This window comes from Peromyscus maniculatus, chromosome 6, assembly GCF_049852395.1.
Source record: "Peromyscus maniculatus bairdii isolate BWxNUB_F1_BW_parent chromosome 6, HU_Pman_BW_mat_3.1, whole genome shotgun sequence".
Lineage (NCBI taxonomy): Eukaryota > Metazoa > Chordata > Mammalia > Rodentia > Cricetidae > Peromyscus > Peromyscus maniculatus.
Window position 1 is genome coordinate 10342024 of NC_134857.1, and position 60948 is coordinate 10402971.

General features: G+C 41.9%; 1 protein-coding gene across 1 annotated transcript; it reads left to right on the forward strand.

Annotated features, from left to right (window-relative positions):
- Positions 1 to 27041: 27041 nt before the first annotated feature.
- On the forward strand, positions 27042 to 60713 carry LOC102911856 (ankyrin repeat domain-containing protein 12-like). Its single transcript, XM_076573785.1, is given in 11 exon segments — positions 27042 to 27126; positions 48637 to 48840; positions 50456 to 50579; positions 52922 to 52952; positions 55223 to 55511; positions 55514 to 56075; positions 56077 to 56495; positions 56498 to 57889; positions 57892 to 57987; positions 57990 to 58668; positions 58764 to 60713. Coding segments are annotated over 11 exon segments (4785 nt in total). The 3' UTR covers positions 59668 to 60713.
- Positions 60714 to 60948: the final 235 nt, after the last annotated feature.

The following is a 60948-nucleotide window of genomic DNA, read 5'->3' on the forward strand; positions in this document are numbered from 1 at the left end:
AAGCTTAAGTTGTTTATGTAAGAAAATGTTTTGAAGTCTAAAAGGTTATCTTTAGGATGGTAATACAAGGAATGATAAAAATGGTTTAAGTATAAGACATTGGATTTATCAAAATAGAATGGATAGCAGAGTAATTTCTCCCAGTTTGCCAAGTACAAATGGACTGGGCATTGTGAATGTAATCCTTACTTGATAATTGTTCTTATTGTATGTAGTTTTACTTTGTTGGAGTTAAAACCTTTCCTTTTTATTTAGACAAAAAGGAGGAAATGTTGCAGGATATTTGTACACTGAAGATGTGTTGCTGTGATTGATATAATAAAAAACTGAATGGTCAATAGCTGGGCAGGAGACATTGTAGCGGGGAATACAATACCACAAGACACATGTGGGAATTACAGGCAGAGAGAGGAAGAGGAGATAATCAAGGTGTGTAGGAGACACCAGACACACAGAATGGGAGAGAGGCAAAAGCCACATGGTAGAATGCAGATTAATAAAAATATGAGTTAGTTTAAGTAATAAGAGCTAGTGGGAAAATCCTAAGCTATTGGCCAAGCTTTCATAATTAATAAGTCTCTGTGTTGTTATTTGCGAGCTGGTGGCCCAAAGGAAAGTCCACTCCATATGGCTGTCCTGGAACTTACTATGTAAGCTGGCCTTGAGCACACAGAGCTCTACCTACTGGCATTAAAGGCATGCACCACCACACATGGCACATTAACTAAAGTTTTTAATGTTCACATTGATCAGTAATCAAAGTATTGTATTAATAATAAAACATTTTAACTGTTTATCTACCTTTAAAGTTTCATATTCAAATTACTTTTGAGGGAAATGCTTCCTGAAGGACATAATACATTTTATAGTTATCTGTCTATGGAGTTTTTGCATGGAGGAGAATTTATTAACTAGGATGTATAATCAACAAAAGTTCAGAAATTGTGGCTGTGAACTCAAAGCAGTCATTCCTCAGTGAGTTTCAGAAGACTGTTTTCGGGGCTTCAGTCTGTTTGGAGGGTTCTAGCAGCAGAAATCTTTCTTCAGGATCCTGTCACTGAAAACAAACAATTCGCTTCCCAGGGTTTCCCACTTCTCCCCTCCTGAAGTCACAAGAGCTCCAATGCCGCTGTTGATAAACTAGACCTCTCTCATTTTACTGCTCAGGAAGCCAAGTCCCAGAAAGGAAAACATCATGGCTGAGGGTAACCCGATGACTGAACTGGAGCCCAGCTTGCGTTTCCTGAATGTCTTCTCCGAGCCGTCTTCCTACCATAAAAGATGATTTCAGCTACACATGTACACACCAGGTGGGAAGTTCTCGTTTGTGCTGCTGCGGTTTTTTGTCATTGTTGTTTTATTTTGTTTTGTTTTGTTTTGGCTTTTAATTGTGATTTGTTTGTTTGTTGTGTTGAAGAAGCCCTCTATCCACTGGTCCTCAGAACCGGGAAGCAGAGCTGCTGATGTAAACGCTTCTTGGTTTTCATCAAATGATTCTGGATTGGAAGCCCAGCCAAAGTCTTCCCCTGGATCCCGTCACCAGCACTGTCATCTGATGGAAATGCAGCGTTGCCTGAAAGCCTGGTCCTCCTTCACACATGTGGACTCTAACCAGCAAAGAAATAAACTATAGCGACTACAGACTAGCATCGCTGAACTTCGCCGAGATTGATGACAGTGGTAATAAAAACACTCCTTTCCCTGACAAACACGACCAGTAAGTCAACACTTAAAAGGAGATAGTTTTAGGAGCAACCACTGCATTAGCTCTTGTCAGTCAGATTCCTTTTGGCAGTAATATATTCTGGGGATTAAGTTAAACCAAATGTTTGAAACAATGGAAACACGGTAGTGTTAACAGCTAGGATTGCTGTCCCTAGCGTTTACTGTAGTTACATTCACATTTACCCTTTGGACATGGTTTGATCATTTTCACCCCTTTTCAATACATTTTAGTTTAGTTTAAGACCAATAAAAAACATCCTTTAACATTTATAGTGTCTTGTAGTTAATTTCTCTTAAATATGCATGCATTTTTTTGTTTTTATTATTTTTATTTTTTATGGCAGTAAGCAATGAAATCTCTGTTTGAACAGATTCTAGAATTTTTTTGCCCTCATTTGGTATCCGTAAGTTTCAGAACCAGCCATAACTGGTTGCTATGTGGCCTTTTTCTTTGATTGCTCTTGGATTTAACATCTGTTTTCTTCCACTAGATTCCTTTGTATATAGGTGAGTAAGAAGCCCCGTTTTGATTTTACAGCCTGGGAGCATATCTCTCTGGGTATTTTAAACTCACCTCTTAAGAGCTCCTGAAATGCCCTGGAAATTCCTGCTTGAAGTAGTCAGCAATCCTGTTCACTACTATTATATTGCACGCATGCAAATGCACTTTGATAGTCATAGGACTTTCTTCTAAAATTGTTCTGACACAGTATTCTTGTTGACCAATATGAAGGAAATCATTTTTACCTCATAATAATATCTTACTGTGTTTTTTAATTTTATTATATATATATATATGTGTGTGTGTGTGTGTGTGTGTGTGTGTGTGTGTGTGTGTGTGTGTGTTTTGCCTACATGTATATCTGTACACCACACGCATGCAGTGGCCCAAAGGCCAGAAGAAGGCATCAGATCTCCTGGAACTGTAGTTACACAATGATATGGACTGCTATGTGGCTTCTAGGAATAAAACCCAGACCCTCTGGAAGAGCAGACAGTGCTCTTAATGTCTGCTCCATCTCTCCAGGCTCTTGCTGTGGTTTGCAATCTGTGAAAATAACAGAGAATGTGTTTGTTTGATTTGATGTTATGTGCTTTTATTGCTTTGGGTTATATACACACAATGTGTCCTTTTTATCTCCATTATGTAGAAAGGTGAGGGAACTCAAGGGTGGCTTCAGAGACCCAGACTTGTTGAGATTTTGCATGGGAAATTCAGCCAAACTCTCTTCCCAGATCCCATCTAGGTCATGCTGGCATCTGATGGAAACAGCATAGTCTAAACCACAGGCCAAACGCTGGGGCTCTGCCAGAGCTGGGCCATCCCAGTGGGTTTGTCCTCTCTCCCAGGCCCCTACCCATCAGCCTGCTCAGAGATTCCCCAATACAAACGTTGTAACAGTGGAAATGTATTAACACTAACTGTCAGAATTTCCATCACATAGTTATCTTGGTTACATTGAAACATACCTTTATGGACACTCACCAGTCAGTAAAGGAAGAAACACTTGATAATTCCTAAGTCACTCTCAGACCATTAAACTACCAGCCTCAGTAGAAGCAATTCCCAGAAGCCTCACAGCTTCCTACTAATACCAGTGCTCAAGTATATACAGTGGAGCAGGAAAAGCCCTGAGCAAGTGAAGTCCTGAGTGAATGTGTATCATTGACATGGGCTCAGCTGTGACAAGGACCATGGGAAATTTGCAAAACCTTTTCCCACATGGGTCAGGCTCCCAGTTGGCAAAGCCTTCTGCCTTTGGTCAAGTGCAAGTGTTCATGAACAAAAACGAGCAAGTGCAGCCTCCTTCTCTGAGACATTTACAGCCTGAGACTGCTCACTTACCTCCTACCCCAGCTAGGTAATCCCTCTGACGGTGTTGTGCCTAATAAACACTCTGAGCTTCTGGGTCGCACTGGTAATGGGTGGGGCTCCATCAAAGTGTGTACAGCCCTGTGACCCAGTTTCTCTGCACGTGTGTCTTTGTGTATGACCTTTCTTCATTCCCTGACCCGCACATAGTCAGGGCTCCAGACCCAAGCCACGTGGATCACAGCAGAATAAACTGTACATACTACGAACACCTGAGAGGCTCTTCAAAACACTTGATGGTGAGATTCCAATCCAAGTGAACCAAATCAGAATATTCGGGGCCACAGTCTAAATACCTCTATATTTTAATAGCACCCCCAAGTAATTTTTATTCACTTATTGAAGCACTGTCTTTTCAACAAGTCACTGACTGTCTCTTGGTCTTCATTCACGGACCCCAGTGTCTTATTCACTGCCCATTGTAGCTGAAGTTATCCCGTGTCCCACATGGTCTGCAACCACTCAGACCCAAGTAAATACACAGAGGCTTATATTAATTAAAACTGCTCAGCCATTACCTCAGGATAACTACTGACTAGTTCTTACACTTAAACTCAGCCCATTTCTGTTAATCTATATGTTGCCATGTGTTCCATGGCTTTACCTATGTGCCGTTACAAGCTGCTCCGTGGATGGCGGGCTGATGTCTGCTTACTCAGCCTTCCTATTCCTTGAATTCTCCTTATCTGTTTACCCTGCCTATACTTCCTGCCTGGCTACTGGCCAATCAGCTTTTTATTTATCAACCAATCAGAGCAACACATTCACAGCATAGAGAACATCCCACAGCAGCCCATCACTCCCTCGTGTCCTGGCATTCAGCATCCAGTGATTCTCCCCTCTTCAGTGTTCTATCCCTCTGCAGGAGTCCCCCTTGCTAAGTTGACTGGTGCATTGCCTCCATCCCAAGACTAGATCTCCAGACATTCCCAGGGAAAAACACATTAACCTTGATGACATTTAAATTGTGAATCAATAACACAAGTGTCAACTGAACAGGCAGCACAGCTCAAAATCCTACTATGCTTTGATCTTCAGTTTCCCACATTGCATACTCCATTCCGTTTCAAACCTGTGCCTCTCTGCCCTCTCTCTTACCCTTGGCTGATGATCTGCTCTCATCATTTTGAGAGAGAAATAGAAATCAGAGATGATGCCTGTCTCCTTTCCTTCATGTCTGCAAAATTACCATCATGTATGCCCATGATTTTAAATAGAAAGATTTATTTATTTTTAATTACGTGTGTGTGCATGTGAGTATGAGTACAGGTTCCTGTGGCAGCCAGAAGAGAGCAGCAGATTTCCTGGAGATGAAGTTACATGTGGTTGTGAGCTACCCAATATGGATACCAGGAACAGAACTCCCCAGTCCTCAAGAGCAGAAAGTGCTCATAACCCTGAGTTATCTCTCCAGCCCCATATGACCATGCTTTCTGCTCTCCTCCTTTGTTGTGAGTAATGATTTCTTCTGAGCTAGAAAGATGATCAGCAGTTAAGATCATTTGCTGCTCTTTCAGAGAACCCAAGTTTGGTACCCAGCATTCACACTAGATGGCATAACTGCCTTTAACTCCAATTCCTTCTTTTGGCCTCTATGGACACCAGCATGCACATGACAGACATTCACACAAAAACACACACATACACATAAATAAATATAAAATGAATCTTTAAAAAAAATGGCAAGGGCTAGAACATGGCTCAGTGGCTAAAAGCTCTGGACTTCCTGAGGTCCTAAGTTCAATTCCCAGCACCCACATGGCATCTCAAAACCATCTATGACTGTAAACTCCAACGCATTCTTATAGTAAATAAGACATAAATGCAGACAGAATACCAATATACATAAAATACATAAACAGGGGGGAGAAAGAGGCCTCCCATTAAAGGCCAAGCATTCACTTTGCTCCAGACGTCTCCTCTTGCTATTTAGAGGACTGCATCCCTCCATAATAGGAACCCATTGGAGTTTTTTCCCAGTAATTTTCAAATAATCTTCAGTATCCTCCATTTCAGAACAAGACAAACTTCCTGACCTCCACATCAATTCCAGCCACCATGTGGTGTCTCCGCTTTTCTCTATATTAAAACTTCTGGGGAAAAATTGACTTTACTGACTCTCTCAACTTCCTGAATACTCCAGGGAATAAACTATTATCAAGGTTGGCCTCATCTTCTAAGAAATCTTTAATGTCTCACACCCATGTATTTACATTCTCTTTTTCTAGCACCATGAGATGACTTGGATCTTTCTAAGTCTTCTATTCATCTGTGGGAGCCCCATCCACTGAGTTCAAACTCTCTTTCTTCTTTTTCTTTCATATTCTGAGAATAATTCATTGACATGTTTTGTTGACTATTTTTCCAAGATACGTACTGAACCCATTCACCTTGCTCCATTTCCTGCCACTCCAGTTTAAATGTCAACATTCCTGTGTTCTGCAGCTCCTCTTCCACTCCTGCCTTGTGACGTCCACTTTCTGGCAACCTGGGTTGCTCTATCAATCCGCCAATCAGACCATGTCTAACTATTTCCCGCTATAGGTAGAAGAACTTCAGACTGCGCCACGATGGTATGGCCTTTGTGTCCATCACCACCTCAGGTCATCTTCTCCAGCACTCCCTCCACTATTGCAGAGAGAGGGCACCACATGTTCCAACTGTACTTAACACGCCAGAAGAAGATCCTAAAGCTTCTACTTCTGCTTGGTTTTCCTAGCCTTCTCTTGGCCAATTCTCTCTTAACTGAAAAGTCACTTCATGTCCCTCATCATTCATTCTGTTAGCTTTCATCCACCCATCACTTTGAGTGATTCAAAAGTTCTTTCCTAACTCATCCATTTATTCTAAATTAGCTGCCATCCATACCATCACATTACTAAGTTTTCTTCATGGCATTTGCTTAACAAATAAAGTAATTTTGGCTGATATTCCTAGAACACCAGAAATTGCATTAGAAGATAACCTCTAGGAATCAATGGAATAAGAAAGAGATGTAGGTGAGATGCTGAAATCTGAGGAACACTAAAGTCACCACCTCATCATTAAGAGCATCGATGCATTATACAGAACTGTGCTTCCTCAAATGTCCTTTGCAGAAGTTTGAAATATGAAATATGATATAATTACTCTTCCCACTTTAGCTGGAATACCCAGATTCTTTAATAGACTCATGGGCCAGAGGGCTTCCGACCATGAATTCTATGTTTACTTGCCAACAAGGAACAACAACTCTGCATCCTGCCTTTGGTAACAATGCCGAGCCCATCAGTATACAGACCCTACAGTGACTTAGTGAGATCTGTCTACACATTGATCTGATCCTTCCTGCTCATGCTGCCAAAGGTCTTTTACCACTATTCTAAAAAATGACTGTTCTCCACTGAACTGTCTTTTAGTAGAAGATTGTAACAGATTTCTTTTCCTTCTAAATGGCAACATCTCTTCTTTCAAAATTTCATTGGGAGAAATCCATTCAAGCTCTATGATAACAATGAGAAGTCTATGGGGTATCTTCCTTTACTTCCAATGGGGGATAAACCTAAGGTGTCCTATGGTGTGGAGGTTTCTTCCCTGATAAAAATAATAGCTATTTTGTTTTAATTTTAGAAATTTTGGAATCTGTGTTCAGTCAATAGTAATTGCTGCTCATTACAATAATCATCACCATCATCCTGATTAGTCCCCTGGAGCATAAGTCAGAACCTAAGAAATGTATATCTAACTAAGATGAAGTTTGCCTGTGTCCTGGGGCAACGTCTCTGGGAGCCAAGTGAGATGACTGTTGCTGGCACCTGTTAATGTATTGAATTCCTAAAGTCAGAATCTGATTTCAAGCGTTTTCTGGGAGAAACCATCTCCCAGAAAACCATTCAGATTTCGAAGGAATCTGAAACTTCTCTCTCATGTATAAAACAGAATTAAGACATGGCTAAATGTTTAGATGTTTATCAAGTAAGAAAAGTAATAGCAATAGCAACCCATATCACAGATTGGTAGAGACCAGCCAATGCTTCCCAACAAGGAGGCTCTCTTCAAAATAATACATATGCAATAGCTAAGATGTGGGCAGCCACTGCAACAAAAGCAGGTACTAGAAGTGGATCCCAGAATAAAACTGAGTCAGACAGGCTACCATTTGTAATTCCAGCACTTGGGAAACTGAGACAGGGAAGATCCTGAGTTTGAACCTGGGCTCATAGCAAGTTCAAGGCTGGCCTAGGCTATATAGCAATACCCTTTTTGATGATGATGATAATTGTGTTAGTTAGGGTTTTATTGCCATGAAGAGACACCATGACTACAGCAACTCCTATAAAGGAAAACATTTAATTGGGGCTGATTTATATTTTAGAGGTTTAGCCCATCATCATCCTGGTGGGAAGCATGGCAGCATGTAGGCAGACATGGTGCTGGAGAAGGAGCTGAGAGGTCTTACATCTAGATTGGCAGGCAGTAGGAAAGAGAGTGCCACACTGGGCCTGGCTTGAGCATCTGAAACTTCAAAGCCCATGCCCAGGGACACACTTCCTTCAACAAAGCCACACCTCCTCCAATAAGCCACACCTCCTAATGGTGCCACTCACTGTGGGCCTGTAGGGTCCATTTTATTCAAACCACTACAATGATGATGTCATGAAATCTTGGTATTGAAAGAAATCTGAGGCTTGAATCTCATTTTCAGTACTGGGGTGAATTTTTGCCATGTGCCAAGCAGTAGGTGTACTTGGCATCAGAAGTACAGCTGTTTCTTAGCATCCAAGGAGGACTGGCCCATGATTTGGTATCCACCTCCAGAATACCAAATTCTGCAGATACTCAAGTCTCTTTTATAAAATATGTTGGTATTAATTTACAGCCCACACACTTTGTTCAAACATGTTAAATCATTACTAGGTTACTTATAATACCTAACACAATGTAAATGCTACATAAACAGTTGTTAAACAGAACTACAATTCCCTGGCTATATAAGCTTATATTCCTCCTAAAAATCAATTCAAAGCCATTCTAGCCCTCACCATATCTGTATGTTCCACTATCACTTGATATGATGCCTCCACAGCATCCTCACCCCAGGCTTCCAGATAGCAGCTCAACCTCCTGCCTCCCATCTCCTGCCTCCTGTCCCCTAACTCCTGCAGCAGGTCCTTCTCGACAGACTTTTTGGGGACCACCAGCCATCAAATAATGACATGGATACTTATTATTAATTATGAAAGCTTGGCCTTTGGTCTTGTTTCCAAATAGTTCTCTTTTTTTTTTCCAGTTTTTTTTTTTTTTTTTTTTTTTTTTGGTTTTTCGAGACAAGGTTTCTTTGTGTAGCTTTGCTCCTTTCCTGGAACTCATTCTGTAGTCCAGGCTGGCCTCGAACTCACAGAGATCTGCCTGCCTCTGCCTCCCGAGTGCTGGGATTAAAGACATGCACCACCACCGCCCAGCTCTCCCAACTAGCTCTTATAACTTAAATTAACCTGTTTCTATTCATCTACATTGTGCCCCGTAGCTTTTCACCTCAACTTCCTCAGTGTCTCGCTAGTGTCCCCTGCACACCTCAGATTCTTCACCAGTTCCTCTCTCTTCCCGGAAATCCCACCTATTCTCTCTTGCCTAGCTATTGGACATTCAGCTGTTTATTAAACCAATCAGAAGGTGCCTTTCACACAGTATGATCAAATATCCCTCAATAAACTCCCACCTCCCACTTCTCAGCTCTTGCCAGGAAGAAAAAAATGAAAAGGAAAGAAGAATCTTCTCTGAATCAGGAAAACAAAATCATTTCCCAATATCTCTAGCAGATAATGGCTTATGTCTCCTGGGTAGAACTATACAGCCATCCAATTGGCACAGGATTTGAGAAATCAAGTACTTAAGCTAGATATTATAATGCACATTATTATTTGAGTCACTGCTCAATTGCTGTGAAGAGACACCCTGGTTAAGGCTTCTCTTATAAAAGAAAACTAATTAGGAGCTTGCTTACATTTCCATAGGTTTAGTCCATTATCATCATTAGCAGCCAACACGGTGGTACACACAGTACTGGAGCAGTAGCTGAGAACTGTGTCCTGATCTGCAGGCAGAGAGAGAGAGACTGGGCCTGGCTTGGGCTTTTGAAACCTCAGAGCCCACCCTGAGTGACACACTTTCTCCATCAAGGCCACACCTCCTAATCCTTCTAATCATTCAAAAGTACCTCTCCTTGGTGATGAAGCATTCAAACATATGAGCCTATGGGGGCCATTCTTATTCAAACCACCCGATTATATTGATAAATTATCATGTACCATTTAAGGTTGTTGAAGTTAGACTCTGGGAACAAGGAGGCCTTTCTTGTCTTGCTTTAAAACTCCCTATTCTGGAACAGGCTACCACCCACATCCCCGCCCCAACTCTGCCATAAAGACAAAGGAAAATAGCAGCTGGCTAAAGGCATTAAAAACAGTGTCCTTGAGAATGGCTAGAAGGTAGATCATTTCTAACTGTGCTCTATCCCATTCTATTAAAATGCCTCTAGTGGAAACTGAAAACAGCCATGAGATGTTCATTCACGGAGAGAAAGCTCAGTCATGATGTCCTACTGCTTCAACTTCTCCAGCTGGTTTCTGCTGGATGTTTGTAAGTCCTCAGTTTGATGTCTCCTTTTGTTGGCTTTCTCAGTTGGGCTGCTCCAGTCATCTCTGCTGGGTGTTTTTAGTGCCTGATTTGATATTTATCTATCCTGTACTTGCTATTTATTATACCTTTGCTTGTTGTGCACTCAATAACCTCACTCATTCAAGACTGAAATTATGGAGCCTGGAGAGAGATTTCAGTTGTTAAGATCACTGGCTGCTCTTCTGAAGTACCTGAGTTCAAATCCCAGCCTAACATATCTGTTAACCATCTGTAACTCCAGTCCCAGGGGATCCAAGGGCACCATACAGTGCACAGACACACATGCAGCTAAAAACACCCATACATGTAAATTAAATTAAAACAAATCTTTAAAAACAAAACAAAACAACAAAACACTGGTTGCTATCATCCATTGTTCTCCTGACCATACAGAATGGATAAACTGGGTCAACAAGATGGGTCACCTGGTAAATGCACTAACTGCCGATCTTGATGAGCTGATACTAGTCTCCAGGTTCCATGTGGTGAAAGGATAAAAGTGACTCCCACAAGTTGTTCTTTGATAGCCCACATGCTTGCCATGGTATACACACAGAGAGATGTGCATACGTGCATGCAGGCATACACATACATGATAAATAAATGCAATCTATTTATTTATAAATAGAACTGACATATTATCCCTCTGAACAACATAGAAGCTCTACTGTGAGAGAGAAAAGGGAGAAGGGAGATTGGTTTGTACTGAGCAGTATCTGTCTCAGATTCACAAGTACATTGACATCACACTACACTACGGTATGATTGGTACAAATTATTGTTTCCAGGTTGAGGCAGAGGCAGAGGCAGTAGAGGGCTTTACCTAGGAATTAGGCCTTGAACTGGATTTCAAATGAAAAAAAAATTGCCAAACAAAGAGAAAAAGGAAAGGACTGCTTCAGAAGACTAAGCGGGTTGATGAGCACAGAAGAATGGTCATCATCAGAACACGCTCAGCCACCACTGAAAGAAAGGCAGCGCAGATGAGAAGCAAGGGCCTAGGTGTGGCTGGCTCAAGTGGTGACATCAGCAACTCTCACTTCCCCCTTTCTGACTCCACCCTTGATTCTGTATTGGATGGTAAGCCAGTGCAGGCTTGAATCCCACTAGTCAGCACCCCAGCAGCCAATGCAGATGAGTACACATCTCACTGGAATGATTCAAGTCTGTGCACATCATTATAGCCTAGCATCTTGGAGAGGATAAAAGACATAATGACTGGGAAGGGCTGAGTTTGTGCCTACCCTGGAGCACTACCCAAACCACTTGAACTCAGAGCAGCTGCATGACGAAAGAGCAAAGCACAGGAAACAGGTCTAACCCTGCTGTGTAATCGTTTTCCCAGGAATCAAACCATTCCATCCTGCAGGGAAGCTCCTTAAACGGGAAGGTAAACAACTCAATACAGCTTCAGGAAGTCCCTGAAACCAATCAGATTCACTAGCCCCTCTTTGACAGAGTACACATAAAAGCTGCAAAGCTTCTCAGACAAGCCAAGATGCAAAGAAGATTCTGAGACCAGAGCAACTGCCTGGGAGAAGCAGAAACCAGCTGAGCAGCCTGCAAGAGGTTTAGACCAACTGTGCACATGCAAAGGACACTCTCCAACATATTGAGCTGCCTGCAGGCTGTGCAGTGTGCTCCAGGTTCCCCGATTTTGTGAGCAAAGAAGGCTGTCTAACAGAAAGCTGGGGAGTAAATAAAGTGTGTGTGTGTGTGTGTGTGTGTGTGTGTGTGTGTGTGTGTGTGTGTGTGTGTGTCTGTGTGTGTGTGTCTGTGTGTGTGTCTATGTCTGTGTGTACTGTGACACACTGCAGTTGGCAATGCCGTTCGGAGGGATAAATGTGCAAATGAGAGGTGGAAATGAGGATTGAATGGAGCGGCTCACTCTCAAGAGAGGTGTAACTGCCTAGGACAATGGATGTGGGAGAATGGCTCTAGTGGATGAGAGAGCATCGTTGCTGAGTGGGGCCAGCAGGGTGGGGTGCAGTCACCCGGAGCTCAGGCAGGCTCTACCCCGGAATGTGCTGCCCAGCTGCCTGGTCACCCTGGCGCTAAGCAACATGAAAATAGCTAAGGTGAAGAATGGTTCATTTTCTAGATTAAACCCCCTTCAAAAATCTCCACGGTTCATGCCAGAGGCCATGCTGGTGTCCATGGTCTGTGATCCCACCAGAGAGAGGCCAAGCTGGTGTCCATGATCCGTGTTCCTGATGGGAGGCCATGTTGATGTCTGTGGCCCAATGCTGCTGTTCGGGGGGGGCCATGTTGGTGTCCATGGTCCATGTTGCCTCCAAGAGTCATATTGATGTCCGTGGTCCATGCTGCCACTAGGGAGCTGTCCCTGGAGGCCGTGTGGATGACCTAGATCTGTGCTGCCACTGAAACGATGTGGGAAGTCCATGACCCAGGCTGCTGCTGGTCGTTATGGGCAGGAAAGCATCTTTTGCAGTGGTGTCAATGATTGCAGACTCATCATTGAGAATGAGACATCGAAGGCTTCTGTGGTAACCTCCCCCAACACACACACAAAAAAAAAAAATTAAAAGAAAGAGAAAAGAAAGAAAGGAAGAAAGGAAGGAAGGAAGGAAGGAAGGAAGGAAGGAAGGAAGGAAGGAAGGAAGGAAGGAAGGAAGGAAGGAAGGAAGGAACTGTCCAGACAGGAAGCCACTGAAGAGAGTCCCCAAAAACTATGAAAAAGATGCTGAAGTGTAGCTCTTCATAGTTGATGACTTCTGGTGTGTTGTAGGGGGTGGGGTCAGGGGAGGACTCAGTTATCCTTCAGGGCCTGGCCATTGAGAGCCTGACCATGCTCCAGTGAGTATATAGGCAACATACATTGGACTCAATGTATTTTTTTCTTTTTGGGGGGGAGGCAAAAATGGGGGATGGACCTGGGAGGAATGGGAAACGAGTGTGATCAGGAATCATTGTATGAAATTCCCAAATATTCAACAAAAATATTATGTTGGGGGAAAAAAAGGAAGAAAATTGTAGCATCTCCCATTATATAATGTTGGTAAGATGATGACAGAAAAGATATTTAATACTGCAGAACTGTCATCTGTTCCATTTCCTGATTTAATGCTTGTTTAGACTCTGCAGACCATCTCTGGACTGTAGCAAATGCTTTTTCCAACTTTACTTTTAAAAAAATGTGTTTTACAATGGTATTCTTTTTTTATTTATTTTAAAGATTTATTTATTTATTATGTATCCAGCATGTATGACTACAGGCCAGAAGAGGGCACCAGATCTCATTACAGATGGCTGTGAGCCACCATGTGGTTGCGGGGAATTGAACTCAGGACCTTTGGAAGAGCAGTCAGTGCTCTTAACCTCTGAACCATCTCTCCAGCCCCAACAATGGCATTCTTAAATGAGGAATTAAAGTTTGGTTGAACCCCTGTTTGGAATAAACAAAATAAATAAAATGTGAGTTCACATACTAGCGATCTAAGATGGCATTTTCATTTTGTATTAGTTCACTTTAAGATTTACAAGCTTTTCTCTGTGGCCTTTAAAACAGCTGCCAGTGACTTCAGAAAAACAAGAATGATTTTTAAGTATATTTTTGGCTTGTATATGTATGTGTGATATTCATGCACATAGTATGTTTGATTGTGTGTGTACATGTGTGTTCATGTGCACTTGTGCAAGAGTGTGTGTGGACCCCAAGGTTGACGCTGGGAGTTTTCCTTGATGCCCTCTGCCTTATTCACTGAGGCTGAGCCTTTCTGTAGGATCCAGAGCTTGCCATTGTGGGCAGTGTAGATGTCAAGCTTGCCATGGGATCCCCTAGCTCTTCACCCTGAGGACTGGGATTACAAACTCTTAGCTCTTACATTTCAATACCAAGCACTTTATCCACTGAGCCATCTCCCCATCACCTAAAAAATCTTCTAAATATTACTAGTCGTAAAGGACCGAAAGTGAAAGTGTCCTGGAATCAGAAAGGGTCTAAACTATCTGTAGTAAATGCATTGTTCAGCTCTGCTCCACTGTGCACCCTTGCTGTGCCCAGCCCTCCTGAGCAGTGACAGGAGATACTGCTTTCCAGAAAGTAGTTGTCACAACCGTCACACTTGTGAGCCAACCTCCACAGACCATGAGAAGCACCATTCCCTAAACCAACATGCCAACCATAATGGTAAGGTGGACCTTGCATGGCGGAGTCTATTGTCTTCACTCACCGGCTTAAGTCTACAGAGAATGTATGGCACCAGATGTCAAGGAGAATGACTTTAGCTTCATCCCCAGGACCCATAACCCACATGGTAGACGGAGAGAATCAATGCCTGGTGGTTGTCCCCTGATCTCCATATGTGTGCTATGGCTCACAGGCACACGGCCAAAATAAATACAATGTAAAAAAATGAATTTTTAACTGTGCTAGTTGTGGTTTCATTTATGTTTAAGAATATAAAATGTCATGCCAGGTGAGGTGGCACATACCTTGAATCCCAGCACTTGGGAGGCAGAGGCAAGTGGATCTCTGAGTTTGAGGCCAGCCTGGTCACAGAATGAGTTCTGTGACCTACAGAGCTACACAGAGAAACTCTGTCTCAACTGCCATCCATGTGTACATATATTTATATGTGTGTGTATATGTATGTATGTGTATATGTATATATGTATGTGTATATGTATATACGTGTGTATGTGTATATATTGTGTATGTGTATGTATATGTATTATGTATATATATATCCGTGTGTGTGTGTGTATATATATATATATATATATATATATATATATATATATGTATATGTATTCTCAAAGTTAATACTAACTTAACTTGGAAATAGAATTAAACTATTGGTGAGTAACATTTTTACTTAGGACTATGTATTATACCAATCCAACTAATTTCTTTTGGTTTTTGATGTGACATTCCAAAGTATTTAAGTTTTAGTATTTCCTTGTTAAATAGTCCATGGAACCTTTAGTCATAGAAGGCTATTCTTGATGAACAAGATTTTTCTTTACATGGGATTTTCTTGGAAGACAAATTAGAACCCTTCTGTTCTTGAATCAAGGACTCTATCACCTCATCCAGGCCAGATTCAGTCTGTATGAATCACCCAGTTTTCATATTGCCCAAAGATTATTTTCAACAGTACAGCCTATCTAATCAGCAGTGTCAGAAACAGAGGACTTAGTTGCACATAGAATGAAGTCACACATGCAGAAACACAAAAATGCCTCCTGACAGTTATTGGCAACATATCTAGATAGTTAAGATGCAATGCTTGGAATATGGCACCAGATATCAATAAAATCAACAACAATTAGTCAACTTGAATCATTGAACAGCAACTCAAAAGACAGCAAGACCAGAGGAAGACCAACTGGCTGGTAGGCACTGTCTTGTTGAAACCACAGAAGCCCAAGGTATGGTTCTTCATTTTACAGATGCCAGTTTCATTTTCTATAGTGCACAAAAGTTACCAACATAAAAGAGACTGCTTCACAATGAAAAGAGCAGTGACATAAATCGGAATGTCATTCACTCAGTTAAGTAAGAAACATGACCTAAGAACATACTTGGGCATAATATGCTATTTTAGTCTATTCTTAATGCTATAAAAAAAACACCTTAGACTGGGTAACTTATAAAAAACAGAAACTTGTTGCTCACAGCTCAGGTAGTACCAGAAGATTTGGGGTTGAGTAAGGACTGCAATGTCATCAATTGAATATTATTGCTACATATGCCTCCACATTGAAGAAAGGAGTGAAAAGGGTCCCTTAAGCTGTTTTATAAAGCTTGGCCCTCTGGCCAGAGAATCAGGTAGGCTAACTGTAGATCTTCACCTCTCTCTCCTCTCCTTCAAATCCAATCCCCCAGCCTCACTCCCAGCTCTATAGCAGAGTACCTGTTGTGGCATCCCCTCCTTCTCTGTCCCCACTGCCAGGGGACTAAGCAGATCCTTGTGGAAAAGCCTCTGTTCCCCTTTCCTGTGCACCCCTCAGCCTCTCCCCAGCACATCCTTACTCCTAAGAGTCAGCTCCCAATACCTAGAAACACATTTTACCAGAATCCCCCATGGCCACACCTCGCAGAATCCCTTACCCTGCAACAGAAAGACACCACACCCTTATAGGAACCAGAGAGGGCAACAGAAGCCAAGGAACAAAATATCCACCTAACAAAGACAAGAGTGGATATCAGCACCTAGAATTAAACAGTTGCAAACCCAGGTGACTAGACACCAGTGTAAAAATACAACAGCCAAGACAGTATGTCCCAACTAGAGCTCAGCAACCCTACCACAGTAGGTCTTGAGTATTCCAACATAGCTAAAGCCTAAGACAAAGACCTTAAAACAGCCTTTATGAATATGGTAGAGGTCCTTAAAGGGGAAATGAAGAAATTCCTTAAAGAAATCTGTGAAAACACAAACAGCAAGAGAAAATGAATACAACCGTGCAAGACTTGAAAGTGGAAATAGAATCGATAAAGAAAATGCAAACAGAGGAAAATCTGGAGATGAAACATTTAGGAACTCGAACAGGAATCTCAGAAACAAGCTTCACCAAAGAATATAGGAGATGGAAGACAGAACCTCAGGCATGGAAGACACCATAGAAGAAATAGATCCCTCAGTCAAAGAAAATGTTAAATTTAAAAAACTCCTGGCACAAAACATCCAGGAAATCTGGGACACCGTGAAAATATCAAATCTAAGAATAATAGGGATAGAGGAAGGAGAAGAAACACAGGTCAAAGGCCCAGAAAATGTTTTCATCAAAATCATAGAAGAAAATTTTCCTAACTTTAGAAGACGATGCCTATAATAAAACATGGAGCATACATAACACCAGAAAAGAAAGTCCCCAAACTGCATAATAATCAAAACACTAAATGTACAGATCAAAGGAAGAATATTAAAAGCTTCAAGGGAAAAAGACCAAGTAACAGATAAAGGCAGACCTTTTAGAACTACACCTGACTTCCCAATGAAGAGTCTAAAGTCTAGAAGGGCCTGGACTTATGAAACTGATCCAATAGAGGGCTAATATCTAAAATATATGAAGAACTCAAAAAGTAAGACACCAAGAAAATAAATAACCCAATTTAAAATGGGATGCAGATCTAAATAGAAGAATCTCAAATGGCTGAGAAGCATTTTAAGAAATTTGACATCCTTAGTCATCAGGGAAATGAAAATCAATATTATTTTGAGATTCAACTTGGGGCTGGAGAGATGGTTCAGTGGTTAAGAGCACCTGGTGCTCTTCTAGAGGACCTGGGTTTGAGTCTCATTACCCAGTAGCTCACAATTGTTTGCCATTCCAGTTCCAAAGGATTCAATGTGCTCTTCTGACCTCCTTGGACACCAGTCAAGCAGGTGGTGCACATACATGTGTGTGTGTGTGTGTGTGTGTGTGTGTGTGTGTGTGTGTGTGCAGGCAAAACTCTCGTGCACATAATATTAAATAAATTATTTTTTTTTTGTTTTTTTTTGTTTTTTTTTTGTTTTGTTTTTTGTTTTTCGAGACAGGGTTTCTCTGTGTAGCTTTGCGCCTTTCCTGGAGCTCACTTGGTAGCCCAGGCTGGCCTCGAACTCACAGAGATCCGCCTGGCTCTGCCTCCCGAGTGCTGGGATTAAAGGCGTGCGCCACCAACGCCCGGCTAAATAAATTATTTTTAAAGGAGAGAGATTTCATCTTGCATTATCAAAATGGACTAGATAAAAAAAAAAAACAAATGACAGCTCATGCTGGTGAGGATGTAGAGTAAGGGGAACACTCATCCATTGCTGATAGGTCTGCCAACAATCACTCTGGAAATCAATGTGAGGGTTCCTCAGAAAGATGGAAATCTATCTACCTTAAGATGCAGCTACATCACTGTGGTGGTTTGAAAGAAATTCATTCCCCAAGGGAGTGGCACTATTAGGAGGTGTGGCCTTGTTGGAGTAGGTGTTATCTTATTGGAGGAAATGTGGAGGTAGGCTTTGAGGTCTCATATATGCTCAAGCCACACCCAGTGAGACGGTTCACTTCCTGTTGCCTGCAAGATGTAGAACTCTTAGCAACTTCTCCAGCACCATATCTGTTTATATGGTGCCATGTCCCCCATCATGATGATAATGGACTAAACCTCTGAACTGTAAGCTGCCACCTCAATTAAATGTTTTCCTTTATAATAGTTGCTATGGTCATAGTGTCTCTTCACAGCAACAGAAACCCTAAGACAACCACTCTTGGGCATATATCCAAAGACACTTCATCCTACTACAGAGACACTTGCTCAACCATGTTCATTGCTGCTCTATCTGTAATAGCCAAAAATTGGAAACAACCCAGATGTCCTGTGGTGTTATTGTGTTCCCCAAAATATTGTGTACCCTAATAAATTTATCTCGGGTCAGAGAACAAACAGCCACTAGATACAAAGGCTAGAAAATGGTGGCACTCACACCTTTAATCCTAGCATTTGAGAGATAGAAATCCCTCTGGATCTCTGTGAGTTCAAGGCCACATTGGAAACAGCCAGGCATGGTGACTCACGCCTTTAATCCCAGGAAGCAAGCCTTTAATCCTAGGGAGTGATGGTAGAAAGCTGAAAGGTTATAAGGCGTGAGGACCAGAAACGAGAAGCATTTTGGCCTGGTTAAGCATTTTGGCTGGTTAAGCATGTGGCTGGTTAAGCATTCGGCTGGTTAAGCTTTCAGGCTTTGAAGCAGCACAGTTCAGCTGGGATTCATTCTGGATGAGGACTCAGAGGCTCCCAGTCTGAGGAAACAGGACCAGCTGAGGAACTGGTGAGGTGAGATAGCTGTGGCTTGTTCTGTCTCTCTGACCTTCCAGTATTCACCCCAATAACTGGCCTCGGATTTGATTTTATTAATAAGAACTTTTAAGATTCATGCTACAATGTCCCTCAACAGGTAAGTGGATAAAGAAAATGTGGTAAATTTACACCATGGAATATTACCCAGCTGCTTAAAAAAATGAAATCATGAAATTTTCAGGTAAATGAGCAGAGCAAGAAAAAAATTATCCTGAATAAAGTATCCCAGACCCAGAAAGACAAATATGGTATATATTCACTTATATGTGGATATTATCTATGAAGTCAATGATAACTAAGCTAAAATACATAGAACTGCAGAGGTTAGGTATAGACTAAGGGACTGGAGGTGAGCAGAGAGGTCTCTCTATGAAAGGGAAATAGAATAGATAATTATGGGTGGATGGGAGGAGGTGGAACAGGAGGATCAAGTGAGGAGGGTGACAAAGAAGGAAATATGGGGAAAGATAGCTAAAATTAATGGCCATTTGAAGGGCAGTATGAAAATTAATGCAGTAGAAGCTTCACAAAACATATACATATATGAAGGAAATCTCCAAAATAACAGAAGAGACAGAGACCCAACTGTCATCAAATGAAGCTTCCTGGGTGGGGATTGGGTTACATCTAGTTGAGTTGTTGGCCCAAGTTATCCCATGGGAACCCCCAAACAACTCAGGCTGTTGCCAAGACTATAGGCTGCTCTCCACAAACTGATGACAAGGCCCCATTGCTGAAGACAGTACCTACAATCCATTGAACATGGAGAAGTCAACCTGGTGCCTACACAGAGTCTTCACCCCTATGTTCTAGCATCTTTGGTACAAGAAGAGATACTCTGCACACTACCAAAGGAGAAACCTAATACCAACCCAGCCACAAACCCTCTGATCTACAATGGTGTCCTGCCTGCAACATATGCTAGGGCAATGGTGAGACAAAGCTGTGGGCGTAACCAACATGTGGTAGTTTGAGTGTAACTGGCCCCATAATCTCATAGGGAGTGGCACTATTAGGAGGTGTGGCTTTGTTGGCGTGGGTTTGGCCTTGTTGGAGGAAGTGTGTCACTGTGGGGGAAGGCTTTGAGGTTTCCTATGCTCAGGATGTCATCCAGTGTCTTAGTCGACTTCCTGTTGCCTGAAAAATATAGCACTCTCAGCTACTACTCCAGCACAATGTCTGCCTGCACTCTGCCATGCTCCCCTCCATGATGACAATGGACTGAACCTCTGAAACTGTAAGTGAGCCTCCCCAATTAAATGTTTTCTTTATAAGAGTTGTCGTGGTCATGGTGTCTCTTCACAGCAGTAGAGATTCTAGTTAAGGTATGACCCATACCTGGAACTGCTTGGGTGACTAACAACCTGAGGCTCGATTGCTTGGGGACCTATGGGGAAAAATACTACTGTTCTATTTAAAAAAAAAAAAAAGTAGCAATAAAATGACAAATGACTCCTAACGACATTCTGCTACCCTCATACGTCAGTGCCTTGCCCAGCCATCATCAGGGAAGCTTCCTCTGGCAGCAGATGAGAACAAATATAGAGACCCACAGTCAGACCTTATAGAGAGAATGAGAGACATGGGAACACTCAGCCTTAAAGAGGATGTCGCCATCAAATTCCTCCCCTCAGGACTCAGGGAATCCTGAAGAAGAGGAGGCAGAAAGACTCTAAGAGCCAAAGAGGATGGAGACACCAAGAAAAAAGGGGCCTCTAAATCAACAGGATTGATGTACATAATAACTCACAGAGACTGAGGCAGCATGCACCAGACGGGGTCTGTCATGGCTGTTTTTGGTTGTCAACTTGACTACATATGGAATTAACTAAAACTCAGATGACTGGGCACACCTGTGCAGAATTTTTTTCTTAATCACTTAAAGTGGGAAGACTCATTTCTAATTTGGACCTTTATGTAGGAAGCTCCCTTTAATCTGAGCCACACCGTCTGCTAGCAGCCTGTAGAAAGAACATGGATAAAGGAAGCTTTCTTTCTCTCTTTGCCTCTTTGCTCTCGCTCTTGCTAACAATTCCATTCCTTCACTGGCATTGAAACCTACTTCTTTGGGAGTCTGGCATATACTGAAGACCAGTTGAGACACTCAGCCTCATGGACTGAACAACTAGTGTAGTCTTGTATCTTCCATTCATAGGCAGTAGGCAGATATTGTTGCAATAGCTGGACCACAGCCTATAAGTCATTCTAGTCAGTTCCTTTATCCCTTTATGATATAAATATATTTTTTTCCATTCTATAAGTTCTGTTCTTCTAGAGAACCCTGACTAATACAGGGTCCTAGAGCTGAAAGAAGTAGACACATGGCCCCATCCCCAACCCAGAAACTCTCCAATTTATAACCACTTGCAAATGAAAATTTAGTTTTCTCCAAGGGAGTCTCACTGGAGAAACAAGCTATTCTTAAGGGTAGGCTGCATGCCCAACAGTAGATGGCCAACAGAAAATGAACTCAAAAATATTTTTGAAGATTTCTCATCTCTTAATACCATTTCAGGACTTTTCTTCTTCTTTTTTTAAATCTTATTTTTTATCTTATTTTATATATTTTTATCTCTTCTTACCCTACAGATCCTTTGCATATATATTATGGCTTCCAGTTTAGTGTTTCTGTGGGATTCCTGAGTGTGCAAACAAGTGGGTCTCTGCTTCTATATCTGTCTCTTGTGCCTTTTCTTTGGCTCTTTTCCTTCTGTTTGCTTTGTCCTATTCTGATGTGTTAGCTTTTGCTTATCTTATCTTATTTTACTATTATCCCTTAGAAGTTTGTTTTCTATGGGAGACAGAAAGGGAGTGGATCCAGATGGGAGAGGAGGTAGAGAGAAACTGGGAGAAATAGAGGGGGGAAAACTGTAATCAAAGTATATTTTGTAGAGGAAAAAAAGCTATTTTCAATAAAAGGGTAAAAAGGTACTAATCCCATTCATAATCACCTCCCAAACACCCTACCTCTGATTACTGTCACTTAGGGATTTGGGTTTCAAGTTGTGAATTTATAGGGGAACACAAACATTCAAACCACAGCACCTGCACTTTCTCCATACATAGCTAATACTTAAATCAAATTATAACCAGGAAGTTGGTTGGCAAGTGCTTAGGAATATGAACTGAGGTGCTATTGGTAAGATCCAAATGTTCAATGCACTGGATTCCAACCATCTGATTCAGTCATTTTCAAATTCAACTTTGATTTTATTAGCAACAGTGCACATTGCAGGAGAAAGTATTACAACTCATGCACAGACCTATAGATGCATGTGCACAGACCTCTGCTCCCCTCTCTGTGCTCTGGATGAATTCTGGTAGCTTACCCCGAGTCCTGTCCTAGCAAACTTACAACCTGGAGGAGGCCAGAAGAGGAATGGGGAGAGAAGAGCAGAAGCAAGTCAAGTCGCCACCTTGACTGGTTTACATTCACAATGGAAGCTTACCTCTGAGTGAGTCTATGAAGGTGTTTCCAAATGAGTTTAACTAATAAGGGAGGGCCCATCCTGAATGTGGACAGCACTATTCTCTGGGCTGAGACCCCAGAGTGAATAAAAAGGAGAAAGAGAGCTGAGCACTGTGATTTGTCTCTTGCTTCCTGTGTTTTGTACGATGTGACCAGCTGTCTCAAGTCCTGCCACCAGACCTTCCGAGCCATGATGGACTGTTCCCTCAAACTGTGAACCACAAAAATGTCTCCTTCCCTAATTTGCTTTTTTTAGGAGTTTCGTCTCAACAACGGGAAAAGCTGTGTATACACAGGCTTTGCAGAGACACAGAAACACAAAAGACTGTGGTACGATTGGGGAAACTGTGATGGACCACAATAGCCAGATTACACCTGAAATCCCAGTGCTTGGGAGGTTCATGAGTCTGAGGATGCCTGGGCTGCATATTGAGTTTCAGGTCAGTCTCAGTTACACAGTGTGGGGGGGGGGAAACTCAGAAAAACCAACAAAAACCCACAATAGACTATTTGGTGAGGAGATCCTGATAAGAGCTAGTAAGAGGGGCTGAAGTAAGCAATCACCAGGCAGAGTGGCCTGTGATCCCAGCTGTCCAGGGTGCAGAGGCAGGAGAATCAAGAATCAAGCTCAAGGCTAGGGACGAGGGAGATAGCTCAGTGGTAGCATGCTTGCCATGAAATCACAAGGACCTGTTTGGATCCCTCGCGCTCAGGATAGAGGCGGGTGGGACCACACATTCCTGTCATCACAGCACTGGGGAGGCAGAGACAGGGTGACCCCTGCACTGGCTGAACCACCAGCCTGGCCAAAATGGTAAGCTCCAAGGAAAGAGACCTTGCCTCAAAAGTAAGGTAGAACGTAATTGAGGAAGATACTTGATGGCCTCCACGTACAGGCATGCAAACACACATTGTAAGTGTCACAGCTCTGAGGGGAAAGGTAACCTGGCAATATTGGGAGCCAAAGAATACCACAAAGTCACACCACACAACAAACCTCACATAAGAGATTTATTGGAAGGGAAAACCCAGGAGGTCGGCTGCCTCTGCTCAGGCAAGAAGCAGCAGAGAACTGAGCAGAAGACAGGGTTTATATAGAGTTTCGAGGGTGGGGGGCAGAACTTTACAGAGTGGAAACTTCCAGGGTGGGAATTGGTGGTATTTCAAGGCCTGAGCTTGGGTTTTTCACTCTGTAGGACAGAGCTTGGCTGCCTGTGTCTGGAGGGGCTGGGTCCAGCCATTAGAGTGTTCTCTGGGCAGAGCCTGGCAATCAGAAGTCCTCAGGGGTGGGGACTGGCCACTCGTGCACATTGAGGGACTTACACACACCAAACAAACGAATGAATGAATGAATGAATGAATGAATGGATGGATGAATAGGCTATGCAGTGAGTTCAAGTCAAGGCCAACCTGGGCACCTTAGGTCTTATTTCAAAAATTTTTAAAGAAGTAAAAGTAAAGAGAAGGCCGTAGGCATAGCTCAGTGGCAGACCATATACACACATGGTCCTAAATTCAATCCCCATTACAGGATGGGGGAAAAACAATACAAAATGAAGGAAAGATCCAAACATTGTGACATCACTTGGATCATATACAGAACACTATGGAAAACCTTAAAAGGAGGTGCTCATGATCAGATTTCAACTTTAGAAATATCAGTTTCTTTAGTAGGAAAGGTCAATATATACAAGAGTGGCAGCTAAGGGGTCTGTGTCCCATGCCATTGCCCACCCTTAACTCCTCACGCGGGGAACACACACTAGGTCTCCAGCAGCCGGCCCCTGCATCTCATCACCAGCAAGCCTGCTCTCCTGCCCACAGCTGGCCTGATGTGTCAGAAGACGAATGCCCCGGCTGCATCCTCAGCCAGGGAGGACCAGCTCCGTGGAGAGCTCTGGGGTCTCTGTTCTGCCTCCCTTGGCAGCAAGCTCCAGGCCACAGTGGCAGCCAGCTTGAGGGCAGACATGGTGGCTGCTGTCCCCTCCTTGTCTCCCTTCTCTTCGTGGCCCTTGTTGAAAATGACCCCGTCCTCTCCACCTCCACATACATCACTTGTGCTCAAGTCTTCCTCCCAGAACATGCTTTTGGTGGGATCCAAACCATGGGTGAAGAATGATGAGGACCGGAGTAAGCAAAGAACGTGGAGCTGTAGAGACGACATGGTTCAGATCCGAGCAGGGTTCAATCCCCCAGAACCCACGTAAAAAGAGCCGGGTGTAATGTTTCATGCTCGGAATCTCAGCACTGGGAAGGTAGGTGGAGATGAGGATCCCTGCGGTTTGCTGACCAGACAGCCAAGCTTAATTGCTGAGTCCCAGGCCACTGCAAGACCATCTCAAAAGAAAGATGGTTGGTCCTCCTGAGGAAAGACAGAAGTTGTCTTCTGGTTTCCACACACAGGAGCACACACATATACGCACTGTGCTATAGACAAAGGAAACGGGCTGGAGATAGGTTTCAGATGTTAAGACTGGCTAGGAAGGTGCTAGGGAATTGTGGGAATCCATCCAGATTTCTGATTTGAGTAACTCACCAAGCAACTCGGAGTAAAGGTGAAGAAAGAGGACAGGCTCGGACTTGAACAACTGAGAGCTAGATAAGCATGTGGCGTTGAGAAGCAGAATGTCGGACCTGAGAAGGCTGGCCCAAGTGGAGATTTGTATTGGGTACAATGACTTTTATCATTTTTGTCAGTATATAAATCCCTTTCATATTAGGGGGAAAAATCTAAATGGAGGCAGAAGCCTGTCCTCCCTTGAGAGAAATCACAGGGGATCAGATTCCACGTATCAGCTCATTAGCAGCCTGGGCAAAATCGTGTGACCTGGGCTTCCCAACCAGAAGACACCCCACCAAAATTTTTATATATTGGGGGGATGGTGTGTGACAGTCTCATTGTTTAGAGTGGCTGTGGCAGAACTGGCTGTGAGTGACAAGGTGACAATAACAGCAACTATTCCCTCCTCCCTTCCGTGGTTTCCCACAGGTCATCTTTGGAGAAGAACACCAAAATCCATAGTTCATCATCATGGCCAACTATGAGCCAAATGCTTTCATTTGAAAAGCGGGAGGGGCCAGTGTTACATTTCTTATCCTGGGAGGTAGGTCTGTGAACTTGCTTTTAGGTTTTCTGTTTTTGTTTTGTAGTAAGCATAACTATGCACATGGAACATTCTTTTAAAGACAGGGTTTTGTGCATCCCAGGCTGGCCTCAGACTCACTATGTAGCTGAGATTGACCTTGAACTCATGATCCCCTTGCATTTATCTCCCAAGTACTGAGGTTGTAGATATATACCACCGTACCTGGTTTATACAATGCTGGGTATTGAACTCCAGGTTTCAGGCATGCCAGACAAGCACTGTACCAACTGAGTTACACTCCCAGTCCAAGGATGGTTGCCTTAGAGAGTAATGCCTCACACTTTGTATTTGCCATTGGTCACCTAGAAAGCTAGTATCTAACCAGAAATAGGGTTAAAGTTTCTTTGTCATTGCTGTTCCTGTTTTGTTTTGTTGGTTTTTTTGAGACGGGGTTTCTCTGTGTAGCCCTGGCTGTCCTGGAACTCACTCTGTAGACCAGGCTGGCCTTGAACCCAGGGATCTGCCCACCTCTGCCTCCCCAGTGCTGGGATTAAAGGCATGAGCCACCACGCCCAGCAAGATTAAAGTTTTTTAATCAGAAAGCTAGAGTTTTGCATACAGCTGGGGCACCTGCATCACCAACAGCTCTCAGGCTCTGTTTGCACGCTCCTCGGCTCTCAGACCTCCTACCCGCCCACCTGTGTGGCACCAACGTTTTTCTCTGGTAAACTATAGACCTTTTCCTCTCCTTGGCAGCTACCCTTGAAATATTAATTCTCCTTTTCACTCCTGACACCACTCTTCCTCATGTGGCTTTCCAGCCTTGTCACTGACCTTGGGCAGCCGGGATTCCTCAGTGGCACTTTGTCACTCGACTCTTTTAAGTTTTGCAGAATCATCCCCATCCCCTCAAAAAGGAACTTGGAATAGTTTCTCAAGGACCGCCTCGATGGTATGTGAAGGACAACAGTTTGGGCTACTAAAAGGAACCCGTTCCCATGGCTGGAATGAAATCTCTGCCTTCTGGGGCTCCCCTTCCTAGTCATCTTGCTTGGACATACTGCACTTCCCAGCTTGATTTACCATTTTATCCCAGCATCCTACGGAGAATTTGATCAAAAGAGAACCACAGCATATAAACCAGCCACACCTGCACATTTTATTACAAGTATGTTGTTTGCTTGATTCAGATGGGGAAGAATGGTGGGAAATGAAGAGCCATAGGAAAGCTGTCCTCACGGTCCAGCTCCTCTGCTGCCATGGGCTCCTTTCCAGTTGGTGCAAGAAGAGATCTGGGGCCTGTGTTTGCTTTTCTTGGCATCTTCAGAGGTGATGTCTGTAGCTGAAGACACTGGGGCTATTGCCAGAAGCCCTGCTGGAGCTGGGACTATGTGATTCCAGGTTCTAAGATCTCATCTGCTCGCCACGATGGGGAACATTTTGATCTTGGCAGACACGCTCATGCCGGTGCTCCAAATCCACCAGGTTCTGTTCCCTGCTGCTCGGACCCCAGGCAGAGCAGCAGAATAACCTCTGGACACACAGAACTGGGCAGCAACACCACCTCTGGAATTCCCCGTGTCTCCCGAGGGAACTTGTCACCGTGGACACAAACATGATTATAAACTGCTTGTGACCTGGCGGCACATTAACACACTCCCATGAGGGGAAAGAAGAGCAAAACTTCCTTTCCTGGTAGCTGGCTCCACTGTCCTGCCCACTTCAGACCCAAGGAAGTAAAGGTTTCAGCTGTGCAGACGAGCCTGGCTGAACAAAGCAAAACAAAATCCTGAAGGTACAGTGTTCTTGTGTTTACAGCCAAGAGCCTTGGTCTCTGCCCTCCTGTACATGTCTATCCTCTGGCCTGCTCTCTCTCCTGTCTCTGACACTCTTGTTTTGGGTGTTTCTGCTATGCCTTGCTTTCCCTCAGAACCTTGTTTTATTGTTGATCGGATTTCCATTGACTTCTCCCTCACTGCCCATGTTCATAACTGGTACTGGCTGCATAAAGTTTCCAACTGTCCTTGATGAGAACAGATAGAAGGCATTTCTGAAAGAATAAGAACATAGATCTTCGAGGGTGGTCTTCTTCTGTAACTGAGAAAAGGAGAGTTATATTTCAGAGCATGGAGGAGGCAGCTTGCACAACATCCTTGCTTGTTTTAGTGTGCATAGTCCTTAAAGGATCCTGGGATCTTGCCTCCTCCTCCTCATTATTCCTCCAGTTGCTGGTCTTCACCCTCTGTACCATGATGAGACTGGCACCGCTTTGTGATAACTGAAGACTTCAGAAGACTTGGAACAAACCTGTCAAGAGAAACCAGGCCTAGCTGTATTCTGGAACTTTCCACCTCTCGGTTGAGAGCTTCAGGGTTTTTTGTTTGTCTGTCTGTCTGTCTGTCTGTTTGTTTTCACTTCTTTTTTTATTTATTGTCCTAAATAGATAATGTCTTCTCATGGCTTAAATTCAAAAGTATGGGGCTGGAAAGACATCTGAGTGGCTACAGCTTCTGCTGCTCCTCCAGAGGACCTGGGTTTGGTTCCCATCACCCACATGGCAGTTCACAACCATCTAGAACTCCATTTCCAGGGGAGCCAGTGCCCTCTTCTGACCTCTGCTGGCAGCAGGCATGCACGTGCTATAGGCAAGCACTCATACACATAAGATAAAAAGAAACCAAAAATGCATCAAAAGATATATTAAACAATCCCGTTACCCTGGCTCCCCCATCAAGTTTTCTGGGTGTTTTCATTCTACTTGTCTGTAAGTTTTCTTTGCTACAAAGCAAATTACCACAAATTTGGTGGCTTAAAACAAAGCAAGCACGTTAACTCATACTTTCTACAAGCCGGAAGTCTGAGCGATGTTACTGGTTTTCTGTTTAAGGCATCCCAGTGCTGAAATCTTGGCACCAGGTGGGGCTCCAGCCTCTAAGACAAGGGTCCTCTCCCAAGCTCCCAGGTGCTGTGTATGGAGGACTGAAAGTGAGATCCTTGGGGCTTTTTGTTTGCGTGTTCTGTTGACTGCTTCATTAGTTACTCCCAGAGGCTACCCAAGACACAGAGCTGGCTCCATATGCAGGTTGACAAAAGGGCTATTCTCTTTTTTTCTAGCTCAGCAGGACAGCATCATATTGGCTGGTCACACTCACACTCAAGGAGAGATCATACAAGGAATAGCATTCTGCCAGCAAGCTCCACTGATGTTGGGCTAGCTATAAGCCCAGAATGTACCACTTCTCCTTGAAACAATGGCACATGCAATAACCTCCCTGTCTTGATTTTGTGGTATGCCACCCCACAGCAGTGTACACAGTCTTCATACCCCTCACAGACTCTTAGTCCTTCATTATGTTGATATATTACTCTACCACTCCCTGACTGGTGGCCACTCGGACACATCCTGGTCTTGGCCCTACTATATAAAGTCATCCTATCATGCAAAGTGTTGAATAATCATTTATTTTTCTGGGTCAAAGAAATTCACTGCATATGAGCTCACTTTTCGGAGCACATTACCTACAGTGGGATTCCTTGCTCAGCCTTGATGCAGCGGGGAGGGCCTTGGTCCTGCCTCAACTGAATGTATCAGGCTTTGCTGATTCCCAATGGGAGCCCTTAGCCTTTTGGAGGAGGAGATGAGGGGTAGGTTGGGGGAGAAGGCTGGTGGAGAGCGGGAGGAAAGATGAGAGGGGGATCTGTGGTTGGTATGTAAAATGAATAAAAAAAAATCTTAAATAAAAAAAAATTCACTGCATAAATTCCTCTTTATAGAAATGGCATCACTTTGTTCTCCTTTCTCCCAAAAATTTTAGCACAGTTTTCATCTTTTGAGACTTTCTTTGTGTGAATGAGGTTGCAGGACTTGAATAATTAAAGAGAAAATTTGTACTTCTTGTTCTGTGGACTGTTCATGTTCTTTGCTCATTCATGTTGATTTGTTGATATCCTCTGAATTTCTAGAAGCAGCTAGTCCTTTTATTTTTTCAAGACAGGGTTTCTCTGTGTAGCTTTGTACCTTTCCTGGATCTCGCTCTGTAGACCAGGTAGGCCTCAAACTCACAAAGATCCACCTGGCTCTGCCTCCCGAGTGCTGGGATTAAAGGCGTGTGCTACCACCGTCCAGCCCCAGCTAGTCCTTTTTGTGATGAAAAAAAAAATGTCAAATAATTTCCCAGTTTGTCCCTGTCTTTTGACTTCTAATGTTGTGTTTGCTATAAAGAAACTTCTCAAACATGCGATTGAATTTGATGATCTTTTATCACCTTTGGATTTTGAACCACAGACTCAATTGTTTTTAAGGGGAGCCACCATGTTGTTGTTGTTGTTGTTGTTGTTTCTGCTGTTGCTGTTGTTGTTGTTGCTGTTGCTGTGGTTGCTGTTGTTGTTGTTGTTGTTGCTGTTGCTGTTGTTGCTGTTGCTGTTTGCTTGTTTGTCTTCTTGTGTCAGCAGTTTCTTTCTTTCTTTTTTTCTTTCTTTTTTGTTTTGTTGTCTTGTTTTCAAGATAGTGTTTCTCTGCATGTCCCTGGCTTTCCAGGAACTCTTTCTGTAGACCAGGCTGGCTTTGGACCACACCTGGCCAGTTTCATTTTTTATATTTGAATCTTGGTGCTCTTGGAACTCAAGGTTTTAATCTAGAACTCCCAGTTTCAAATCTCTTCCATCAGTAATGTTTTACTTCTTGGGAAAAGAGAGGAATAAAGGTCGCTGGAAGGCAGTGTAGAGAAGACCAGGAAGAGTTGTGCATGCTGCTCTGCAGCATGGCTCAAAGTGTGGTAGTGGGGGGCCGTATGGATCCAGTGACTGGCAGCATGCATACCAACAGCCAGACACTCGGATGGACTGAACTTGAAGATAATAACCAGGCAATGTGCAGTGAGAGTGGGGAGATGAGTCACTGGTTTCCAAGCTGGCACTGTCTGCTGTTGGGCTGTTTTGCCGCACTGTGGAGTGAACCCGGGGCCTTGAGCATGCTGGGGAAGCACTCTGGCAACCTTCTATGCTCCTGTTCTTGAGAAAGTTCCTCCTTGTCAGCAGAGGCTACAAAACTTTTACACCCTGATGTCCTCTGGTTCTTTCCAAGTCTTCATGAATAACCTCAATATTCTTTGAATCTTCAAATTTTAAATATAGTAACATGTACTTTCGGTAAACCATTTGTAAGATGTGAAAAATGCACAAACTTGTGTGCTCCCTGCAGCACTCATGCTCAGAATAGGCTGACAACTCCTGACACTCTCTCTCAGACTGCTGTTAGTACTTTTCAAAGCAGAACATCCATCTGCTCTTCACCCCAGAGCTTTGCCTGCTCCAGAATTATGTCATGCACACGGAATCCTGCTGCTGTGGTCTGTCTTTCTGTCCTCCCCATTCATGTGCAGAAATCTGATCCCCAGTGTGTTTGTGTTAAGAGGTGGGAACATGGGGAGGTGGTTAAGTCACAAGTGCAGAGAATTTGCATGTAGGATTAGGGTTCCATAAAAGAGGTCCCAGGGCCTGCAAAGCAGCTCTGCAGGTAAAGGGGCCCAGGCCAGATGGCCTAAGTCCCATCCTTGGTGCCCACCTGGTGGAAGGAGAGAAGGTGCTCCTACAGTGCTCCTCTGACTTTCAGAGGCAGGCCACGGCAGGCACACACACACACACACACACACACACACATACACACAGAGCACAGACACACACACACACACACACACACCATAAACACACACACATACACACACACACACAGAGCACACACCACATACACACACACACACACCATATACACACACACACACACACACACACAAACAACACACACACACCATACACACACACACACACACAAACAACACACACACACCATACACACACACACACACACACCATACACACACACACACACCATACACGCACACATACACACAGAGCACAGACATACACACACACACACACACACACACACCATACATGCACACACATACAACACACACATACACACAGAGCACAGACATACACACACACACACACACACACCATACATGCACACACATACAACACACACATACACACAGAGCACAGACATACACACACACACACCATACACGCACACATACACACACACACACACCATACACACACACACACACACACAAACAACACATACACACACACACACCATACACACACACACATACACACAGAGCACAGACATACACACACACACACCATACACGCACACACACACACACCACATACATACACACACACCATACACGCACACACCATTCACGCACACACCATACACGCACACAGTAAATAAAAATGTAATAAAAGAAAACAAGGCCTGGAGGAAGTTCCCTCCTCTTACTGTGTGAGAACGCACACTGGTCATCATCTATGAGAAACCAGCCTTCAGTGAACACTGATCTGCTCACACCGGGAACGTGGACTCCCCGGTCTCCTAAGCTGTGTGTATTAAATTTACATTGTTTATAAATTACTCCATTTAAGCGACTGTGTTATAGTCGCCCTCAGCCACCTACCGTACAGCCTTTTGGGTCTGGCTTCTGTCACTCCACACAATGCTCTGGAGACCCATTCATGCTCTTACCTGAAAAACAAGATCATCTTTTCCTTCTACAGTATAGGGTGCTATTAGGTGGGTGTGTCGCTGCTGGTGCAAGCTGAAGGTATTTAAGATGTTTCCAGTGACTACATTCATGTCTGCAACATACAGAGCCTGCCTCTCTCTCTCTCTCTCTCTCTCTCTCTCTCTCTCTCTCTCTCTCTCTCTCTCTCTGTGTGTGTGTGTGTGTGTGTGTGTGTGTGTGTGTGTGTGTGTGTGTGTGTGTGTTCAGAGTTAGTTAGATATATACCCATATATGTCTTCTTTTTAGACAGGGTCCCACTGTTCAGCCCAGGCTGGCCTGGAACTCATGATATGCCTGCCCTTACCTTCCAAGTGCTAAGTTATAGGTGTAAGCAGGCACACCCAGATTTCTTGCTTGCTTTTTCTCCTTTCTCTCCTTTCTTTTCTCTGTTTTCTCTCCCTTCCCTTCTCTCTCATTTTTCTTTCCTTTAAAAAAAAAACAATTAATACATTTTCTCACTGCTAGTAAAACACACAGTTAATTTTTCAAGATGTGTTTTTACATGCTTTGTACTAACTAAACTCACTAGGGGCTCTTATAGATGGCTTCTTTTTTTCAGATTTTGGAAATTATTTAATTGTGTGAATGCATGTCTGTCTCTGGGGAGCTGCACACATGTATGTGGCTCCCGAGGAGGCCACCAGAGGGCAGCAGACCTCCTGTAGCTGATGGTAGTAAGCTGCCCTACAGTGTGCTGGGAACTAAACACCCATCCTCTGCAAAAGTGTGTTCTCGTAACCACTCAGCCTCCTCTCCAGCCTGCCTTCAAACCACCTATGTAGACAATCATCTATTAGTAGAAACAGTCATTTCTTCCTCTTTCGCCATGCCGTAGCATCTTCTCCTTGCTCGCTGTATTTACTGACTTCCAGTATTTACAGGTTGGATGAAAGTGGATAGTCTGTTCTTCCTCACCCCAGAAAACACTGTTCTATCATGAAGTGGAATGCTAACAGTAGGACTTTTGCAGATCCATGTAATAATGTTAAATGGATCACTTCTGTGCCCTGCTGGAGTACACTATAGCCTGGAACTGAGGGCCAAGGAAACTCCTTCTCCTCAGTGCCCTTGTAAGCATGTTTTCTCACAGCAGAAGGAAAAACTGAAACATTTATTCAGTATAGAAGATTCTAGCATATACCAGAATTTCTACCACAAATAGACACTGAGCTTTGCCAAATGAGTCTTCCTCATCTGTTAATTTGTTCAAATGATTTTTATTCTTTAAGAAGTTATATATAGTGGGTCACACTGAGTTTGGTATGCTTAATCTTCCTTGTATTCCTGGTACAAACCCTACTTTATGATACATTGTCTTTTATATGTTGCTAGATTCAATACTCTCTTATCTAGTGTTCCTGATGTTGGTAATAAATTATTGTCTTAGTCATTGTGTGCTGTGGGATGATCTGTATGTTAAATTACTCTGATTGGTCAACAAATAAAACACTGATTGGCCAGTGGCTAGGCAGGAAGTATAGGCGGGACTAACAGAGAGGAGAAAAGAAAGAACAGAAAGGCAGAAGGAGTCACTGCCAGCTGCCACCATGAAAAGCAGCATGTGAAGATGCCGGTAAGCCACGAGCTACATGGCAAGGTATAGATTTATGGAAATGGATTAATTTAAGCTATAAGAACAGTTAGCAAGAAGCCTGCCACGGCCATACAGTTTGTAAGCAATATGTCTCTGTGTTTACTTGGTTGGGTCTGAGCGGCTGTGGGACTGGTGGGTGACAAAGATTTGTCCTGACTGTGGGCAAGGCAGGAAAACTCTAGCTACAATTGTGGGTCAAGAGTGGTAAAGGGTGGAGATTTTACACTGCTACCATGCTGAGATGAGGCATCCACAGCATTGTGGATCCCACTAGACTTTCTAATTCAGAGATGAAGTTCAGTTATCATTCACAAAAATAGCAGTTGACCAAGCCCAGCTTTTAGCAGCAGTTTCCAGGATATAGATTCCTATGAGACAATGCAAAGGGGTGATGACGCCTGAGATTGTAAGCAATTGTCTTAAGGAGAGAAACACTATGCTTAGGCTCCCAAATCTTTCTATTGAATGAGTGTCTTAGTTTTTTCTCCTGTTGCCATTGATAAAATACTCTAACAAAAACAATTTAAAGGAGAAACGTCTGGTTTAGCTCACAGTTTCAGGCTGTAGTTCACCAGGCAGGAAAGTCACAGAAGCTAGAGCTTGAGACAGCTGTCACATCACATGTGCAGACGAGAAGCAAGCAGTGGTGATTGTGTGCTAACTCTCAGTTCACGCTCTCTATCGCACATAGTCCAAACGGTTCTGCCAACATTAAAATGGGTTTCCCACATCAATTACTATAATTAAGATACTCCCCACTGTGCTCAGAGGTCCATCTCCTAGGTAATTGTAGATTCTGTCAAGTTGACACCATCCACGACAGCGAGTGTGCTCTTCCTTTGCTCCACAGAGACATAATCTCGGTCACTGCAGTCAGTGAGGATGCCTGGCCTTTGCTTCAGAAGGAAATGCTATCTTCCAAGGATGTGTGTTGACATTGAAGGAAGGTCCATAACAAAACATAGTTGGTGTCCTACTCAAAAGCATCACAGAGCATAAGCCAGCACATCTCTAGCGTGCCTGGGAGCCTGGGTTCAATGGGCCAGCGCCTCAAAAAAGAAATAGGAAAGTGAACCATCCCCCATATAATTTTCTAATTCTCTGTCTAGAAATTTAGAAATTATATTAATCATTTCAAAACAATGGTTCAATTTGTGTCCGTTGACTATTGCTTTTCTGCTTTAGTCTAATCTTTCTCTGCTTTTTGAGGTGAGGTTTTATATCTAGCTCAGGCTGACCTGGGATTCACTGTGAAGCAAGCTATCCTTGAATTTGCTGCAGTGCCCCAGACTACTAAGTTCTGTCGTTAGAGGCATGTGCCACCGTTCCCAGAAGGATTTTCACTTTTTTTCTCTCTTGTAGTTTCATAATGGAATATCACTACGCACCTCTTTCATGAGAGATGAAACCAAGGCCAGGAAAGGGAACGTGAACTAGGGCTCATGATGCATTTACTTGATGTCCATATTTCACTAACCTGCAGACATGACACCTATATTCAAAAGCATCCCCACCACTTAGCGGTGTAGTGGCTTTCAAGTGAGGGCATGAATGAGTAATTACCTCAGTGGCAACAAGAAAGAACTAGACATGTTGCACTCCAAAGTCTATTCACAAAGGTAGTGTTTGGCCCTGGAATAAAGTCCTGATTATACTTGTTAGTACAGGAAGAAAATGGGGAACAGAAGCAAAAGAAGAGAGATAAGAAACAAAAGATTTGGGGTGGGGTAAATAGATGAAAGAGTTATTTACTGCAAGTTCTTTTATCTCATAATATTCCTACAGCCTCCTGGTGCTATGATTCACAAAAAGAAAAGTGAATGTGTTTGTCCAAATTTACACTGGGTAGACCCGAGCCACACAGCAAATGAAAAAAAGGGTATAAGGTAGAGGAAGGGGTGGGGGGAAGGAAACCACCACCAAGGACATTTGAAAAGTCATGTGGAAACCTACTATTTTATAAGGTACACACACACACACACACACACACACACACACACACACACACACACAACTGTAGTCACCCTACACAGGGGATAATGGTCCTCCCGAAGTCATAGGTTTCCAAATGGAAAGGGGAGGCATCTCACAGTTGAAACTGGGCTTTCCATTTGGAAACTTATGGTGAGGGTTTTCCTGGGAGGATTTAAGGGGAAGAGTGGAGATGACTATAAGCAAAACACATTATGTGCATGTGTTTAGTAGTTAATAAAATATTACTTTATAATTGATAAAATTAACAAAATATTGTTTTTTTTTAAAAAGGAAGTGTGGTGTAATAGGAAAATGTGGCTGAGAAGTCAAGAGACATGGATTTGCCACTTACTAAATTTGCACCATTTCTCAGGCTATGGCACAGGAACTGCAGCATGCTGAGGGAGACTTCATGTGGGAGCAGGGCCCGGGGGTAGCACCCAGGGGTAGCACAGACCCTAAAATCACAAGCACCACCAAGGGCATTCTTGCTATTTTAAAAATGCTTGTGCTCATTTATTTGTATACTTCTGCTTATATAATACACTCGTATGTCTTCTGAGAACTGAATAACCAAATCACCTTTTACACTTTGTGTGTGTGAGGCGGGGTGGGGGGGGCACGCCCATGCCACCACATGCATGTGGAGGTCAGAGGAAAACTTAAGGGAGTTGGTACTCTCCTTCTACCATGCTTGTCCCTGGAACCTCACTCAGGCCATAAGACCTGGTGGCAAATGCCTTTACCTGCTGAGCCATTTTGGTGACTGTGAATTGTCTGATGCTCTTATGTATTATGGATATTAATGTTTGTCAGATGGACAGATCACAGTCGTTTCCTTCCATTCCCAGGTTGTCTTTTCACACTGGTGATGGTATCCTTTGTGTTGCAGAAGCTTTTGAGTTCCATAGAATCCCATTAGGTTATTTTCACCTTTAATGTCTGTGTTTTAGGGTCTTGTCTAAAACATCTTTGCCTACACCAGTGTCTTGAAGTGTTTCTTCTAATAGTTTAATAGTTACAGGTTTTCTATGTAGATTTTCCATCTGTAAGCTCAGTGATTTCTCAAGGATAAAATAATAAGTTAGGATCATTAAATACACCCAAAGTATCTCTAAGAGAACCAAATCATTTATGGGCAGTGACTTCTCTAATGCTTCAAACCATTGCAACTGTAGAGCTCCCATTTCTTATCTGTCTCTTCAGAACTCCTTAAGTTTTGAAGAAAGAGTAAAAGCCACAGTCCATAAGAACTACAAGCTAACAGCCATGGTTCAAGTATCCAACCTTGCTATCCAGCCTAGGGGAATGCATATTCAAACACTTCCCATCTTTTGCCCTACTTATAAAGTCAATAAGAAAAAACTCCACAAACTAATTGGGAAAATAATAATGTTTTATTTTTCTATCAATAAATTTGTAATAATTTTGATTAACATAAATATATTGATATCAAATTTAATGAAGATAAAACAAATCTGACCCAATGGCAACTGTTTAAAAATACAAAATAAAGTATAAGAATAGGATATTAGCTTTCATGACTCAACCTAGAACTATTCACACTTGTTATCGATTATGTGATCTTGGATCAATTACTCCTATTGCTAAGTCTTCCTTCCCAAGATTGGAAAAGCAATGGCTATGTTGCAGTTTGTTTAGTAACAGGTGACTATGAAGCCAAAATAGAATTACATCATTTTCCCCTTTCCGTTTCTTCCCATGCACTCCACTCATCTATCTATCATCTGTCTGTCTGTCTGTCTGTCTGTCTCTATCTCCTGCTACCTCCCCACTTCTCAGGGCCTCTTTTTAATTTTGTTATACACAAACACACATACACACATATATTGATAGATATATATGTGGATGTATATACATATACTCCAAAATATATAAATATAACTTACACTGTCTGTATTATGTCACTTGTATATATACGACTCAGGGCTGACCGTTTGGTATTGAATAACCAAGTAGGACTCTTCCTTGCAGAAGACTATTTTCAACTGCTCTCAGCATCCCTTAGTTGCCTGTAGTTCTTTGTCTAGGGTTGGGACCCTGTGCTGTTTCCCCCTTTCATGTCACTTCCTTGGTACAGCTTCCCTAACATTTCTGGGGGATGCAATCTCACAGCAGACATCTTGGTCCTCTGGTTCTTACAGTCTTTCTACTGTCCTCTTCTACTGTGTCCCCTGAGCTGTAAATGCAAGAGTTGTGTTGTAAATGCAGCAATTGGGGTTGGGCACCACACAATCACTTATTATCTGCATTTTGATCAGCTGTGGTTTTCTGAAGTGGTTGAAACTCTTACAAAGAGAAGCTTCTTTGTTGAGGAAGCGTACACATTGAAGAGCTACACTTATCTGTGGGCATAAGGATAAGTATTGAGAATGCAATTAAAAATTATTCTGGTTTCGTAAAGTGGCAGTTGTGGGTTCTCTTTTAAGATTCATGACCTCACTCACTTTGGGCAGTGGGCTATTTCCAGTACCAGGCATAATTTCCCTCTTGTTGAGTAGGCCTCAAGTCCAACTAGAGAGCTGTTGGTTACCCCTAAGATGTGAATGCCATTACTGCACCCCTAGCGTTATTACTTCATGCTTGTTATTGTTATGGTTCCATAGGCATTGTCTTAGTCAGGGTTTCTACTGCTGTGGTGAAACACCATGACCAAAAGCACCTTGGGGAGAAATGGGTTTATTTTGGCTTATACTTCTACACTGTAGTCCATCAATGAAGGAATCTAAGACAAGAACTCACGCGGGGCTGGAACCTGGAGCAAGGGCTGATGCAGAGGCCATGGAGGGGTGTTGCTTACTGACTTGCTTATCTTGGCTTTCTCAGCCTGCTTTTTTGTATAACTCAGAACACCAGCCCAGGAAAGGTACCAACCACAATGGGCTGGTCCCTCCCCATCAGTAACTAATTTAAAAAATGCCCTACTATAGCTTGAGAGTTTTCTCCCTGGGTCCCACCAAGCCCTGACTGTCCGACGGCCCATTTGTAAAATAAACACACAGAGACTTATATTACTTACAAACTGATGGCCATAGCAGGCTTCTTGTTATCTACTTCTTCTATCTTAAATTAACCCATTTCTATTAGTCTATAAGTTGCCACGTGGCTCGTGGCTTACCGGTACCTTACATCTTGCTTGTCATGGTGGTGGCTGGCCAGTCTCTCTGCCTCAGCCTTTGACTTCCCCCAATTCTCTTCTCTTTGTCCCGCCTATACTTCCTGCCTGGCTACTCGCCAATCAGTGTTTTATTTATTGCCCAATCAAGCAACACACGTAACATACAGAACATCCCACAGCACCCTACAGCCTAATCTTGTAGAAGCATTTTCTCAATTGACATTTCCTCAATTTCACATAACTTTAGCTTATATACAGTTAATGTAAAACTATACAGGACAGTTATCATAGCTGGGTAGGACTATTGGTTGCTTCTCTCCCTTGAAAGCTCATATGGTCCCTGCAGAAGAATTTCCTAAAACACTGTCACCTATCACAGAAAAAAAAATTCCTTTTTAATAACAATTTTCCCATTTCAGTAGACTTATCCATTAGATCAGACTGAGTGTGTCTGAAAGGACCTGAACATAACAATGCAGAAAAGTTGTCTGTAGTTGGCCATGAGCACTCAGTGGCACTTACCATGATCGTTTAATTATTCCAGCCATGCTGTGTTGCTGCTGTACTGGGGTCACCGGAAAACTCAATCCTGTGGTACTTGGGATACAGAACATCTTCTGCTGATGGAAGTCTGTACCCTGTGGAAATGTTTTAATGGGGTCCTTGAAGCGTGTCCTAAGAATGCTGTCAACATGTATTCTTCCTTGTCAGGCCTTCATGTTGTCAGGAATCTCTAGAGTTCTGTCTTTCTGCCTGTGGTTCACCACCATGTCTCCTGTCTGCTCTCTAAGCTAGTATAGCTATGTTCAACAAAGCAGAGGTGGCCGACTTGGGGAGGAGCATCATCAACACTGCCTCTCGAGAGAAATGTCCCATCAGATAAATCACTAACACAGCCATCAGGTTCTGATATGCAGCAGTCACATCCTTACTACCTGATCATTCACTTGGAAAAAAACAGTCAGTAGAGAGGGCAAAGGGGAGTACCCAATCAGCCATGTGGTGATGCTGTGGAGTTAATTGTAAAGCCCTAGCAGGGAGAATTTCAAAAGAAGGAAAAGACAATAGTAAAAAGCACAACTTACTCAGAACTCATACTACAGGATGATTTTTTTAAATGACAAAAACATCTTTGACTCTAGCAAAAGTAAAAGATGATGTAATCATCTAAGAATCCATAGCTGAGCTAGGCACAGTGGAAGTATCATTTTGTATACCCTGCAAGCCCAGAACGGAGGCTAACAAGAACACTTGTGCATTAGTTCCATTTTACTGCTTATTGTACCTCAGAATGCCCCTATAGAGGACAAAAGTAGGAAACCCATCAAATTACAAATGAATATATTCTTGGCCTATCAGTTATATGCACTTCCTGCAGATACATTCACATATGAGCAAATGACTCAAAGTAGATTGTTGAAACATTCTTTAAAATAGAAGACTAGCTAGAGCCAGGGGCAGTGGTGACATTAAAGCAAATGAAGAAAAATGCAAGGGAAATAGAATTTACATTATATTGTGCATCCATGTGCAGTGCATATTTACAAAGGAGTTGAGGTGAGTTCTCAAACATGACTCTGCTACCTGAATATCTTATCACTGGTTCAAATTTGTCACACAACCAACATGTACTACAAGTGATTCATGTGCTGTGGGATGTCTTTCTGTATGCTGTGAATATATGTTGTTCCTATTGGTTAATAAATAAGCTGCTTTGGCCTACGGCAAGGCAGCTTATAGGCAGGTGAGAAATACAAGGAAAAAGAAAAGAAGGTGAAAGGCAGAGTCTATGGAGATGCCAGCACCACCAGGAGAAGCAAGATGTGAAAGTACCAGTAAACCAAAGCCACGTGGCAACTTATAGATAAATAGAAATAAATGGTTTAAATTATAAGAGCTAGCTAGCAAGAAACCTAAGCCATTAGGCCATATAGTTTGTAAGTAATATAAGCCTCTGTGTTTACTTGGGTCTGAGTGGCTGTGGGACTGGGTGGGACCAGAGAAACCTTCCAACTACATTCATGCTTTCATATAAAGAAATACTATACAGTAAAACAATTGCACATTTGCAGAAAACGGTGACACAATGATGTCATTGGACTTCTGCCATTGAAGAAATGTCATGAATTGCTCCATGAAGAAAAGTTACATGCTACATGTCACTTTAGCCTAGTGATGAAGGATTCTGAAGTAAGCCCAACCTAAACTGGAACCACTGCATGGATAGCACAGTGACTTTCTTCACAAGAGGGACTTTCCTATCATACGATGGATTCTTCCTTGTAGGGTTTATTTGTATATAAATGGATTAACACAGACTTCTGCTTAAGCTTGTTGGGTGAATTCTACTTCCATTTTTAATTGTCTGTTCAATAAATGTTTCTTTCTACATTCAAATAGATATGCATGCTAAGAAAGAATACAAAAATAAGAATCCAAGATCTATAAGGAAAAGGGGGGACTTCTGAGGAACAATTTGTGGGAGATGAAAATCATTCTCCTAGTCAAATACATCTCAGTGAAATAACCCAGTCCAGGACTCTGAGAATTTGGTGGATTCCCAGGCCAATCCCTTATGAGTCTGCAAATATTTCAGAAGGGAATTAATTTACTAATTATTAATACTTAGCATTGCACATTGAAAAAAATGCTAGTTTCATAAAGAGAGTCAGAGTTTATCATAAATAACTGTCTCCAGAGAAATACAAAACTGTTCTGCACAAAAAATGAACCAGAACTTGTGGTTTTAGGGCAATTGCTGTGGGATGTCTTTCGGTATGCTGTGAAAATATGTTGTTCCCATTGGTTAATAAATAAAGCTACATTGGCCTATGGCAGAGCAGGATGGAGCCAGGAGGGAAGACCCAAGAGAGGTAGTGAGAGGAGAAAGGAGTGGAAGAGACACCAGCTGCCGCCCAAGGAGCAGCAAGATGCCAGCAGACCAGTAACACCAAGGCCTCGTAGCAACTTATAGATTAAAAGAAATGGGTTAAGTTATAAGAGCTAGCTAGCAAGAAGTTTGGGCCATAGGCCATCCAGTTCATAATTAATATAAGCTTCTGTGTGTTTACTTGGGTCTGAGCAGCTCTGGGACCAGGCGGGACACAGGAAAATTTCTGACTACATTTTGGTACCCAGACGTGGTAGCAAGAATTTCCACCCAAAACCTGAGAAAGCTTTAAAAAAAAAAGATTCTAAAACAGAGCTAAAAACAGCTTCCTAGTTGTGTCTCTCAGGCAGTGACACAACTGCATTTGGGCTTGACCTACATACAGCATGGCGGATTCCTGCCACAGTACACATGGTTTCTCCAAGCCATGCAGCACACTGCATGATGGGTTTAGCATTTACTCATACAGACAAAAAGGGTTTATGGGCCAGCTGCATGCTACCTGGTGGCAGCATGGACCCCAGAGTTGACAGGGTAAGCATGACTCTCCTGGGTACCTCCACCATGTTGGGAAGCTGAAGTGGGTGGAGTCAGAAGCCAAAGCTGTTGTGTTGGTCCTAGCCACATAGTTAGGCAGTTTAAAATCTCTCCTGGTCAGAGAAAGATCATAGATTCACAATAACACAGATTCAGATGGAATAAAAAACAGTTTACAATGTATATAAAAGTGTACGTAGGCTTAAAAGAGAGGGGAAAAGGAGTATAGATAGTTATATAAAGAAATACTTTTCAAAAATAAAGTCTTTAAAGAGACAGTAAAAATATATATGAAAAAAGCCATGTAAAGATGGAAATCACACAGAGAGTCTGGAGTATATTGTCTTTGGGATTTTTAACTGGAGAGAGACATTTATTTATAAAGGCTGCTGAGTTAAACCTATATATATATATATATATATATATATATATATATATATATATATATATTAAAGATATCTTGACTTCAAAATTTGTGTCATAGCATGTGTTGCTTTGGAAAAGAGATTCTTATTTTGTTTCCACAGGAGATGAGAACCTGTGAATTCCTTCCATATTAATATGGCTCCATCATGAAAGACCCCCTGAGAGGTCTCCAGACGATCCAACATCCAGAATAGCTTCAAGGCAACTAGCTCAGAGAATACAGTCTCACAGACTACTCCAGTCAGAATTTGATCATAATCTTAAAATTTTCTTTGTGACTCCATAAGACTACCAGCACCCACAATCAGCAGGAAGTAGCCTAGAAAACTATACCCACATTCCTAAAAAATGAATTATGGATGTTTGTCTTTGCTTAGGGGGTTGATTACAAATTGTTATTGGTCATAGTCAATATCTTTCTAAAAGAAAAAATGGGAATATGATATAGAAATATATGATACAGATATGATAGAATGGAAAGGTAGATTATTGAATCTACTTTTATAGAGCAACAACTTATTTAAAATGTTTTACATTGCTATGGATTTTAGTTTGTTGATACAAATTTAAAGTTAATTTTGTTATACTATATATATTTCTACTCTTGTTTAAGGTATTATGTTTATGCAACTCATTTAAAATTGTAATGTACAGTTAAGAAATACAGATTAATAATTAGTCATCTATGATATCACACTTATAGTCATATTAAGTTTTCTAGGTATATATAGATATATTTCAGTTAGGTAGATAATCTTCAAACACTTCAAAGACCTACAGAATATGGCATTTAAAATATTTTAAAAACTAGGCTTTTCTGGACAATGAAACATGTCTGCTCCTGGCAGCACCAATTACTTCAAGGAGGATGATGGGCATTGAAGAAACTCATTATGGAGTTTGTTTCCTTTGTGGCAAAAGTTAGCCACTTGGCAAAAAAGTGCCCTTGTGTTGACTGATTGACAGTATATTATATAAACTGGACATGCAGGACCCATAGGAAAGTGACCACTAAACTTTGCAAGATGAGATGGTCCTTCAGGTTCCTTCTTCACAGAGGAGACTGCCAGACATTCTACAGGACACAGAGAGAAGCGACTAAAAAATTCCAGGCCTATAGGCTGATATGGAAGGAAGCTTGCAGTCTTAAGATCTTAGATCCACACTCACCTTTGTAGAGTTGAAGTCATAAAACTAGATGAAGAGTAAAGGCTGTTGTGCAACAAGAGAGATGTGTTATTAAAAAAATACAAGCCATTTCCTATGACGAGAATCATGTAGACATACATGAACACCAATGGTGTCCTTAGTGGGTCTCAGTGCATTCAGCTATATAGGCATCTTAACATGATGAGAGAAACGAAATTTGAGATTTTGCCTAAAGTAAAATATATTTTAAACCATAAAGGCAAAAATGACCAATGATCCTAAACGTAAGTACCCTTGATCTGTGAAACCAATTGCCTCACAGGAAACAATGAGAGAAACACACCTTTCCTCTATAGAAAACAGTCACACAGAAAGACCGAAAATAATTCCCTTCATTTAACTATAAACCCATCAAAACTTCATGGGATATGATCACTTTACTTATGTAGTACCTATGTTTAGTAGATTATACATTCTGTTACCTTCTCAGAATTTCATGAGTTCTTAGTCAGAAACTTAAAAAATCAATGTAAACCTTCAGAATTCTAAAGAGTTTTGTATAGAAATTAACAGTTGCCAACACCAGCAGATCTAGAAATAGATCCAATCTTTTTACTCCTTGAAATTCCAAAACATTTACTCTTGAGGCTGTAGAGATGGCTTAACAGTTAAAAATGCTTACTACTTTTGCATAGGATCCAAGTTTGATTTCTAGCCCCTATGAGGGACAGCTCACAACTGCCTGTAACTCCATCTCCAAGGGATCCAATGTGCTCCTCTGGCCTCCTAAAACACTGGACACACACACACACACACACACACACACACACACACACACACACACACACACACACTTAAAAATAAAAATAAAAAAAAATATTTAAGGTTGGAGAGAGAGCTCTGCTGTGGGATGTTCTGTATGTTAAATATGTTGCTCTAATTGGTTAATACATAAAACACTGGTTGGCCAGTAGCCAGGCAGGAAGTATAGGTGGGACAAGCAAAGAGGAGAATGCTGGGAGGTGGAAGGCTGAGGCGGAGAGACACTGCCAGCTGCTGCCATGATAAATGACATGTAAGGTACCAGTAAGCCACAAGCCATGTGGCAACTTTTAGACTAATAGAAATGGATTAATTTAAGATATAAGAACAGCTAGCAAGAAGCCTGCCAGGGCCATACAATTTATAAGTAATATAAGTCTCTGTGTGTTTACTTGGTTGGGTCTGAGTGGCTGCAGGCCTGGCGGGTGAGAGAGATTTGTCCTGACCTTGGGCCAGGCAGGAAAACTCTAGCTACAGAGCTCAGTGGTTAAATGCACTTTCTGCTCTTCCAAAGGACCCAGGTTTGATTCCCAGAACTCATGTGGTGACTTTTACCATCTGTAAGTCCAGTTCTAGAGAACTCAACAATGTCTTCTGGCCTCTTGGGTCACTAACCACAGACATACATGCAGGCAAAACATCCATACACATAAAATTAAATTTAAAAAATTAAAATATCTTAAAACATTTAGCCTTAAAATCTAGCTATTTAACATAAACCATTTTGTCCTTTAAACTCAACCCAAAATGAATATAGTCATATTTATTGGTTCTGAGAGTCTGATTATCAACTACAGAAAGAGAGGAATGAGAAGTGATCCAGCATCATTTGCCATAAACGCCTTTGAAGTCTTAATCAGCATGATGTCATGGAAACTGTTAATTTGATAACATCAGCTATGACCCACCTCTTCTTTTCATTTGTATTTTGTGTATAGTTTGAAGTTCAGTAGATCCCCTGAACACACACACTCTTAGCATCCCTACCCTGTGTCCCCTGTCCACCCACACTCTCAGCATCCCTACCCTGGGACTCTTGTCCACCCATATTCTCAGCATCCCTACCCTGGGACCCTTGTCCACCCACACTCTCAGCATCCCTCCAGGAAGCCACTGCCTGTCTACAATGCAGTGGAAGTTTTCTGTTTTTATGGACTTGAAAACATTTATATCTCTTCAATCAAAATTTTAAAGATAAGATCACTGATACACAAACCATTTTCTTCTACAATTTGCAATGTTAAATGAAACAATTTCACTCTCCTGGGTTCCAGGGAGAAAAAAAAAATCAAGTCCTACAGCTATTGGAGTAATTGTAGTTTTTGCTACAGGTGAACAGATATTGCCATCTACTGTTGAGAAAGAGAAAATGGTCGAGCCCAAAGGTTTCAGCCTTATTGAAGTTTTAGACATACTATACAATTAAAATGAGAGAAAAATAGTTCAACATAGTCAGTTTCTTCTCATTTGTAGGACATTTAGCATGCATAAAGTAATTTGAGAATAAAACATAATAGAATGTGTAGTAAATAAGGAGAGTTTGTCCCTAAAATCAGAAAAAAATGTATGGGTAACTATTCTTACTTTTGATTAAATATTGAAAGCAAATCACGTTTTATTGGTTTCCATCTGGCTCACCATATTCATTACTACAACATAGGAGGAGAAATGTGCCAGGCTAGGCATGGAGTCACACACCTGCAATCCCAGCACTCGGGAGGAGGGGCCAGAGGATCTCTGTGAGTTCAAGGCCAACCTTTTCTATAGTAAATTCCAGGATAGGCAGGGTTCCACCATAAACCTGTCTCCCTCTCCCCCAAAAATGTAAGTAGTATTTCTCTTTTTAAATTAGTATAACTTCATTTAAAATAAAAGTTTAACTTCACACGGGTCAATTTATTTTCTATCTTTTCTCATAAAACCCACTGGAAGTGCATATGACAACTGTAATTTAATGTTATACTCACTTATGAATTTGTTTTATTGAGAAAAGTAAGATAGTTATCACTTAGCCTTTGTTTGGCCTCTAACAATACACACTAAGCTCAAATACAAAGGAAACCACTGTAGAAAAAACAAAAGCTGCCATAAAAGTAACCCATCCAAGTCAGAGAATCCAGCCACATTCCATGTCTGCTGCCAGTCAAGGGAGATGGAGTTCTGAGCCCTTAGATCAATCAACGTGAAGAACAGCCTGTCCATACTCGGAGGGCGGTATCGAGCTGGAGGAGTGATTCAGTGGTTGAAGCTCAGTTGATTTGGCACATCAAAATCATTTTCCCCTTTAAATAATATTTATTAAACTCTGACAGCAGCCAAACACATATCCACTTTTAATTTTCTATTTATTATTTTTTTATCAGTGTGTATTTTTATTATCGGTTTGTGGGGTTGGGTGTACATGTGTATGTGTGTGTGTCTGTGTTTGCCCACATGCCTATTATTTCCTAGATGTCCAGGGACATTTCATGGTTGTTGTTGGATGAAAAGACATTTTCTTCAGTACTGTAGCCCCTGGTAAGCTGCCCATGGGTCTGTAAACAGACCTAATGGAACTCTAGGGTCCCATACACATGGCACAATTAGCTTTTTTGCATACACATGTATACACTACTCCCAGTGCTCAGCCTGATTGCTACACTTGGCACCACACACCACAAAACTTAAAGGTCTCTTTTCCTCACACATATCCATACAGGGGCTTGCTTTGTACAATCCATGCATCACACTTTACATTTTCCTCTGTCTTCTAGGAGGAAGCTGACATCAGAAATGGAGTGATCTGTAGCCTCTGATTGGTCGAATGCACTTCAGTGGATGGCCTCACACCCATGGGTACATAGACAGAATGAACTGAACTAAAGTGAGTTGTTTTTAAAAAGAGAAGATGAGCTAGGCAGTGGTGGTGCATGTCTTTAATTCCAGCACTTGGGAGGCAGAGGCAGGGGATCTCTGTGAGTTTGAGGCCAACTTGGGCTACAGAGTGAGTTCTAGGAAAGGTGCAAAGCTACACAGAGAAACCTGGACTCAAAAAAAGTAAAAATTAATAAATTAATAAATAAAAAGAGAAGATGAAATTATGATAGGTGTTGGATGTGAATCTGGGAGGAATTCCAGGGAAAGATGGGGGATATGGTCAAACTACATTGTATACATGTATGAAATTCTCAAAGAATTAATAAAAAACTATAATTTTAAAATTTTATCATCTTAACTATGTTAAGTATACAGGTCAGTGGAATTAAGTACATTCATCTTGTTGTGATATAATTTCCCAAGGATTATTTCTTGTAAAAAAGGAAGAACTTCTTGATGAAAAAGAAATTTTCAATTAATTAATGAAAATACTATATTTAAAGAAAATATGTGTCCTAAACATCAACTGTGTGCCAGGTTTTCACGTGCATCAGAAATACAATTAAAAAGAAATCACGTCCAGGATACAGCTCAGTGTAGAGTGTTTGCACAGCGTGTGCAAGGCTTGAGCCCAGTCCCCTGTACCGTGAGAAGAAAAGCAGCCATCCTCCCAGGAGCTTCACAGTCTAGAGGTCAGCAGTCCAGAGGTCAGCAAGCCTCACAGCTGGATCTGAAAAACAAGTTAGAAGTTCTGTGATAGAAGGAAGGTTGCTCTGTAAAATAAAAGGTGACAAACTGGTTTCTGCTTAGAGGGACACAGCAAGAATCTAGGAAGGTGTGATGACAGAAAACCGAATAGCTCCTGATCGGCAGGGAAAGGATGTTTTCTTAGACCCTCGGGTCAGTGACGAATGTCACATGCTCAGTGGGCACCAGCCAGAGAGTCTGCTGAGAAGCATCGTGCAGAGCTGTCCGGGCCATCTATGCCTGGTGTCATACAGGGAAGGCAGCCCACAAAGGAGGCAGAAGGGAGCTAGCGCAGGCCACGCTAGAGGAACTGACACAGGGTGGAGGCCGAGAAGATGTGGAACACAGAAAAACGGACAGACGGACACCACAAGGCAGTGACGTGGACAGGATGGACCACACGGCTCAGAGAAGAGGCGGAAGGAAAGACAGTCTAACACTGCCTGGTCTCCAGAAGAGTAATAAGATGGGCTGAGGAAGGGACGATAGAGATGGAGATGAGAAAGTAAAGCTTTTTTATTTTTCGTTAGTTCTTTGAGTTTCATACAATGTGTTTTGATCATATCTACCACATCCTCCAACCTTTCCCAGATACACGCCTACACCCATCTTTCCCAACATAACTCTGTGTCCTCCGCTACCTTTTCCAGACCAATTTGTACTGCCCAGATAGTCTTAGATGTGTGGTCAGCTTATCATGGGCTACACGCTTAGAGAGAACTGTCTCTCCCTCCTCAACAGCTAACAACTGCCAATGACTTCACAGCTGGAGGTGGAATTGTATGCCCAACTCCCTTCTCCATGCTGAGACTCTGACTGGCTTGGGCTTGGCCAGGTTTTTTACAGGCTTGCCCAGACACTCTGAGTTCATATGTGCAGCTGCCCAGATAAAACTTTTTTGGTTGTGAGCCTAGCCTTTAACGGCTGAGCCATCTCTCCAGCCCCAGATAAAACTTTTTTTTTTTTTTAAACTTTTACTCTTCAGGATTTTCTGATCCTTCTAAGATTTAACTATTCCAGGTTGTGTGTCATCTGCACTTTTCTAATAAAGTTTTTACCATTCAAAAAATCGTTTTGAAACACTTAACAGATTCATAGGAAGTTTCAAGGATAACAGAGCAGTTCCATGTTTGCCTAGTTTTCTTAGATAACTATAGCCCAATGTCAAAACCAGGAAATTCACATAGATACAGATGTGTGTGTGTGTGTGTGTGTGTGTGTGTGTGTGTGTGTGTGTGTGTGTTTCTTTGTCTTGTCATGTTGTGTAGACTTGTATAATCAACAGTGAAATTAAGACATAAGACTATTTCATCTACCCCTCCATAGTTAATTCTTTATCTTTCGTCACCAAACTTACTTCTCACAACCACTGATCTGTCCTTCATCTTAAGAATTTCCTCATTTTAAAAGTATCACATCAATAGGATCATATGGAATACAATCTTGTGTAACTAGCTTGTTTAATATTTGGTCACATAGAGCAGTGGTTCTCAACCTTCCCAATGCTGTGACCCTTTAACACAGTTCCTCATGTGGTGGTGACCCCACCAGAAAATTACTTTTATTACTACTTCATAACTGTAATTTTTCTATTGTTATGAACCATAATGTAAATATCTGTGTTTTCTGAAGGTGACCCCTGTGAAAGTTATTCCACCACCAAAGGGTCACGACCCATAGGTTAAAAACCATTGACGTAACTCAATTAGAATCAAGCTAAGATGTATCCACATTATTAGGCACTGTGTCAAGTTCAGTCTTCTTTATTCCAAGTAATATTTCAAGGAATGAATACAGCATAGCATGATTCATCACTGACCCACTATGGGACATTTTGGTTGTCCTCAGTTTTGGGATGTTAAAAAATAAAGCTGCTATGGACAGTTGTGTGTAGGTTTTATATAAATGTATGTTTTCATTTTTTTCTGGGATAATGTTCAGAAGTGACTGCTGGGCCATCAATGAAGTAAATGTGCAGTCCGTCATTGTTGCCTCCCTACCCCCACCCCCATACACACACGATATTGAAAAGGTAACTGTCCAGTTAATATCATTTAGTCCACATCTTAACAGTACGACACAAGATCTGGGAGCGGGGCCACACATCTACAATCCAGAACCTAGGAAACGAGTGGGAGGCTTTCAGGTTTGCGGTCAGCTTCGGCCACACGAGTTCTGGGCCAGCCTTAGCTGCCTGGTGAGAATTATCTCAGAAAGAAGTAAGAAATGGGGGGAAGTGGGGGTAGAGAAGAGAAGATGGAGAGAGGAGAGAAGGTGGACAGGAGAAAGTGAAAGGTAGAAGAAGAGAAGGAAAAGAAAAGAACAGGGAATAATGGCCATTAGTGGCTCTGGAGATAAATAGACTTGGGGTTGAATCTGGTATTACTGCAATCAGCTGCTGGACTTAGGAAATCAATTAACCCTGCTATAGTTCTGTCATTTTTTTCTCAAGTGAAAAATTCTGTAACCTCTCGATGGCTACAAAATAATACCTAGCATTAGCATGGTAATTTCCTAATTTAGTGTTTATAAAACCAGCCAGATTTCTAGGCATTAGAGGCACAATTCTGCTAATTTTTTTAAGTGAATAGGCAATGGAGCTAAGTAGAAAGAGTAGAAGATGACACACTTAATACTTAGTCAAGAGAAGCAGGGAGCTAGGCAAGTAATACTGAGTACTCCCGAGGCCGAGGCAAGAGGCCAGTTGAGCCTAGAGGAACTTAGGTCTAGCTTGTACACAGCCAGAACACTGGGAGGGTTAGCTGGAGACATACTGGAAAGTGAGGTGGGAAACCGAGGGGTTAGCTAACATTTAGAACTGAACAACTGGAAGGGGACCTAAAATAAAAGTCTCAAGACTCACACAGGAGAAACAACTAAACTCAAGAAGGTGTGGCATGTGGCTGCTAATTTCAGCCCTATGAGCTCTGGCTCCTGACAGTTTCCTACGCCACAGGGACTGTGAAACACTCAGACACAGAGACAGGAGGAAGGCTAAAGCGTTTTCATATTTGGTTCAGCAAACACTGATGCATCCTCTGCATGAGGTCTAGGACTAAGCTTTAAAACAAAGGTGCACCATGCTGGGATGCAGATGGCAATGGAATGAGGTCACTGAAGAGAGGCCAGGTCTAGGTGGGAGCCTAGACAGGTAGAGAAAATCAAATAGACGCAAAGATTTTTTGACATTGGGTGTCAAGTTCAAGGAGACCAACAAAAGATAAAGGGCAGAAATATTCCTAGATCCTAGAACATACAGTGATGGAGTAAGTGGTGTGAATAAATTTCTGATTCTAAACAGACTTCTTGAGGCTGGAGAGATGGATCAGCACATAGAGGTGCTTGTTCCCAAGCCCAGTGATTTGATTTTAATCCCAGGACCCACAAATGGAAGAAGTCAACTGGCTTCCACAGTTGTCCTCCCACACAAACTTCATGGCATTCACACTACTCTAGATAGATAGATAGATGATAGATAGATAGATAGATAGATAGATAGATAGATAGATAGATAGATAGATAGATAGATGATAGATAGATAGATAGATGAAGGATAGACAGATAGATAGATAGCTGGATGATAGATAGATAGATAGATAGATAGATAGATAGATAGATAGATAGATAGATAGATAGATAGATAGATAGATAGATATGATAGACAGACAGACAGACAGATAGATAGATAGGTAGGTGATACATAGAGAGATGATAGATAGAGGTTGGATGGATGGATGGATGGATGGATGGATGGATGGATGGATGGATGGATGGATGGAATAGAACAAGCTGTGTTCTGCCATCTATGTTCTGTCAGCTGCTGCTTCTATGAAGCCCCAGTACCACTGAGTATTCCAAAAGAAATCAAAAACTTGCTATAAATGATTTGAAAATGAAAGAAAAAAACCTGAAATTACCTCATGTAAGATAAGAGGCAGGCGGATCTCTGTGAGTTTGAGGCCAGCCTTGTTTACAGAGCGAGATCCAGGACAGGCACCAAAACTACACAGAGAAACCCTGTCTCAAAAGACCAAAAAAAAAAAAAAAAAAAAAAAAAAAAAGATTAGTATAAGAATGCATTGATAATACACTTTGGGATGAAAATAGCAGGAGACTCCAACTGAAGGTATCGATCACAATAAAAAGAGTTATAATCTTGTGAAGATGTCCTGGGTACTAGTTCAGGGGAAGTCAAAGGCGCAGCATATCAATGGCCGCAGGGCAAGTAGAGGCCACCATGAACTTGGTGCTTCCTGTCACCTTCCCCACACGAGCTGCTATGACCACAGGGTGAAGATGTGTGCACAGGGTTTTAAACAAGATAATGAATTCAAGGCATTTGATTGGAAGGCTAAGATTATAAAATAGATCATTAATCCTGACTTTCCTCAATAGCTCTTTGGTTAGTTGAATTCTGGATGACTGAGATTCTTCTTAAGATCGTCCTTTGTATTTCCTGCTTTGCCAAGCACCTCCTCTAAGGTCAGAATCAGAATTTTTCCACAGGTTTAGATGACGTTTCTTTACCTTCATTCTCAGGTACATGAGGCAAGGATTCAAAATGGTTCTTGTAAGGGAAACAGGCTATGACATAAATTGTATAGCAGAGCACACTCCCATGTTTCACCTAGCCCAAACTTTTAAAATATTTGTGAGTGAGAAAAGGCAGCCTAGTGACTTCTCTTTAGAACGTGGCTTGTGTTTACATGAATGCCACGTTCTAAAGAGATGTGTGCAAGAGCAGATGGCACAGTTGAGATCTAAGTCCAGACATTTTCTCTCTGTCAGTGCTCTGTCTCCACATGAGGACACTAAGTCAGCTTTCTCTGGCCTGTTCCAGATTTCACATTTCAAGTCATCTATTTTGATACTATACTCATTTTTGATGAAATAAGATTGACTTTTAAACTAAGAATGGCCACTGAGTGGTGCTATACACCTGTAGCCTCAGCACATGAGTGTACCAGACTTTCTTTTAGGCCACCAACCAGCTCCCAAATCAGAGTCCCCACCACCACCTGAGACAGGGTTTCTCTGTAACCCTGGATGCCCTGAAACTCACTCTGTAGACCAGGCTGGCCTCAAACTCATGGAGATCCACCTGACTCTGCCTCCCAAGTGCTGGAATTAAAGGTGTGTGCCACCACTGCCCGGCTACATGGAGACTTACTAGTTAGGAATGTTCAGCCTATCTTATGCATGTCCCCCTAGCTCTTATAATTTAATCTGTTTCTCTTCATCTACATTTTGCCTCAGGGCTTTTTGCCTTTCTCTCTCTCTCTCTCTCTCTCTCTCTCTCTCTATATATATATATATATATATATATATATATATATATATATATATATATATATATAAAATTTTCTTTCTTTCCTACTTCTAGTGGCTGGCTGGCTGCCTAGCTTCTGGCCCTGGGCATGTCCCTCTCTTTCTCTTGTTCTTTTTCTTGAGCCTAGATTTCCCTTCCTACTTATTCTCTCAGCCTGCCAGCCCCACCTATCCCTCTCCTGCCTAACTATTGGCCTTTCAGCTTTTTATTAGACCAATCAGGTACCTTAGGCAGACAAGGTGATACAAATGCAACACATCTTCACAAAATTAAACAAATATACCATAAACAAGTGTAACACACCTTTATACAGTTAAAGTAATATCCCACAGCATAAACAAATGTAACACATCTTTACATAATTAAAATAATATTCTACAATACATGAGTCTGAGGCAAGAAGATCATGAGATCAAGGCCAACCTGGGCAATATAGAGTTCCAAAACAGCCAGATTTGGCCATAACTCCAACCCCTTAAATGGCAGTTAAGGTTACCTCTTCTAGGGTGGGGGGCATTGATGAGGACAGGAGAGCATAGAAGTAATGAGACAGGCAGTTTAGGGACAAGAATCCCCATTCATGGTCTTGGCCATAAGCCTAAAAAATATCTTTAGTCCTAACTTGCACAGAGGCCAAAAATGCCAAAACATGCTGGGCTCAGATCCCTGGATGAGGTGACCCAGTAGGAGGTCCGAAGCACAGGCAAAAGAGTCAGAGACAGCACCTGCTCCTACTGTTAGGAGTCCCATAAGAACACCAAGCTACACAACCATAAGGTATATGCAGAGGACCTAACTCAGACCCATACAGGATCCATGACTGTTGCTTCAGTCTCTGTGAGCCCCTATGAGTCCTGATTAGCTGATTCTGTGGACCTCTGAATCTATATCTGCTGTGGGTATCTGCATCTGCTCCCATCAGAGGAGAATGGTTCTCTGATGACAACTGGACTAGGCACTGATCTATGAGTATACTAGAATATCATTAGGAATCATTTCATTGACTTTTTGGTTATTTGTTTATTTTCTTTTGGTTTTGCCAGTCGTATTTGGTCCTAACTTGGGCCTCTGGGCCTCCCAGCCTCTGGTTCCTGGCCATCCATGCAGCATCAGCATGGACCCCCTCTCCTGGCGTGGGCCTCGAGTTGGACTGGTCATTGGCTGGCCACTGCCACAAGTTCTGTGTCACTATGAACCCAGCACATCTTGCAGGCAGATTAAATTGTAGGTTGAGGTTTTTGTGGCTGGGTTGATATCCCAGTCTCACTCCTGGGAGCCTTTCCTGGTTATATAAGCTGGCCAGTTCAGGCTCCCCCATTACTAGGAGACTTTGCTATGGTCACTCTTGTAGATTACAGGCAGTTTCCACTGCACTAGGTTTCTACATCACCCCCCAAATGCCTCCTAATTCCAGTCATCTCTCCCAGTACTCTCTTCCTCCACCTCCCACCCCTGGACCCTACTATTCCCATGCCCTCTGGCTGGAGTCCACTCAAAAAATCTATTCTAAGCATAAGGAAAAAAACAAACATCAGAAAGATTTCCACCTAGAATTTGGTGAAAAGTCAAATGCCAAAATAAAAGATGAGGATCATAATCCAGCATTTGAAAACTCAGAGTGCACGTTAAAAAAGATGGATAAGGAAGGCAAAACACTAAAAAAACACAAACTGAAACATAAAGAGAAGGAGAAGGAAAAGCACAAAAAGGAAGTTGAAGGGGAAAAGGACAAATACAAAAATAAGGAAAATGCTAAAGAGCTGCAGAGGAGCATTGAATTTGACAGAGAATTTTGGAAAGAGAATTTTTTAAAAGCGATGAAACTGAGGATCTCTTTTTAAATATGGAACATGAATCCCTAACAGAAAAAAAGTCAAAACTTGAAAAAACCATGAAAGATGACAAATTAACCAAGGAAAAACATGTCTCAAAAGAGAGGAACTTTAAAGAAGAACGGGAAAAGACTAAAAAGGAAAGTGAAAGATCTCTTAGGGAAGAAAAGCTGAAAGAAGAAAGAGACAGTGTACCCACAGATAAAGAAGTAGAGTGTGGTTCTGTGGGGGCCAGTGTAAACCAGGACTCGGTAGGGCTACATTCCATGGAAAAGGACGTAGACATTGAAAAACAAGAAAAGCATACAAAAGAAAGGGAGAAATCAGACAGACGATTTCAAACTAAGGAAAAAGAGGTTGACAAGACTGAACGAAAATTTTCTGAAAAAGAAAAGAAGATAAAACATGAACATAAGTCAGAAAAAGAGAAATTGGATTTTAGTGAATGTGTTGACAGAGTAAAAGAAAAGGACAAGTTATATTCACACCAAACAGAAAGGGGTCATAAAGAAGGGGAGAAAATAAAAAACACTATTAAAAAAAACTGATCACAGAGAGAGGAACAGAGAAAAAATGGATAGAAAGCATGACAAAGAAAAACCCGAAAAGGAGAGGTGTTTAGCAGAAAGCAAAGAAAAGCACTTAGAGGAAAAAAAGTCTGATAATAGTGAGTATACTAAATCAGAAAAGGTCAGAAATAAAGACAGGGAAGGAGAGAAGAAGGAAAAATTTAGAGATAAAGAAAGTATAAATGTTACTAACTACAGACATTTGCAAGAAGAGAAAAGGCCAAGTACAGGAGACAGTAGTAGTAAAATCCAGCACGAGAAAACTATGTCCCTTAAAGAAAAGGCAAGGGATGAACCTTTGAAAACTCCAGATGGAAAAGAGAAAGATAAAAAAGATATAGACAGATACAAAGAACGAGACAAACGTAAAGATAAAATCCAACTACTTTAATCAAACTAAAATCTGAAACAGATAAGCCTAAACCTAAGTCATCACCGGCATCGAAAGACATCCGACCTAAAGAAAAGAGGCTAGTCAATGATGATCTAATGCAGACAAGTTTTGAACGGATGCTCAGCCTTAAAGACCTAGAGATAGAACAGTGGCACAAAAAACATAAGGAAAAAATTAAGCAAAAAGAAAAAGAGCAATTAAGAAATCATACTTGTTTAGAACTTAAAGTAAAAGATAAAGAAAAAACAAAACATACACCCACTGAATCAAAAAATAAAGAATTTACCAGGTCAAGAAGTTCAGAATTGACTGATGTTTATAACAAGGAGAAATAATCTAAAGATGTTGGAAGTAATAGATCACAATCTGTTGACACCAAAAATGTACTGAATTTAGGGAAGTCATCTTTTATTTCAGAGAACAGCTCAAACCGCTCTCCTAGGTCAGAAAGTGAGAGGCTGGGTCTTAGCTCTAGGTCTGTGTCCATAATTTCTGTTGCTAGTTCAGAAGACTCTTGCCAAACAGTGACAACCCCTCGGCCTCTTGTTGAATATGACTCTGACTTTATGTTAGAGGGCTCAGAATCTCAATTGTCGTTCTCCCAGTCACCTTTTTTGCCAAATGCCAAATCTCCAGCCCTTTATGAAAGGGAGCTGGAGAGCCTTGCTGACATGCCGGAACGACTTAAACCACCATGTACAAACAGACTTCCGGTGTGCCATCTCAGGTCATCTTCTGTGGAAGATGTTAAACTAATTACTAATGAGGTACGGCCTGCTGTGGAAATCAGAAGATGTAACATGCCCTCAGTCATTTGTGAACCCACAAAACATTTCCAGATATCAGATGAAAGCCACCAAGGCAGCTTAGCTGTGCCAAGAGAGACTTCTCCTTCCCCCAAACCTGAAGTATCTTCAGCAATGCCAGAAAGAGGCCTTTCGCATCTGTCTGACTTACACCCCAGCTTTACAGGCTCCCCTACTAGGTCTGTAAACAGCAGGTATATTGCATCTGAATCAAATGTAATCAAGAGTGCTAGTCTTGTGGGTACTTTAATGGACAGTCCGATGCACTTGGAACCATCTAATCAGGTTGGAGTGATCCAAAATAAATCATGGGAGATGCCTGTTGATAAACTAGAGTCTTTAAGCACCAATGAGGCTTTCTGCCCAGATTCTAGTACATCTGACCAATATTCCTCTGCTCAGAGTTTTTGTAATTCAGAAAGCAAAATGTTAAGAGAACAAAATACTGATTGCTTATCCCTACACCAGACTGATCTGCCAGGAAACTCGTGTGCTCAGGATCCAGTATCCTTTCTGTCTTCACCACAACTCTGCTCTTTTTCCAACCAATCACATTCAGATGCTGAGTCTGCTTCTAACCTGTGTCTTTGTCATGTGTTGCCAATCAAGAACCAGGTATTTCACAACAGAGAAATGCAGCTCATATGATTAGCTCTGTTTTAGATAGTGACAGTAACTTTACAAGGAGATGGAAAATACGTTTGTTCTATCAGACATTCAGAAGACGAATTCTTTTGTACCGGTTTACTCGGAGAGCACTATTCAAGAAACACTCCCAAACTTTGAGAAGGCGAATACTTTGCTTGTGTTGCCATCAGAAAAGGACTTCAGCGGAAGTGACGCCCCTTCTCAGATAAATACACAGTATGCGTTTAGCAAACTCACTTACAAGTCTTCCAGTAGCCATGAAGTTGAGAAGAGCACAGATGATACACAAGTTATCTCCCATGAAAAAGAAAACAAACTGCAAAGTTTGGTCATAACTCCGTTGAGTAAATGTGATTCTGATTTGTATGAAATGAATGCAGGGATGTCAAAAGGAAACCTAAATGAACAGGAGAATCCAAGGCACGGTCCTGATGGTGAAAAGTACTTGCTTTCCACTGAGGATGAAGAATCTCAGCAGAGCACTCTGTCAAGTGTGGGAAACCATTCCCAGCAGTCAGCCCACCCAGAGATGCATAAATATGACCAGCTAATTAAAGGAGAATTAGAAGAAAGTGCTGAAGACGATAAAACTGAAAACCAAATCCCCCAAAGGATGACTCGAAACAAATCGAGCACAATGGTAAATCAGAGCAAGCAGATTGTTGCTGGCTGTACACTTCTGCCAGAAAAAGACAATGACTCCTCATTGTCTTTTTATTTTATCTGTAAATTAATTGTACAGGGAAGACTCACAGTCTGATGACAGTAAAACTTCTGTGAGAGATCTATTTAATGCAAGACAGTTCATGTCCTGGTTACAAGATGTGGATGATAAGGCTCACTGAAGAAGACGATCCCCAGATTCACCATCCCCAGAAAAGGAAAGTGTCACGGGTCCCTCAGCCTGTGCAAGTGAGTCCTTTACTACAGGCAAAGGAGAAAACGCAGCAGTCTCTAGCAGCCATCGTTGATTCTCTGAAACTAGATGAGATTCAGTCATACAGTTCTGAGAGAGCAAATCCGTACTTTGAGTATTTGCACATAAGGAAAAAAACTGAAGAAAACCGCAAGTTATTATGTAGCGTTATTCCTCAAGCTCTGCAGTATTATGATGAGTATGTAACATTTAATGGATCATATCTCCTGGATGGAAACCCCTTAAGCAAGATTTGTATTCCTACAATTACTCCACCACCTTCGCTGTCAGATCCACTTAAAGAGCTCTTTCGGCAACAGGAAGTAGTAAGAATGAAACTACGTTTGCAACATAGTATCGAAAGGGAAAAACTTATTGTATCCAATGAACAAGAAGTTCTGCGAGTCCATTACAGAGCTGCGAGGACACTGGCCAATCAGACGCTGCCGTTTAGTGCTTGCACCGTCCTGCTGGACGCAGAGGTGTACAACGTGCCCTTGGACTCACAGTCTGATGACAGTAAAACTTCTGTGAGAGATCGATTTAATGCAAGACAGTTCATGTCCTGGTTACAAGATGTGGATGATAAGTTTGACAAACTAAAGACCTGTCTTTTAATGAGGCAGCAACACGAAGCTGCAGCGTTAAATGCCGTCCAGAGACTAGAATGGCAGCTCAGGCTCCAGGAACTCGATCCTGCCACCTACAAGTCTATCAGTATTTATGAGATCCAGGAGTTTTACGTTCCCCTGGTTGATGTTAACGATGATTTTGAATTGACTCCTATATAGCAGTTGGTACTTGCCTGGGTATCATCCTAAACTAACGATACAAGAGTTACACTGTGGAATACTGCCTTTAAGAAAAACCCTGATAATATGCCTTTACAGTTGTTAGTGAAGTTAACTAAAGTTGGTTATGTAGTGAACACTGTCATTTTATAAAAATAAAGAAAAATATTTTGGATCTTAGGTCCAAATACAATTTCTAACAGAAAACTATTATTTATATTCATCAAAGGTAACTATTGCATTAGAAAATGTTGGCAAGCTGAGTAGATCTTTAAAAAGTTGAGAAAACCTGTTAACAGCGCTGGAAGTTGTTAGCACTCCAAGTAACAAGATAACCAACCACAAGTACTCAGATCTCTGTGGGTTTTATTAAAAGTACATGAGTAAACACAAAGATCCAATTCCTACCAAATAGTTTCTAATGCAGAAGAAAAATCTTGGCACAAAATTCCTCAGTTTATTTTATCTGTAAATTAATTGTACAGTTTTCTTTTTTGAAAGTTTTAATATTGTCTTCCTTTTTAATAACTTATTTTATACATATTGTACATCTTGTAATTAATGGTCAATGTATACAAGGGACTGGCCCTCAAAACTGTACACAGAGATGACTGTAAAACTGTCTGTTCGTTGGACCAAAGTTGTCGTTGTGGAGTGTCATAGCAGTGTGTTCAAATAGTGAACCTTTGACTAGGCATGCGTGGGTTTGAGCTAGCTTGTGTCCATCCCATAACTGTCAAGATGGTGGCTTAATTGTGTCGCATGCTTTCTATAATTTAACTCTTTCTGTAACTGACGCCTGAGACAGTGTGAGACTTCTCTTCCCAGTTTCCTGCAAGAAAACCGGGGACTTTGTGTGTGGGGCACACTGATCAGAATGTCATCAGAGAAGCAGGAGCTCTCTTCCGTCTCACTGGAGAACAACAACCAATGCCTTTGAATGGAAATTCTGAAATTGTAAATGTCTATTTTAATACTCAACTATGAAAGAATCTGTGAATATATGTAAATATGTTTAATAAATTTTATTAGTCATGTTAAAAAAATCTATTCTATTTCCCCTTCCCTGGGAGATCCATGTGTCCCCATTGAGCCTTCCTTGTGACTTAGTTTCTCTGCTTCTGTAGATTGTAGTGTGATTATCCTTTACTTAACAGCTAATGTCCACTTAAAAGTGAGTAAACATGTTTGTCTTTGTAGGTCTGGGTTACCTCACTCAAGATGATTTTTTTTCTAGTTCCATCTATTTGCCTGAAAATTTTGTTGTTTGTAACAATTGAG